We start from the raw sequence: 72089 nt of genomic DNA, 5'->3' as shown, positions 1-72089 counted from the left end.
AGGGTTCCCAGGTGGAAGATGAGGCGCTCCTCCTCCAGCCGTCGTTCTGCCGGTGGAGGAGTCCAAGGACCTGCATGTCCTCGGTGGAGTGGGAGGGAGAGTTAAAGTGTTGAGCCACGGGGTGGTTGGGTTGGTTGGTCCGGGCGTCCCAGAGGTGTTCTCTGAAGCGTTCCGCAAGTAAGCAGCCCCTCTCCCCAATATAGAGGAGGCCACATCGGGTGCAGCGGGTGCAATAGATGATGTGTGTGGAGGTACAGGTGAACTTGTGGCGGATATGGAATGATCCCTTCGGTCCTTGGAGGGAACTGAGGGAGGAGGTGTGGGCGCAAGTTTTACATTTCCTGCGGTTGCAGGGGAAGGTGCCGGGAGTGGAGGTTGGGTTGGTGGGGGGTGTGGACCTGACGAGGGAGTCACGAAGGGAGTGGTCCTTGCGGAACACTGATAGGGGAGGGGAGGGAAATATATCCCTAGTGGTGGGGTCCGTTTGGAGGTGGCGGAAATGACGGCGGATGATACGTTGTATACGGAGGTTGGTGGGGTGGTAGGTGAGAACCAGTGGGGTTCTGTCTTGGTGGCGGTTGGAGGAGCAGGGCTCAAGGGCGGAGGAGCAGGAAGTGGAGGAGATGCGGTGGACGGCATCGTCGATCACGTCTGGGGGGAATCTGCGGTCCTTGAAGAAGGAGGCCATCTGGGCTGTGTGGTGTTGGAACTGGTCCTCCTGGGAGCAGATGCGGCGGAGACGAAGGAATTGGGAATATGAGATGGAGTTTTTGCAGGGGGCAGGGTGGGAGGAGGTGTAGTCCAGGTAGCTGTGGGAGTCAGTCGGTTTATAGTAGATGTCTGTGTTGAGTCGGTCGCCCGAGATAGAAATGGAAAGGTCTAGGAAGGGGAGGGAGGAGTCTGAGACAGTCCAGGTGAATTTGAGGTCGGGATGGAAGATGTTAGTAAAGTTGATGAACTGTTCAACCTCCTCATGGGAGCACGAGGCAGCGCCGATACAGTCATCGATGTAGCGGAGGAAAAGGTGGGGGGTGGTGCCAGTGTAGTTGCGGAAGATGGACTGTTCCACATATCCTACGAAGAGACAGGCATAGCTGGGGCCCATGCGGGTGCCCATGGCAACTCCTTTAGTTTGGAGGAAGTGGGAGGATTGAAAAGAGAAGTTATTCAGGGTGAGGACCAGTTCAGTCAGTCGAAGGAGGGTGTCAGTGGAAGGGTACTGGTTGGTGCGGCGGGAAAGGAAGAAGCGGAGGGCTTTGAGTCCTTCGTGATGGGGGATGGAGGTGTACAGGGACTGGATGTCCATCGTGAAAATAAGGCGTTGGGGACCGGGGAAGTGAAAATCCTGGAGGAGGTGGAGGGCGTGGGTGGTGTCCCGAACGTAGGTGGGGAGTTCTTGGACTAAAGGGGACAGAACCGTGTCAAGGTACGCGGAGATGAGTTCGGTGGGGCAGGAGCAGGCTGAGACAATGGGTCGGCCGGGGCATTCAGGTTTGTGGATTTTGGGCAGGAGGTAGAAACGGACGGTGCGGGGTTGTGGGACTATGAGGTTGGAGGCGGTGGATGGGAGATCCCCTGAGGTGATGAGGTTATGGATGGTCTGGGAGATGATGGTTTGGTGGTGGGAGGTGGGGTCGTGGTCAAGGGGGCGATAAGAGGAAGCGTCCGCGAGCTGGCGTTTGGCCTCAGCGGTATAAAGGTCGGTTTGACACTACCGTGCCCGCCTCTACCACCTCCACTAGCAACATGTTCCAGGCACCCACCACCCTCCGCATAAAGAATTTTCCATCTGTATCTCCTTTAAACTTATCCCCTCTCACTTTGAGCTCATGACCCTTAGTAATTGAAACTCCTACTCTGGGAAAAAACTTCTTGTTATCCACACTGTGTATACCTCTCATGATTTTCTAGACCTCAGTGAGGTCCCCCCTTCAACCTTCATCTTTCTAATGAAAACAATCCTTAACTACTCAACCTGTCTTCATAGCTAGCGCTCTCCATACCAGACAACATCCTGGTGAACCTCCTCTGCACCTTCTCCAAAGCAAACGACTGTACAACTTTATGACTCTAAATATACATCATCAAGGATTGTAGCCCAAGCATAGACAGCTGTAAGACTCTATTGTTGCATCATATGAATCAGATACAGACCTATTCATGCCTATTCTGCCAGCCAGCCAGCCATGCTGATGCATTGCCCCCTATACAATGAGCTTTTTGTCTTAATATATTGCCCTTAATGTATTGCCTTTTAAATATTGCTCATTGTGTCTCCATCAATCCATCCTCTAGTCTATAATGCTAGGCAAAAGTGAGGACTGCAGATGCTGGAAACCAGAGTTTAGATCAGAGTGGTGCTAGAAAAGCATAACAGGTCAGGCAGCATCCGAGGAGCAGGAAAATCGATGTTTCAGGCAAAAGCCCTTCATCAGGCCCTTCCTGATGAAGGGCTTTTGCCCAAAACATCGATTTTCCTGCTCCTCGGATGCTGCCTCACCTGCTGTGCTTTTCCAACACCACTCTGATCCAGTTTATAATCCTCGTTCATTTTAACTAGCTCAGCTTTCATGTGACCCTTGTTTAACTTCTAAATACAAATCTGAGATCCATTTTTCTCCCTTTCCAATTGGCTGTAAAATTCTGCTATACTGTGGTTGCCACTTTGAGGTGTACTTTTAATCTGAGGCCTTTAGTTGATCAAGTCACTGTACACGATACCAAGTTTAATATAACATGCTCTTGAAGGCTCCAGATTGCTGCTTCAAGAAACAATGTTGAAAAAACTAAAATCTATTATAAAGAATGCGATTATATTATGAAATTGAGGTGTGTACTGTACATTTAAGAGAAAGTGAAGGCTGTTTTGACAGTTTGCAGATGCCTGTCATCTGACTGACTAGCAGTCTCAGGGTGTATTAGAAAATTGAAAATATGTAACATTTGGCTGCTACGTTCCAAACAGTTCAAATTTAACCAATCAGTTTAAATTATGCCTCAGGATACTAAAACCCAATCAAGTTTGAATTTTACTGTTTTGACAACATCAAACCTATGAGACAATCTGGTTTGGGGTATAAAAAAAGCAGATAGGTAGCCAGAGAGAAAGAGTGACAAACTGTCACCTAGAGAGAGAGAGAAAAAGAGAGAGAGAGAGAGAGAGAGCCTGCCATTAAAAACACTCTCTATCAAAGGTACCTTTCTCATATGAAAGACCGAAGACGACCCAAGGAGATCTACAGCCAGAGGAAAACAATTACCGACAGTGATAGCTACAGACTGGTTTTGAAAATTAAATTGATGTGCTTTTAAGAGGGACTTTTATTGGATCAATATATTGTTATAGACTTGGAGGTAGACAACAGAATTTTAAGAGAAAGAAGGCATAGAGTTGTAAATAGTTATTGTTTAATGTTCAATTTTAGAGTTAAAGGATAAGATTGATATTTTTCTTTAAATAGTGGAATTTGGGAGTTCTCTGTCACTTGTAATTTAACAGGTTATGAGATGAGGTGAGTTTTTCTGGATGTTTGGTTTAATTAGCAGAAGGGTTCACTACCATGTTGTAACAATTATCACAGAGTCATAGAGATGTACAGCACAGAAACAGACCCTTCAGTCCAACCCATCCATGCAGATTAGATATCCCAATCTAATCTAGTCACACCTGCCAGCACCCAGCCCATATCCCTCCAAACCCTTCCTATTCAAATACCCATCCAGATGCCATTTAAATGCTGCAATTGTACCAGCCTCCACTACTTCCTCTGGCAGCTCATTCCATACACATACCACCTTTTGCGTGGAGAAGTTGTCCCTTAGGTCTCTTTTATATCTTTCCCCTCTCACCCTAAAGCTATGCCCCCTAGTTCTGGACTCCCTGACCCCAGGGAGAAGACTTTGCCTATTTACCCTATATGTTCTCCTCATAATTTTGCAAACCTCTATAAGGTCACCCCTCAGCCTCCAACGCTCCAGGGAAAAACAGCCCTAGCCTATTCAACTTCTCCCTATAGTTTAAATCTTCCAACCCTGGCAACATCCTTTTAATCTTTTCTGAACCCTTTCAAGTTTCACAACATCCTTCCGATAGGAAGGAGGCCAGAGTTGCATGCAATATTCCAACAGTGGCCTAACCAATGTCCTGTACAGCCGCAACATGACCTCCCAACTCCTGTACTCAATACTCTGACTGATAAAAGAAAGCATACCAAATGCCTTCTTCACTAGAGTTGAAAGGTGTGCTGCTGGAAAAATACAGCAGGCTAGGCAGCATCCGAGGAGCAGGAGGAATGACGTTTTGGGCATAAGCCCTTCTTCACTATCCTTTCTACCTGCGACTCCACTTTCAAGGAGCTATGAACCTGCACTCCAGGTTCTCTTTGTTCAGCAACACTCCCTAGGACCTTACCATTAAGTGTGTAAATCCTGCTAAGATTTGCTTTCCCAAACTGCAGTACATCACATTTATCTGAATTAAACTCCATCTGCCACTTCTCAGCCCATTGGCCCGTCTGATCAAGATCCTGTTGTAATCTGAGGTAACCTTCTTCACTGTCCACTACACCTCCACTTTTGGTGTCATCTGCAAACTTACTAACTGTACCTCTTATGCTCGCATCCAAATCATTTATATAAATGATGAAAAGTAGAGGGCCCAACATCGAGTCTTGTGACACTCCATTGGTCACAGGCCTCCAGGCTGAAAAACAAACTTCCACCACCACCCTCTGTCTTCTACCTTTGAGCCAGTTCTGTACCCAAATGGTTAGTTCTCCCTGTATTCCGTGAGATCTAACCTTGTTTACCAGTCTCCCAAGGGGAACCTTGTCAAATGACTTACTGAAGTCCATACAGATTACATCTACTGGTCTGCCATCATCATTCCTCTCTGTTACTTCTTCAAAAAGTTCAATCAAGTTCATGAGACATGATTTCCCACACACAAAGCCATGTTGACTATCTCTAATCAGTCCTTGCCTTTCCAAATACATGTACATCCTGTCCCCCATGATTGTGTCCAACAGCATGCCCACCATTGACATCAGGCTCACTGCTCTATCGCTCCCTGTCTTGTCCTTAGCACCTTTCTTACAAAGTGGCCCCACATTAGCCAACCTCCTGTCTTCCGGCACCTCACCTGTGACTATCGATAATACAATTATCTCAGCAAGAGGCCCAGCAATCACTTGTCTGACTTCTCAAGGAGTTCTAGGGTACACCTGATTGGCTCCTGTGCATTTATTCAAGACATCTAGCACTTCCTCTTCTGTAAAATGGACAGTTTTCCAGATGTCACCATCTATTTCCTGACATTCTATATCTTCCATGTCCTTTTTCACAGTAAACACTGATTCAAAATACTCATTTGGTATCTCCCCCATCTCCTGTGCTCCCCGCAAAGGCCACCTTGCTGATCTTTGAGGGGACTTATTCTCTCCCTCGTTACCATTTTGTCCTTAGTGTATTTGTAAAAACCCTTTGTGTTTTCCTTCATTCTTTTTGCCAAAGCTATCTCATGTCCCTGTTTCGCTCTCCTGATTTCCCTCTTAAGTATACTCCTACTTTCTCTACACTCTTCGATGGATTCACTCGATCTATCCTGTCTATACCTGACATATGCTTCCTTCTTTTTCTTAACCAAACCCTCAGTCTCTCTAGTCACTCAGCATTCCCTATACCTACAGCCTTCCCTTTCACCCTGACAGAAGTATACTTTCTCTGGATTCTCGTTATCTCATTTATGAAGGCTTCCCATTTTCCAACCGTCCCTTTATCTGTGAACATCTGCCCCAATCAGCTTTTGCCTAAAACCATCAAAATTGGCCTTTCTCTAATTTAGAACTTCAACTTTTAGATCCAGTCTATCCTTTTCTATCACTATTTTAAAACGAATAGAATTTATGGTCGCTAGCTCCAAAGTGCTCCCCCACTGACACCTCAGTCACCTGCCCTGCCTTATTTCCCAAGAATAGATCAAGTTTTGCACCTTCTCTAGTAGGTACATCCACATACTGAATCAGAAAATTTTCTTGTACACACGTAATCAATTCTTCTCCATCTAAACCCTTAACACTATTGCAGTCCTAGTCTATGTTTGGAAAGTTAAACTCCTCCACCACAACCGCTCTATTATTCTTACAGATAACTGAGTCATAGAGTCATAGAGATGTACAGCATGGAAACAGACCCTTCGGTCCAACCTGTCTATGCCGACCAGATATCCCAACCCAATCTAGTCCCACCTGCCAGCACCCGGCCCATATCCCTCCAAACCCTTCCTGTTCATATACCCATCCAAATGCCTCTTAAATGTTGCAATTGTACCACCCTCCAATACATCCTCTGGCAGCTCATTCAATACACGTACCACCTTCTGTGTGAAAAAGTTGCCCCTTAGGTCTCTTTTATATCTTTCCTCTCTCACCCTAAACCTATGCCCTCTAGTTCTGAACTCCACGATCCCAAGGAAAAGACATTGTCGATTTATCCTATCCATGCCCCTCATAATTTTGTAAACATCTATAATGTTACCCCCAGCCTCTGACACTCCAAGAAAAACAGCCCCAGCCTATTCAGCCTCTCCCTGGAGCTCAGATCCTCCAACCCTGGCAACACCCTTGTAAATCTTTTCTTAACCCTTTCAAGTTTCACAACATCTTTCCAATAGGAAGGAGATCAGAATTGTACACAATATTCCAACAATGGCCAAACCAATGTCCTGTACAGCCGTAACATGACCTCCCAACTCCTGTACTCAATACTCTGACCAATAAAGGAAAGCATGCCAAACACCTTCTTCACTATCCTATCTACCTGTGACTCCACTTTCAAGGAACTATGAATCTGCACTCCAAGGTCTCTTTGTTCAGCAACACTCCTGAGGACCTTACCATTAAGTGTATAAATCCTGCTAAGATTTACTTTCCCAAAATGTAGCACCTCACATTTATCTGAATTAAATTCCATCTGCCTTTTCTCAGCCCATTGGCCCATCTGGTCCAGATCCTGTTGTAATCTGAGGTAACCATCTTTGCTGTCCACTACACCTCCAATTTTGGTGTCATCTGCAAACTTCCTAACTGTACCTCTTATGCTCACATCCAAATCATTTATGTAAATGACAAAAAGTAGAGGGCTCAGCACCGATCCTTGTGGCACTCCATTGGTCACAGGCCTCCAGTCTGAAAAACAACCCTCCACCACCACCCTCTGTCTTTTACCTTTGAGCCAGTTCGGTATCCAAATGGCTAGTTCTCCCTGTATTCCATGGAATCTAACCTTGCTAATCAGTCTCCCATGGCGAATCTTGTCGAATTGTTTCTCAATTTCCCTCTGACTATTAGGAGGTCTATAATACAATCCCAATAAGGTGATCATCCCATTCTTGTTTCTCAGTTCCACCCAAATAACTTCCCTGGGTGTATTTCCAGGAGATCTTCCATCAGTACAGCTGTTATGCTGTCCTTTATCAAAAATGCCACTCCCCCTCCTCTCTTACCTCCCTTTTTGTTCTTCCTGTAGCATTTGTATCTTGGAACATTGAGCTGCCAGTCCTGTCCATCCCTGAGCCATGTTTCTGTAATTGCTATGATATCCCAGTCCCATGTTCCTAACCATGCCCTGAGTTCATCTGCCTTCCCTGTTTGGCCCTTTGCATTGAAATAAAAGCAGTTTATCAGTCCTACCTTGTTCCATGTTTTGTCCCTGCCTGCCCTGACTGTTTGACTTGCTTCTTTTCTCATGGGTCAGTGCTTGGGGCTTGATGCTATGGCCATAGCGGAGACGTGGGTTTCACAGGGGCTGGAATGGTTACTTGATGTTCCAGGGTTTAGAGCATTTAAAAAGAACAGGAAGGGTGGAAAAAGAGGAGAGGGTGTAGCATTGCTAATCAGAGAGTGCATCACAGCTACAGAAATGAAGGTTGTTCAGGAAGGTTTGTCTACTGAGTCAGGATAGTGGAAGTTAGGAACAGCAAGGGAGGAGCAGCCACCTCATTGGGGGTTTTCTACCGACCACCTAATAGCAGTAGGGAGATTGAAGAACTCATAGGTGGGCAGATTCTGGAAAAACGCAGATGTAGCAGGGTTGTTGTTATGGGTGATTTCAACTTTCCCAATATTGACTGGGACTACCTTAGTGCAGATGGTTTGGATGGAACCGTTTTTGTCAGGTGTGTTCAGGCAGGTTTCCTTACTCAGTATGTAGACAGGCTGATGAGGGGAGAGGCCATTTTGGATTTGGTGCTCGGCAATGAGCCAGGACCAGTGTCAGATCTTATGGTGGGAGAGTACTTTGGTGACAGTGACCACAGCTGCCTCACATTTACCAGAGCCTTGGAGAGGGAAAAAGCAGTTACCAAGGGAAGGTACTTAATTGGGGAAAAGGGAATTATGACGTTATCAGACAGGGTTTGGGAAGTACAGACTTGGAGCAATTGTCCCACAGAAAGCGCACAGCAGACATGTGGAGTCTATTTAAGGAGCAGTTGTTGCGAGTGATTCATGAATTTGTTCCTCTGCAACAGGTAAGAAGAGGTAAGATTAAGGAACCTTGGATGACGAGAGGAGCTTCTCATCAAAAGGAAGAAGGCAGCTTACGTAAAGTGAAGGAAGCAAGAATCTAGCACAGCTTTAGAGGATTACAGTCTTACTAGAAAGGAGCTCAAAAATGCAGTGAGGAGAGCCAGGAGGGGGCATGAAAAAGGCTTGGCAGGAAGGATTAGGGAGAACCCAAAGGCATTTTACTCATACATGAGGAATACAAGAATGACCAGGGAGAAGGTAGGGGACGGTCAGAGATGGCGGAGGGAACTTATGCATGGAGTCTGACCAGATCGGGGAAGCCCTAAAAGAGATTTTTTGCTTCGGTTTTCACAAGGAAAGGGACCTTGTTGCGAATGAGAATTTTGAGGAGCTGGGAAACAGCCTTGACCAGATCAAGATTGATGAAGTTCATGTACTGGAAATTTTGGAAAACATTAAGATTGATAAGTCCCCAGGATCAGACCAAATTTATCCTAGGATGCTCTGGGAAGTGAGAAAGGAGGTTGCTAATCCGCTGGCGAGGATATTTGCCTCCTCACTCTCCACAGGAATCATACCGGAGGATTGGAAAGAGGCGAATATTGTTTCTCTTTTCAAGAAGGGTTTTTATTAAAGGGTCTGGCAATTACAGACCAGTCAGACTTACGTCTGTGGTCAGCAAAGTTTTGGAAAGAATTCTGAGGGATAGGATTTATGACTATTTGACTAAGCATAACATGATTAAAGGCAGTCAGCACGGCTTTGTGAGGGGCAGGCCATGCCTCACAAATCTTATTGAGTTCTTTGAGGAGTAAACAAGATAGGTTGACGACGGTCGAGCAGTGGACGTCGTGTACATAGACTTCAACAAGGCATTTGATAAAGTTCCTTATGTTAGGCTCATTCATAAAGTCAGGAAGTATGGGATACAGGGAGATTTGGCTATCTGGTTCCAGAATTGGCTGGCTGACAGAAGGCAGAGAGTGGTTGTAGATGGAAAATATTCTGCCTGGAGGTCAGTGTTGAGTGGGGTCCTGCAGGGCTCTGTTCTTGGGCCTCTGCTCTTTGTAGTTTTTATAAATGGCTTGGATGAGGAGGTTGAGGGGTGGGTTAGTAAGTTTGCGGATGACACAAAGGTTGGAGGTGTTGTCGATAGTATAGAGGGCTACTGCAGGCTGCAGCATGACATGGATAGGATACAGAGCTGGGCTGAGAAATGGCAGATGGAGTTCAATCTGGATGCATTTTGGAAGGTTGAACTTGAATATAGGATTGAAGATAGGATTCTTGGCAGTGTGGAGGAACAGAGGGATCTGGGTGGAAAAGCACATAAATCCCTCAAAATTGCCACCCAAGTGAATTGTTAAGAAAGCATATGGTGTTCCGGCTTTCATGAACAGGGAGATCGAGTTTAAGAGCCAGGAGGTTTTGCTAGAGCTCTGCAAGTCCCTGGTGAGACCACATTTGGAATATTGTGTCCAGTTCTAGTCACCCTACTGTAGGAAAGATGCAGAGGCCTTGGAGAGGGTGCAAAGAAAGTTTATTAGGATGCTGCCTGGACTGGAGGGCTTGCCTTATGAGGAAAGGTTGAATAAGCTCGGATTTTTCTCTCTGGAGAGTAGGAAGAAGAAAGGAGATTTGATCGAGGTGTATAAAATGATGTGAGGAATAGATAGAACCAATAGCCTGAGACTTTTCCCCAGGGCAAGATTGACTGGTATGAGAGGTCATAGTTTTAAGATATTAGGAGGAAGATATAAAGGAGACATCAGAGATAGGTTCTTTATGCAGAGAGTTGTGAAAGCAGGGGATGTGTTGCCAAATGTGGTGGTGGAAGCAGAGTCATTGGGGACATTTAAGCGACTGCTGGACATGCACATGGATAGCAGTGAGCTGAGAGGTGCGTAGGTTAATTTATTATATTTTACGTAAGGATTAAACCTCGGCACAACATCGTGGGCCAAAGGCGCTGTTTTGTGTTGCGCTTTTCTATGTTCTATGTTCTATGTTCTAGCTGCAGCAGTTTCAGATTGATCTCTTTCCTCACTATCTCCCTGGGTCCCACCACTACCTTATTAGTTTAAATCCTCCTGAGCAACTCGAGCAAATCTCCCTGCCAGTACATTAGTCCCTTTCCATTTTAGGGGCAATCTGTCCTTCTTGTACAGGTCACTTCTACCCTAGAAGAGATTCCAATGATCCAAAAATGTGAATCCTTCTCCCGTGCACCAGCTCCTTAGCCATGCATTCCACTTGCTCAATCCTCCTATTCCTACCCTCACCGGAGTAACCCAGGAGTTACTACTCTTGAGGACCACTTTTTTTAAATTCCTGCCTAACTCTCTGTAATCCCCCTTCAGAATCTCAACCTTTCCCCTTCCTATGTTATTGGTTCCAATGTGTACAATGATCCCTTGCTGGGCCCTCTCCCCCTTGAGAACGCTCTGCACGCTCTCTGAAGCATCCTTGATCCTGACACCTAGGAGGCGACACATCGTTCTGCTTTTTCACTGCTGGCCACAGAAAAATCTGTCTATGCCTCTGTTTAGAGAGTCCCCGAACATAATTGATTGCTTGGAACCCAACATATCTCTCATTACATTCGAGCCAATCTCAATACCAGAAACTTGGCTGTTCATGCTATGTTCCCCTGAGAATCCATCACCCACTACATTTTCCAAAACAGCATACCTGTTTGAAATGGGGATAGCCACAGAAGACTCCTACACTAACTGCCTATCTCTCTTACCTTTCCTGGACGTAACCCATCTAAGTAACCGTATCTGCAACTTTTCTCCCTTCCTATAACTGCCATCCATCACATCCTCTTGCTCTCGTAAATTATTTAGAAAATAAAAGTCTGTTGGCTTAGAGCTAATTTTTTTTAAAATCGAAAATCATGTGAGCTAACCATGATCATGTTTTGAGGATGTTACAAGCAGAGATGATAAGGGGAACCAGTGGATGCCGATTATCAGGAAGCATTTGACAATGCTGTCAGTTCTGATATAATGTGATAGCTTCCTTCTCGTGTGATCCCACGTTATAAGAAAACCATGCAATAGCTGCACCATTTAAACTAATGGGGCCAGAATTGTGTTATAGCCAATACAGGTAGGGAAAGTTTACATTCTACAAACAACTCTCTAAATGCTTCTATTGCATTAAAACCAATTCGCGTTGAGGAAACACGCGTTATAGCAGAACGGACTGTAAACCACACAAGAGCTTATAAACTAAGTTAAAGTGTGTTGGATTGGGGCACTATTCTAACATGAACTGAGAACTGGTGAGCAGACAAAAAGTTGGGAGTAGGAATAAATGGAAATTCTCAGGTTGGCAGGTTGTAACTTGTGGAGTATGATGAAGGTCAGTGTTAATGGCAATCTATAATCAGCGATTTAGATGTGGGGCCCAATCGTAATATTTCCAAGTTTGCAGATGGTGCAGAATGTGAGTTGTAAGGAGAGTGTGAAGAAGCTTCAAGTGGATTTGGACAATCTGAGGGAATGGACAAAAACATGGCAGATGTGGCAGAAGTGTGCGGTTATGCTCTTAGGTAGGAGCTTGGTGCAGAGTAATTCTTAAAGATGAGAGATTGGAGAGTGTTGACCTTGTTCATAAGTCACGAAAGCTAAATGCAAGTGCAGCAAATCATTTCAAAGACACCATGTCTATCCATCTCATCACAAGAGGATTTGAATACCGGAGCAAGGAACTTTTATCTTCAGTTGTGCAGAGTAAAGGTGAAATCACACTTTAGATGCGGTTCCAGAGCCCTTGCCTAAGCTGGCATACACTTGCAAGAGAACGAGTGCAGCAGAGGTTCAACAGACCCTGATGCTGAATCTATGTCCCCTGGTTATAGACCTTACAAGCAGGGCTGGAAAACATCTCTCCCTGTATCTAGTCTGAGACAATTATGTGTTTCAATGTGGGTTATCTCTCATCCTTGAGGAGAAAGTGAGGTCTGCAGATGCTGGAGATCAGAGCTGAAAATGTGTTGCTGGAAAAGCGCAGCAGGTCAGGCAACATCCAAGGAGCAGGAGATTCGACGTTTCGGGCATAAGCCCTTCTTCAGGAATGGAAGGCTTATGCCCGAAACATCGAATCTCCTGCTCCTTGGATGCTGCCTGACCTGCTGCGCTTTTCCAGCAACACATTTTCAGCTCTCTCTCATCCTTCTAAACATGAGTGAATACAGTTGAAAATGTGTTGCTGGTTAAAGCACAGGTGGTCAGGCAGCATCCAAGGAATAGGAAATTCGACGTTTCGGGCATAAGCCCTTCATCAGGCTTATGCCCGAAATGTCGAATTTCCTATTCCTTGGATGCTGCCTGACCTGCTGTGCTTTAACCAGCAACACATTTTCAACTGTGATCTCCAGCATCTGCAGACCTCACTTTTTACATGAGTGAATACAGGCCTAGTCAAACCAATCTCTCCTCATAGGCCAGCCCCGCCCTTCTGGTATCAGTCTCAGAATAAAAGGCAAACCATTAAGGAGTGAGATGAGAAGGAATTTCTTTATTCATATAAAGATCAACCTTTGGAATTCTCAGCCCCACAGGAAAGTGGAAGCTCAGTCATTAAGTAAATGGAAGGCAGAGATTGATAGCACGTTACTGAAGACATCAATGGATATGGGGTTAGAGTAAATGGTGTTGAGGTACATGACTAGTCATCATTTGGAATAATGCAGCAGGCTTGAGGGGCTTAATCTGGTTCTAGTTGAATCAGATATTGAAGAATCCAAATCAACGATCCTCTTTGTGTCCATGCCTTTTATGTCTCACTGCACACTGAGGGGAGTTGGCCTCAGTATTCATGCTGTGGTACGTGAGGTCATTTTCTCCATGTTCCTTAGCTGTGCTGGGAATTGGGCCTTGGTCATCTGGTAATCCAAAAGGTGATGCTTTTTGCCCCTGAGAAACATATCTCCACTGTTCCCAAAACGTCGTTCCAGCTGCCCAGCAGGCAAATTGACCCGAGAATTGAAACTTGGTTCAAAAGGCGCACTGAGGTGGGGTACGCACTAATATAATTTGCAATCCGTTCCGTAAGGGCTTGAGTTACTAAGGGCTATGGTGACGGAGTGGTTATCAACAACATACATTTGACTTAGGAGCAACAATCATCTAGATTTTGAATCAACTATTGATTTAAGGGTGTTGCCTCCTTGCACTGATATTTGTGTTACTCACAAAGTGCCTTGTAAGACAAAACAAACTACTCACAAGTTTCAGTGTGATAAAAAATTAATACAATCTGTCAAATTTTATCTTTCACAGCGCAACAGTTGAATGCTGTAATCTTGCATCAAGCCAGGGGAAAGTAAAATGAAAAGCAGGTGAGTAAATAGCTCAGAAATGTTCAGTATGATTACTCCCCTCCTCTTTGGCCACAGTCTCATTACACAGGTAACACTGGCGCTGTGACGAACACTTTGATGAAAAATGATTAATTATGTGTGACACGCCTTCAATTCGGCTCAAGCATATCAACCCAGGACTCAACTTCAGATGATCATTTGAGTGAGACTGTGCAGGTACTAGCCAGGTAACCTTTTTGCCAACTCAGTTAGGGCTAGAGGTGCCACTATGTCAGCTCCAGCAATTTCATCTAGTCCCATCCCATCTGGGGGAAAAGTCTGCACATCATTTCCAGAGATCCTGATGTTAGGTGAATTTGTGAGTAATGTACTATTTTATAATTTCGCTGTTTAAAATGTACTTTTTAACCTTGTGCTCAAATTTGCGATGGGTCTGATGTTCCTCTTTGGTTATGGAGAACATGCAAATAGGTAACTGGAATACAGAGATTACAAAGAAAGAGTTAGCTAAAGGGAGAGGCTCAAGAGAAAAGCAAGAAATGGAGAGAGGGAGGGGGATAGACATATACAACTATAGAGCAGATCGACAAAGGAGGTTAAAATTGGAAACCAAAAGAGAAAATGCTGGAAAATCTCAGCAGGTCCGGCAACATCTGTAAGGAGAGAAAACAACTGACGTTTCGAGTCTAACTGACCCTTTGTCAAAGCTCCTTTAATCAGTTAGACTCTAAACGTCAGCTCTTTCCTCTCCTTACAGATGCTGTCAGACCTGCTGAGATTTTCCAGCATTTTCTCTTTTGGTTTCAGATTCCAGCATCCGCAGTAATTTGCTTTTATCCAGGTTAAAATTGGAAATGTGTGGATTTTTTTCCATATGCTTTAGTGTGTACACAGTGTCTGGGATGTCTACGCTGGCGATTTAAGCTACAATCAGCCTGATTTTCGAGCAGGACGCTATCTTGATAAAGGAGTTGAACTGTTTGAGGCTAGGCGCGGTTGCTGAGAGGATTGCTGGTGATGTAATAAATTGCCTAATAGCTCTAATTTTCTTGTGGCATTTTGTCAACTGGTGCTTCAAGTAATGTCCTTGACGAACAGTAGAAAATGGATCAAGCACATTGATGTCGAGGAGATTCAGCACTAACTTCAAAGCAGTTTCAATGATCGTTTGTTGCTTTGGAAAGGACCTTTGAAATATTCTGGGAAATTACTTCATATGACTTCACTATCACTTCAACAATATGCATTTTGGAATTTCCCTGAGAACCTCACCTAAAGGTCCTGTCATTAACTGATGTTACTCAACAGCTTCTAAGAGTCACTGGAAGAAAAGTGAGTGCTTGGCCGTAGGTACCTTGCCAGTTATCCCTTGGTCTGGAAGAGGAATTGGAGGAGGGTATGCTGTTGCTGTTGCAAGGAGGATCGGGAGGGACAGGTTGCTGAAGTGAGCTTCTCCCTTCATATGGTGTGCTATCCCTTTCCCTCTGCAGTCCTCTCACTGTAACCTCCAATGTTGCATCCCAGATCCTGTGAACACTCCCTCAAGTGCCTGGACTGTCCTGAAACACATTCTGGTGCACACCACCCCTTCACTTCCCTGACCGTCCAAGGGCCACCTATCTCAGATGAGGCAGAGCACATAGGTTGTGTATTGGACATAGTGACCAGCTCAAAAGATATCAAACTGGAGTGAGAGCAAATCACTGTCACCAAGGGACTGCTTAAAAATAGAACAGAGGGCAGGGAGACTGCATGCACTGCTCCATGAGTATAATTTCTGAGCTGAAATGCTCAACCAGTCGTCACTGAACTAGTTTCTCTAGATAAGTTCAACTAGTGGCGATTGGACAGAGCCTAACTTGTGTGATAAAGCCAGAGGATCAAACAGGGGTGTGTTATTAGCACAGCACACCATAGAACCATTCACCAATATAACCAGCAAGGAGAATGCAAGAGGCACGCAGCAGAGAAATCGAAAAGGAAGGAAGGTGACAGATATAAAGGGAGGCAGCGATAATTATATAAAAGAGAGAGGGACAAAGGGAAAGGGAAAAAGAGGGGCAGAATGAATCACTTGGATAGGCAAAAGGAAGGATGGAGGATAGGCGAGCAAGAGCATGTAAAGAAAATGGAGGGAAATAGAAAAGGAAATTAAACACAGAGAGAATGGAAACAATAATTCTTTTGATGTAAGATTGGTTGAAAATTGAAATTATTCTGATTTGAGGAACTGAGACTAAACTTAAATGTTTCCAGGCAATTCTAGCACTCACTAATTTGTGGATGTCGACTATATGTCATGAAGGAATTTAAATTGTTCTTTTTCTGGTCTTAGTGTTTGCTGAAATGGGTCGTAGGTCAATCTCAGTTTTTCAGGTTGCAAATGAATGTGCTGCAATTGCTGCCTAACCACTCAGGTATTTTAAACTAATCTTATTTACAAAGGGTGTTGGTTAGCTCAGTTGATGGGACGGTTGTTTTGCATTGCAGAGTGATACCAACAGCATGGATTCAATTCCTACACCTGCCTGAGGTTAACAAGAAGGATTTACCTTCTCAAACTCAGGTTAAACCCAGGGCTTTGGCAATCTGACACTTCACTTGCTACAAGTCTGCAATGGAATTCTCAAAGTTTATTGTTTGTCTCTAACAAAAAAAATGTCATCTCACTGTAGGAGCAACTTGGCAAAATTTCTAGTTGCAAATGAGCAGATTGACAAGATACTGAGAAAAAAATTGGTTAGAGACAAGAAGATGCACAACCTGCCAGTACACCACTGCCTCACCTCCATCCAGGGTCCCACCAGTTCTTCCAGGTGAGACAGAGGTTCACCTGCCTCTAATCCAACCAAGCTCACTGCATCAGGTGCTCCCGATGTGGTCTTCTCTACATCGGGGAGATCGAACGCAAACTTAGGGAATGGTTCACTGAGCATCACAGCTGGGCCTGCAGGGGCTGACCAGACCTCCCAGTCACCGCCTATTTCAATTGCCCCAACCATTTCCTTTCTGACATGACCATCCTTGGCCTCCTTCATTGCCAAAACAAATTGAAGGAACAACACCTCATCTTCTGCCTACGGCCTGAAGGACTCTACTCTACAAATAACCTCCCTTCCCTTCCCCCAACTCCCTTCCCAGCCCCTTCCCCTCCCTTCCACTCCTCCCAGCCACCAACTGGATTCATTCTTCCCATTGACTAGCCAGGTCATAACCTCTACCCTGTCTTCACCTATTCTCACTTCACCATCCTGCTCCCGCCTCCCCCTTTATCTGTAACTCCCCCCACACCCACCCACAGTCCTGAAGAAGGGTTACACCCAAAATGTCGATTCTCCACCTCCTGATGCTGCCTGGCTTGCTGTGTTCTTCCAGCCTCCTGCCTATCTACTAAGGTACTGAGAACAGGGCAGTTACTTCCCTGTTAGGTAAATGAAGTACTGCACCAGAGAACTAAGAGAAAAGCAGTTTTAGAAGTATTACTATGGCTCTAAAGTGTTTAAAGTTTGAAGCTTCCATTTTGCAGTATCCTGCAGGTATTAGAATATATGTTTTCTCTTTATCGCATACTCAGAACTGGCCATAGCTTTCCACCCTGTTACTGCGGTAATATAAAGAGTTTTGGAACATAGAATATAGAAAAGTACAGCACAGAACAGGCCCTTCCTCCCACAATCCAAAGATGTGCAGGTTAGGTGAATTGGCCATGCTAAATTGCCCATTGTGTTAGGAGAAGGGGTAAATGTAGGGGTCTGGGTGGGTTGCGGGTCGGTGTGGACTTGTTGGGCTGAAGGGCCTGTCTCCCCACTGTAAGTAATCTAAATCTAATCTATAACGTGAAAGCCACAGTTATGCATCACTTGATGCATGCGACGCCTAATGGGTGCCTGATTGAGTACTATCCATTTCACTCCATTGCCCACAGACAAACACAGAACTAAATTGACACTGAATGCACATTAGTAAGTCACAATCTGACAGTGATCAGAGCACGAAAAGTGTTTCAAAATAAGGAGACCCCGGTAATGGTAAAGAGTGCAGATAACTGAATGATTTGATCTGGAAGATCTTAAGTTTGACCTTGTTCTCAGCTAGACTCACTGGCCTCACCCAATTTGATGGCGACAAAGCTTACATTTTGCCTTTGTAATCTTAAACTGGGGAGTGGAAAATTAATCAGAATTCCTGTGCAAGATCTCCAGCTGCTCCTCCTTGTTGGAAATGTGTGTGTGGACAGTATGAATGAATTCTACACTTGAATAACTTACCAGCTCTTGTTATTGAGTGTCAGATCTGAATAACAGATCATTTTGACTGTGTTGGAAGTTGATTGTAGAATCCTGGGGCAATAGGAATTGATGAGACCAGGAAAAGAAGAGGAGTGCAGATTAGGAAAGGGGGTAAATGCATCACAATGCACCTCCTAAAAGTGGCTAAGTGAATGAAAAAATTATGCTTCGGATTTACCTTTGGACCATTTACAGAACTCTTGGTCATGCAAGCTGGCCTCAAGCCAATATACTTGCAATAAAAGGACAAATATGCTTATGCAAACAGTATAATAACTTCACTGGAAGAGTATTTTAATAATCATGCTCATTGTCTCACAAGCCACTACAAACATATCTGAAATCACAATTAGAGAGCTAATTGCTTGACTGACTGCTATTCAGGACAATAGTAATTCACTCCAGTTTTGTCATTAACAAAAAGATAGCTATTTAATTAACTGTAACCTAACTGTAACAACTGGCAGAGAAAGGAAAAGATTTGTAATCTATACAACTACAATGCAAACTAAACTTTACCTCTTTAAAAACCCCAAATACATCCACACACCTTCAAGATTAAGATAGACAATAGGCAGACAGCTTGACAGAGGTACAGTATTATTGGTTTCAAAAATATACAGAGTGGACAAAATTCTAAGTAATAGAAGTCTGATTCATGAGGGTGGGTTGAATCATCTCTCAGTTTCTTTGGATTTCAGCAATTGCTGGCATGTAGTTACTTGTAAAGCAATGATTATCTCTCACTTAAATGGTCGATCAATTGGACCTAGGTCTTTTCTTGTTAGAATTCTTTTAAGTTGTTGTAGTTTTCCAGTATTTTCATCCACACGGTGAAAGAGAGAGAGATAGAAATTACAGCTTTGTAACTGATTGCAACTCAACCAATGAGAGGGCTGTCATCAGGCAGAGTTTCCTGAACTCAATAATTCTTGGTGCCACTCTGTCCTAATGTATCCTGTTGATGCTTTGAAAGCCAACTTTGCCTTGGGCGCCCATAAAAATCCACCACTTCATTCTTCCAAGATGCAAGATTCTATTGGCATTTCACTTCTATAGCTGTTCACATCAGTTTATAGACTCAAAAAGGGGGAAAATATCTTTTACCATAAATGCAGCTTGAAATACAACAATGTTACAGAAAGGAACAGGCTTTTTGTCCAATTCATCTGTGTTGTGCATGAGCCTACAGTTTTCTTTGAAACCTTTTCCCTATCTACTTATTGAATTGATCTGTCAATATTTTCTCTTATGTTCAACACTAACAGCGGAAATATGTTCCACAACCTTGCTGCTCTCTAAGCAACGTAGTTCCCTTGCCCTTTATTCTATATCTCTAAGTTTTAAGGGAGAATTTAACCCTTTCAACCCAGGGGAATACTCAGTGTTGAAATACGCAGGATAATTCAACTGAATTTAAGATAGAAGTTGATGTCCAATTTCTGTTTAAAACTGAGATGAGGCTGAGACTCTGGTTAAAAGTGAAGAAATGAAACCAAATAATGTTGGAAATGGCTATGAAAGGTTGCTGATGAATGCATTAGGCACCATCCAATATGTTGATGACACATGGGCTTGGGCACAAGGACAACATTGAAGGAGTAAGACCTGCCTTTGAGGTCTCCCTCATAGTTTGAGTAACAATGTACATTATACTAATTTATCCTTGTATCGCATTGCTGTCATGCAATAAACTACATCTTGTTTCAGACCAGAGTCTCTCCTTGTTACAAATGGGGTTCCTCTACCACATTAGACCTGCAGGCACTGCAGATCCCTAATGGGAAAGAGGGTGGGAGTAACAACTCTATCAGATGGATTTTATGCCATGATGAGCAATGGTGAGAAGCCATCTTAGAGCAGAAATAATCAGCTGGCCATGCAGCACTGAGAGAGACAGGCTCAACATTTCAGGTTGAGATGACCTTCCATCAGTCATTATTATCTCTGATAAGAAGTCATCTCAGTCTAAAGCATGAATTCTATCTCTCCATGAGCTATAGAGAGAGGTTGAATAGGCTAGGACTGTTTTTCCCGGAACATCGGAGGCTGACGGGTGACCTTATAGAGGTTTATAAAGACATGAGGGGCATGGGTAGGATAAATAGACAAAGTCTTTTCCCTGGGATGGGGGAGTCCAGAACTGGAGGGCATCAGTTTAGGGCGAGAGGGGAAAGATGCAAAAGAGACCTAAGAGGCAACTTTTTCATGCAGAGGGTGATATGTGTATGAAATGAGCTGCCAGAGGAAGTGGTGGAGGCTAGTACAATTGCAAGATTTAAAAGGCATCTGGATGGATATATGAATAGGAAGGGTTTGGAGGGATATGGGCTAGATGCTGGCAAATGGGATTAGATTGGGTTGGGATATCTGGTCAGCATGGACGAGTTGGACTGAAAGGTCTGTTTCCATGCTGTACATCTCTATGACTCTTTGAGTCTTGACAGATGCTGCCACGACCTGAGGGAATATTTCCAGCAGTTTGTTTGCTGCCATTTCAGATTTCCAGCATCTGTTGTGCTTTCCTTTCGTTGTAGATGAAGAACTGTTTGTAGCTAAAACAGAGGTCATTTTCAGCTTCAACACTGAAGCGGACTTAGTGGTGAACAAAGGTCAGAACTCTATGCCTGTCTGCAGGTAAGATATTGAGAACTGAGGTTGAGTCCAAAATTGTGGTAAGGATAAAGATTTTGCCCAGTGACTTCAAACTTAATCCAAGTTACTATAAGGAGGGAAAAAGTAGATTTTAAAAAATCCAGACTAGGATATTGCAGAGTTGGCTATGTATCTGGATAGTAGTGTGTGGGGGTTAGTGGACAGTGTGACAATCTTGAGAGAACATATTGTTACCATCAATTCCTGGGTAAGGTTGAACATTCCAGATAGCATAACACAAGGTTCCAAGCTCCCAAATGAGGACAATGAACTGGCCCCCCTTCTTCATTCCCCTATCTCTTCAGCTGGTCACTATAAAGGCCATTTAAAAAGAGATTTCATGCCATGTGGATGCTGTTCTCCCAGAACAAATGAGTGAATGTTTTAATGGGTGGCAATGTAGCCAGGCTTTCTTGAGTTAATGAAACAGTGAGTTTATTAATTACTGAATCTGAGATGAAGTAATAACACAAAGCACAGACTAGAAATGAGAATTCCATAAAAAGATGGAAGTTAAATAGGGCATGTCGATCAGTCTGTGAGTTCCACAAAAAGATGGTAGAGTATTGTGTCTGCTATGTTGAGTGATACTGACTGCACTGATGTTGGCAGTGTTGATTTTGAGATTCTTGGTGCTGTAGGCCTGCTGAATGTCTTTAGTCCTGTTTACTTTCTTGGCATGCAACACTTAGAGTGAGAGATTGCTTTTCCCTTCTACCCGTAGTGCAAGGTTGTTTAATGGTTGATCTCAATCTTTGATCTTCCCAGTGTGCTAGTGCACAAACTAACACATCAGGCCACTTATACACCCAGACTAAATGTGTTTATGTTTTAACAATGTAACCAGCTTTCTCGAGTTAAAGAGTGAGCTCATTAATTATGAAATATGGAACTAAATAATGCTTGCAGTTAGTTTTCAACCTCTGTCTTGTTCAATGCTACAGTAAATGTCTTCTAACTCATGTCCATGATATAGAATACAAGGCACAAGAAATGTTTACCTGTTAAGAGGAATTAATTACATTGTCTTGCACCTCTGCTTTTTGAACTTTCCCTCTCTCTCTTTGAAGTTTCCTTGGCATCAACAAAGTGTAACTTTCCAATCACAGGAAATTTTACAGCAGTCAGTGAAGTGCTCACTTAGGAGGTGCACAACCATGCCTCTCTTGCAATATTTGTTTATTTAAAAAAAAAGTCTTGTCCAAAAATTCAATATGTCCAGAAGTAAGTTGAGGTTCTGATTAGCTGTCATGGCAATATCTTTAACGGATAACTCTGTTCTGATCTCTGGCAGAATTCTATCGGGTAGAATGTATGAAACAAGTCAGGGAGCTATTAATAAAGACAGTAGACTCTTGTTTAGAAATCCAGACACAATAGGTAAGACCACTCTGGCAGTTACAATGCCGATGGTGAGGTGGATTGCAAGTTCCAGGCACACTGATACAGAAGAATGGGGAGACCAGTATCTAGAGGGTTTGCTCCAGAACCTGGCCATGCTTGAGGGAAGACCATGTTCCCAATGAGTTGTTGTAAGTGAATGTACAGAGTGAATGGAACCTCATAGAAAACAAGGATCTTGAGAAATTGGTGCTACCCAATGCTCTTGTTAAGAATAAAGACTGTCAGAAGGATAGGCAAAATGTTGACCATGTAACCTTGGTGCAGAAGGGTGTCGGAAGGAGGGAGGAACTCAAGGAGGGGAATAATAACATTGATTGTTGTAGGAGAATCAGTACTGAGATAACGTCATTTGTAAAGCAGCTTGGGAGTCCCACATAAGTTATTGCCTACATGATGTGGCTGTAACTGGCTGGAAAGGATATTGGAAAGAGAACAAGACTGTCTGGCTGTTGTGATCCAGGTTGGAATGGTCTCCATAGGTGGAAATCCCATTTGCATCATACCAGAAGCTAAATTAAAGAACCGTACCACAAAGATTGAATATTCATATCATTAACAAAGTCACGTGTGATTTACCAAAGGGACAAGCAGATCATGGAGATGAATGCATGGCTGGTGTGGGAAAGGCAGTGCTGGGAGAGGTAGTGGTGCAGCGGTAATGTTCACAGACCTGAAGTCTAGAACCTCAGGCTAAAGTTCCAGTGACATGGCAAATGGTGAAGTATGAAATCAATAAAACCTGGAATTAATAGCTATCCTAATGGCAACCACTGTTGAGCATTGTAAAAACCTATTCAACTCACTAATGTCCTCAGGGAAGGAAATCTGCCATGTGACTCCTGACCCACAGCAATGCGGTTGACTTTTACCTGCCCTCTGAAATGGCCTGGCAATCTCCTCAATTCACCCCAATGAGGGATAGGATAATTATTGCAGTCTCAGCCAGCAATACCCAAATCCCATGAATAGGTAAAACAGGAGATTTAATTTCATGGGCCAACAGTATCAGCATTAGGATGAGAAATAGCTTTATCATTCGAGGAGATTCTGCCTGAACTGGACTACCTCCAGGCTCCTGCTAGAAAACATAAATACTGCCATAAAATCTTTAAATGAGTAAGTCAGGTGTGAGCTCAGTAGGAGAAGGCAGTATATATACAAAAGGAAAGGGAGTAGATTTACCACCAGAAATATGCTTTAGCCCCCATACATAAAGGCAAAAAACAAAATGGCAAATGTTTACATCAGAAGAGGAAAGTAAGTGTTACAGTAGAAGGACAATTTAGGATGTGTAGCGCTAAATAGTGTTCTTTATCCAAATGTATAGGGTATGAGAAACAAATAGAGTGAATTTCAAATTGGTCCAACATCGTTACAAAAGGGTCAGAACTGGAAATGAAACGAGACTGGAATATTACGTCCACAGGAAAAATAGAGGAAATGGCAGAGGTGAGGGAACAGCTTTAGCAATTAAGGATGAAATCACCTCAGTGATTATGCAAGATGTAATGAGAGGTTAGGAAGCAGGGGAAGCCTTGTGGTAGAATTAAGAAATAGACAGTGAGAGTTATTCATGTGTCACCTGATATCAACCATGGAGCAGTAAATTCTGTACCTGCAGGGAAAGGCAGATTTAGGTTTTTAATCGGGAAGGGATTCAAGAGTTACAGGTCAAAAGCAAGAAAGTGGAGTTAAAGGTGATCAAGTCAGCCATGGTGTCATTTATCAGCAGAGCAGATTCAATGGGCTAAATGGAGACCAATGCCTTATAGATATGCAACACTTGTAGTAATGACAGAGAAAGGAGGTCAAAGTTCTTTTATGAGGCAGGAAGGCATTTAACTGGATCCGAAAGTTCAAGGTTGGGACCCCATCACATTCCTGCCTTAGTCCTGATTAAATCCATTCAGTTAATGCATTTGTGCTGGTCTTATCCCACTGTTATTGATATTCAATCAATGTCAGGCAGGCCAATTCTTCTTGAGGGTTGTTGGAGCTGCACTCATCCCGGCAAGTGGAGAGTATTTCAGCACACTCCTGACTTGTGCCTTGTAAGATGTTGCACAGACTTTGGGGAGACAAGGGATGAGTTACTCACCACAAGAGTTTCCTACCTCTGACCTACTGTAGCTGCATTACTTGTATGGGTGCTTTAGTGCTACATCTGGACAACAGCAACCTCTAGAATTATGATTGCAGAGAATTCAGTGATGGTAATGTCATTGAATGTCAAAGGATATTGGTTAGATTCTCTCTTGGTGGAGATGGTCATCTGCTGCTAATGTCTTGCATAAAGGAATTTGTCTAGGACTTGTTACAATCACTGGATACGTCAAAGCATTTGCCAATGTAATGATATACTTGTTACACAGCTGCAATGTAGAAAACATGGCAGCCAAAATGCAAACTGGAAACTCTCAACAAAAACAATTTGATACCAACCAGATTGTTTGCTTTTGTGATATTGATTGCAGCGTGAATATTGATCCAGTCTTCAGGGATAACTCCAATGCTCTTCTTTGAAAAAGTGTCAAGTGATCTGCCCCATCAGTTGGGGCAATGAGTCTATGGAGCCTTGGTTTAAATTCTTATCTGAAAGATACAGTTGGTACAGTTTCCCCTCAGTATTCCTCGGAACTGTGCAGGAATGTCAGTTTTCTGACTTTTGTACTCAAATGGAATGGGAATTGAAAACACAACATTGTTCTATTCACAAAAAGCAGGACGAGCCCAATCAGACTAATTTTTGCCACATTGATTTACTGTCAGTCATCAGCCATGTGATAGAAAGGGCCATTGGCAGAGCTATCAAATGGGAGAAAGTGAGGACTGAAGATGCTGGAGTACCAGAGTTGAAAAATGTGGTGCTGGAAAAACACAGCAGGCCAGGCAGCATCTGAGGAGCAGGAGAATCGATGTTTCGGGCATAAGCTCTTCTTCAGGAATTCAGGCTACCCTGAAGAAGGGCTTATGCCCAAAACATCGATTCTCCTGCTCCTCGGATGGTGCCTGGCCTGCTGTGTTTTTTCAGCACCACATTTCAATTCAAGAGCTATCAAATGGCCCTAACTCACTAACCATCTATTCACCGGTATTCAGTCTGGGCTCTGCCATAGTGACTTGGCTCCTGATCTCATAAAAGCTAGCTCCAATATGGATGAAACAACTGAATTACAGAGAGGATGAGAAAGTGACTGCTCTTGGAGTCTGGACACTATTTGCCCAAGTGTTAAAAGAATCCCATATAAAACTGGAGCCAATAGGAATTGAGAGGACAAAGCTTTCCATCGGCTGGACTCACACCTAACACAAACGAAGATGGCTGTAGCATTAGAGTCTAATCTCCTGAATCCCAGGGCATCACTGTGCAGGAGTTCCCCAAGGTTGTATCCATCATCAATCATCTTCATAAGATCAGGAATGGGGATTTTCACTGATCATTGCATAGCTGCAGGGTCATCTACAATACCTCAAATACTTAAGAAGTTAATTCCCATGTGTAACATGTCCTGCATGAACATTTAGGTTTGGGGTGAGAGATAGCAAGTATTATTCACACCATAGAAGACCAGACAATGACCAACTCCAACGGGGAAGTATTAATCATCTCCCCTTGACAGTCAATAGCATAACCACTACCGAATCAAACATAGGAACAGTACCACTCCCACGTTCCCCCGCCTCACCATCCTGACTTGGATATAGATGGCCGTTCCTTCATTGTCACTGGATCAAAACCCTCCCGCAGCCCACTTTGTGTGTACCAATGCCAGGTGGGCTATAACTAGAAGATGGCTCACCTTCTAGGAATGAAGGATTGCGGTCATTTAGTGCCTTGAATGTGCTCTGCTATTCAGTGAGATTATGGCTGACCTGGTTGTGGTGTTAACCTAATTTTTCTGTTTACTTTCCATTGCCTTTGACTCACTTGTCCATGTCATTTTCCGAAATGACACTGGTTACAGGCCATGTTCAACCTTTCTTCCCTTTAATGCAGGAATGAGTTGATTGAACCTTCTCTGAACTGTTTCTAATGCACTCATATCTTTATTTCAACTCAGGAGACCAAAATGGGTCAGAACGGCAGATGAAACCCCACCGAGGGCGTACACAGCTGCAGTAAACCTTCTTGACTTTTGCCTTCCTTACTTTAAAGACTAGTATTCCATCTACATTCTTAGCCAGCGACAACCCCAGCTCATGAAGAAATAGATTCCCCACAATCTACTTGTCTGCCCGCACATGGTCAAGTTCCCATCATCATGTTTTAAGTTGCTCATATACAGCATCACAAAATGTGGTTTCTGAAAGGAATTCTATCTAATTTGCTTTTTTAAAAAAAATGTGCTTACAGGATATGAACTATAAGGAGAGGTTGAATAGGCTAGAGCTATTGGAGCATCAGAGGCTGAGGGGTGACCTTATAGAGATTTATAAAATGAGGGGCATGGAAAGGATAAATAGACAAAATCTTTTCCCTGGAGTGGGGGAGTCCAGAACTGGAGGGCATAGGTTTAGAGTGAGAGGTGAAAGATATAAAAAAGATCTAAAGGGCAACTTTTTCACGCAGAGGGTGATACATGTGTGGAATGGACTGCCAGAGGAAGTGGTGGAGGCTGGTACAATTGCAACATTTGGATGGGTATATGAATAGGAAGGGTTTGGAGGGATATGGGCTGGGTGCTGGCAGTGGGACAAGATTGGGTTGGGATATCTGGTCAGCATGGACGGGTTGGACCAAAGGGTCTGTTTCCGTGCTGTACATTTCTATGGCTCGATGAGTCTATGGACTGATTGAAAGCAAACTGATTTCAACATGTCTCTGGGGAGTCTAAACCAATGCTTACTACTCAATCGCAAAACTAATGTCTTGTTGATTTGTTTCGGACTTAGATCTTTCAATGCAGATCTTGCTAAGGTGAATCCTGGACCATTGCAGTTACAGGTGGTGATGGATGCTGCTACATGGTTGTGTTGACATTCCAGGACCTCTTAGCTACCTGAAAGTGGCTTGCAAGGCAATATCAAATTATGAATAAATCAAATAGCTTGGTACCAGAATAATGATTAGGACAAACCAATTAGATCTAGCAGTGATGCATTATTTGTGTTTTGTCTTTTAGGTTTTTGGTGGCCTGGTTTGGATCCTTGTGGCTTCTGCTCGAGTTGAATTTGCGGCTGATCAAGGCTGGGTGATGTTTGTTTCAGTTTTCTGCTTCGTGATCACTACGTTGCTGCTCATCCTCTACACAGCTGGAGTTCAGAACAGTTCATCTGCTTGGATGGCAGTGGTATGTCTCTTTCTATGACCTTCCCACCGAGGTGTTACATTTTGGAGAGGCAAATCAGGGCAGGATTTGTACCGTAAATGATAGGGCCCTGGGTAGTGTCGCTGAACGTCGAGACATCGGAATGAAGTTGCATAATTCCTTGAGAGTGGAGTTGCAGGTAGACAGTGAAGAAGGCATTCGGTATGCTTGCCTTTATTGGCCCATGTATTAAGTATAGGAGTTGGGAGGTCATGTAGCAGCTCTACAGGACAATGGGTATGCCACTGATAGAATATTACGTTCAATTCTGGTCTCCTTGCTGTAAGAATAATGTTGTTAAACTTGAAAGGGTTCAGAAAGGATTTACAAGGTTGTTCCCAGGGATTGGACGGTTTGAGCTTTAGAGAGAGGCTGATTGAATAGATTGGAGTGTTTCTTTCCCTGAGGGGTGATCTTATGGAGATTAATAATATCATGAGGGGCATGGATAGGCTGAGTAGCCAAGGGCTTTTCCCCAGGTAAGGGAGACGGCATAGGTTTAGGGTGAGAGGGGAAAGATGTGGGGGGGGTGGGCACAGACTTTTTCACACAGAGGATGGTACGTGTATGGAATGAGCTGCCAGAGGAAGTGGTGGAGGTTGGCACAATTGCAACATTTAAAAGGCATCTGGATGGGTATATGAATAGAAAGGGTTTAGAGGGATATGGGCCTAATGGGACTAGCTAGATTTAGTATGTGTGGCCCGCATGATCGAGTTGGACCGAAGGGTTTGTTTGTGTGCTGTACCACTCTGTGACTATGACTCTATAACACCTCCCAATGCAAAGATCCGTGATATTACCTAATTTCAACAACTTTCTGTGATATAGTCCTTTAATAGAGTTATGGAGTCATAGAGATGTACAGCATGGAAACAGACCCTTCAGTCCAACTCATCCATGCTGACCAGATATCCCAACCTTATCTAGTCCCACCTGCCAGCTCCTGGCCCATATCCCTCCAAACCCTTCCTATTCATATACTTATTCAAATGCCTCTTAAATGTTACAATTGTACCAGCCTCCACCACTTCCTCTGGCAGCTCATTCCATACAAGTACCACACTCTGTGTGAAAAAAGTTGCCCCTTAGATCTCTTTTATATCTTTCCCCCTCACCCTAAACCTACGCTCTCTAGTTCTAGACTCCCTCAACCCAGGGAAAAGACTTTGTCTATTTATCCTATCCATGCCCCTCATGATTTTATAAACCTCTATAAGGTCACCCCTCAGCCTCTGACGCTCCAGGGAAAACAGCCCCAGCCTATTCAGCCTCTCCCTATAGCTCAAATCCTCCAACCCTGGCAACATCCGTGTAGAGTCTAGAGATGTACAGCATAGAAACAGACTCTTCGGTCCACCCCATCCATGCCAACCAGATATTCCAACCCAATCTAGTCACAGCTTCCAGCACCCGGCCCATATCCCTCCAAACCCTTCCTATTCATATACCTATCCAAATGCCTCTTAAATGTTACAATTGTACCAGCTTCCACCACTTCCTCTAGCAGCTCATACGATACACATACCACCCTCTGAGTGAAAAGGTTATCAATGAAGTCTCTTTTATATCTTTCCCCTCTCACCCTAAACCTATGCCCTCTAGTTCTGGACTCCCCCACCCCAGGGAAAAGACTTTGTTCATTTATCCTATCCATGTTCTTCACAGTTTTATAAACATCTATAAGGTCACCCCTCAGCCTTCGATGCTCCAGGGAAAACATGTAGATCTTTTCTGAACCCTTTCAAGTTTCACAACATCTTTCTGATAGGAAGGAGACCAGAATTGCATGCAATATTCCAACAGTGGCCTAACCAATGTCCTGTACAGCTGCAACATGACCTCCCAACTCCTGTACACAATGCGCTGACCAATAAAGGAAAGCATACCAAATGCCTTCTTCACTATCCTATCTACCTGCGACTCCACTTTCAAGGAGCTATGAACCTGCACTCCAAGGTCTCTTTGTTCAGCAACACTCCCTAGGACCTTACCATTAATTGTATAAGTCCTACTAAGATTTGCTTTCCCAAAATGCAACACCTCACATTTATCTGAATTAAACTCCATCTGCCACTTCTCAGCCCATTGGCCCATCTGATCAAGATCCTGTTGTAATCTGAGGTAACCTTCTTCGCTGTCCACTATGCCTCCAATTTTGGTGTCATCTGCAAACTTATAACTATGCCTCTTATGCTCACATCCAAAACATTTATATAAATTATGAAAAGTAGAGGGCCCAGCACCGATCCTTGTGGCACTCCACTGGTCACAGGCCTCCACAGGAGTTGATTACTCCAACTAAGACGTGCGAAACGTAAAGCTCAAGTTAATAAAGTGGAATGCTACACTGTAAGGGATATTTTAGTCCATCAGAATAAACAAAGATCACTCCTGTTGTGGACTCTATGTCAACCCTCAGAATGCGCTTTGGTGATAACACTGAATGAAAACAAGTAGGAAGTTTTCAACAAGAATAAGTGGGAACATTGAGTGCTCCATTTCAAAGGCTCCTCCCTGCCCCGTGCCTGCTGTAAGCTGAATTTCCCTCCAATCCATTATGAACAAACTCATAGGATGAGACCTTACCAGGGCCTGAGTGAAGTGGCCTATGGCAACACGAGCTGGACATTTGGGTGAGATAGTTGGTGAGTTCCACTTGAATGTTTAAATCATCACGTTGCATCTTGGCTCAAGTTGTATGGTGACATTGTCGCTGGACAGCGGTGAGCTCCCAATTGAAGCTCGTTATTTCTTGTTAAACAACTTGTTAACAGTCCAATTCACCACGTGCTGTGATCTTACCAAACTGGCTGGTGGGAAAACTCAATGTGGGAGCCAGAGGGAGTTCTTGGTGGGTTCAACTCCCCACCTGCTCCAAAAGACCTTCATGTTAGATACCAGGCACCAACCTCTCGGGCATGCTCCATGGGCACCAGGCACATGTACCCCACATCTACAGATACTGGCATTAAACATACGCCATCCTCTAACAGCCCTGCCTACATAACTCATAGCCACTACAGGACACTTCTGCATGTCAATGTTACACCTTGGGCTGCTCCAGAAATTTTCATTATAATGCTACAGCTAGAAGACTGTGTGCTCAGGTAGACATACCCAGCTGGGGTCTGAACCAGCTGCGTCTCCAGGGTCTCACTCACTCTCATAGCACACATTCACTCTGAGCCTACCTGGATGCTCACAGTGCCCCCTGCCTTGCATTATCTTCTTTTCTGTGTGTTGCCTTCTTAGTCAGATTGACTAAACGTTTTGTTGTCTCAACAGCGCTGCGAGTGGCCATTGGTGGGACTACAAGCAGCGCTGGCATCAGGATGGATGTAAATGTTGGGTAGCAACAAGATGGGGGCCCTGTCAGGGGAGAGGGGTCTCTGGGTTGTGATGGTGTGGCCAGACAAGGAGGGATTACCAGGGGAGCAGGAAACACCTTATCTGGAAAGGTGGGGTCAGTGGTCCCCACCCCCACCTTCCTGCCCAGGACCTCAGTGGGACAATCCGTTTTGTGCCCAGCCATTGAGCCTCACTGGAGCACAGTGTAAGAGATCATAGATTGAAAGGACTGCCTCGGAGCAAGGTGGAGAATTCGAACGTCAAGCAAACAGAAGATCTGGATTAGGCATGCAACCTGAACGGAAACTGAGAAAGACTGCGGAAACCTATGGAGCAGAGTAACCATCCATGGTACACAACAGAGAAGCCAGCATCCAAGTTCAAGAGGTAATAGGGAAGGCAAATGGGCTTGTTGGCCTTTACTTCAAGGGGAATGGAGTATAAGTGTAAGGAGGTTTCGCTTTTAACTATTTTGCTGGTGTTAGTCAGACCAGCACTAGAATACTCTGAACAGTTTAGGGCCCCTTATCTAAGAAAAGATACAGTGGCATTCAAGGGAGTCTAGAAATGGTTCATGAGACTGATACCAGGTATGGAGGGATTGTCTTATAAGGATATGTTGAGCAGATTGGACTTGTACTTGTTAGAATTTTGAAGAATGAGAGGTGACATTATTGAAACACGCAAGATTCTTAGAAAGCTCGACAGAGTAGATGCAGAAATGTTGTTTCCCTTGTGAGAAAGTCGAGGACGAGAGGGCAGAAACTCAGAATAGAGAGTCCCTTACTTAAGACGGATGAGGAGTAATTTCTTCTCTCAGAGAGTCGTCAATCTGTGGAATTCTTTACCACAGAGAGCTGTCGAGGCTGGGTCATTAAGTGAGCTCAAGACTGAGATAGACAGATTTTTAATCAACAATGGAATGGGGAGTGGGGGGGTTATGGGGAAAAGACAGGAAAGTGGGGTTGAGGATTATCAGATCAGCTGTGATCTCACTGAATGGTGGGGCAGACTCTATGGGCTCAATGGCCTATTTCAGCTCCTCTGTCTTATGGCCTTATTTGCGTGCATGAAGATAGAACAGGCAAAGAACATACTGAAAATGATTGACTAATTCTAACCATGAATATTGTTAACTGAGCTGTGGTGCCAAAGGACAATGGGTACGAGCTGCACCCACCAAGAATCAGCTCCTTTCGGATGACAGGGGACAAAAGTCAGCTAAAGATGGGCAGTGAAAGATGGTCGTACTAGCAATGCTCATGTCCCAACAAAGAATTTTAAAAAGTTTCTATTAATTGTATAATTTATTTTATTCAATATTGTTATTTTCCTCCTACTTTCTGATCAGCTGCAAAAAAACTAAGACATTCTCTGTGTTTCTACGTAAGCCTTTCCTCACTTGATCATAGAAGTTGACAGTATAGAAGGGGCCAGCATTTCTGACAATGCAGTTGACTGAAGTAGAATGGGACGATAGATTAGTAAATAGCACAGGAGAGAAGCTGTGGCCAACGTTTTAGAGGAGGTAGTTCATGATGTTCAATGCAAGACATATTCCATACAGAAAGGCAAAGTCTATAAGCAAGATACATCATCCTCGGCTAAATTAGGAGATGAAGCATAGTATTAATTGAAGGAAAAGATGTACGGTGCTGTAAACACTTGTGCTGGTCCAGAAAGGTTTCAGAACCTGAAAATGATGACTAAAGTAGAAGTTGGAGAATGGGAGAAAATTAACAAAATAAAAAGAAACAGTAAAAACCTCTGCAAGTATTTAAAATGAAGAGTAGTGACTATAGCATTGGTTCCTTAGAGGATGGGACTGGGGAGTTAGCACTGGGAAACTAGGGTGGCACGGTGGCTCAGTGGTTAGCACTGCTGCTTCACAGCAGTGTGGAGTTTGCACATTCTCCCTGTGTCTGTGTGGGTTTCATCTGGGTGCTCTGGTTTCCTCCCACAGTTGAAAGATGTGCAGGTTAGGTGAATTGGCCATGCTAAATTACGCATAGCGTTAAGCGTAGGAGAATGGGTCTGGGTGGATTGCTCTTTGAAGGGTCGGTGTGGACTTGTTAGGTCGAAGGGCCAACTGTAGGTAATCCAATCTACAAAAATGCAATGCTGCTTGTTACTTTCATAAAACAATTCAGTAAATTGTTCAGGCATGATTTGGAGCAGATGGAACTACCAGAGCAAGATAAAGAAGTAACTCGATCATGAAAATCATTGGAGTGATCTTACTGGAGCCTTGTTAGTCTTTCTCATCGAGCAGGCATTTTCCAACAGAACCTCTGGGAGAGCTGTTTGTAAAATGATTGTGTGTATTGATTGCTGATTCTACCCTTCCTGTTCTCTTTCAGGATGTCTTCTACCACTTCATCTCGGCCGTGTTTTATTTAAGTATCGCAGTTCTGGAAGCCAGTGACACGAGGTTCGTTTTAATAAACAGGAATCAAAAGAATTTCAGAATCAACATTGCTGCCACAGTAAGTCACCGCGCATTGTTCTGGTATAACATACATTCCATCGACATGGATTGGCTGTAATATGATTGAATTGTGGATGATATTTGGATAGTGTGAATTTTCTGCTGAACGGGTGTAGTGATTTTCGATAGTGATCTCCTACGGTGTGATTTTCTATCACAGTGTAGCATGGCACGGCTTTCTATAGCATGGGGTTGGAGAGGAACACCACTGTCGTGCTATAGCAGAATGCTCTGTACCATCTTCCATGGGTAGAGAAGCAGTGATGTGCAATCGGTCAGGCAGTACGCTAAACAAACAGACAAGATAAACTCAATTGGTTAAATAAGTATGTAATGTTATTCTTTCACAGGATGTGAGTGTTGTCACCTCATACAGCAATTATCACCCATCTCCAACTGCCCTGGACAAGGTGCTGATGAGCTGCCTCATTGAATTACTGCTGAGTATATCTGAGTGTACTCTGCTGAGTACAGTGCTGTGTGAATATGGTTTGCGGGCTTTGAAAGTGCAGTAGCAGTGAAATCAGTCAGGATTGGGGAGGACTTGCAGGTTGTGGCTTTCCATTGTATGTATGGACCTTGTCCTTAGAGATTGAAGTGGTCATAGGTTTGGAAGGTGTTGTCTAAGGAGCTTTGATGAATTTCTGCAGTGTATCTTATTAATGGTATGCACTGCTGCTACTGTCAGTGGTGGAAGAAGTGAATGTTTAAGATGGTGAATGTTGTGCCAACCAAGCTGGCTGCTTTGTGATGTAGAGAGTAGATGTTAGACCAGTACTCATCCAGGCAAGTGGAGATAATTTCATGACATTTCTGACTTGTGCCTTGTAGCTGATGGACAGGCTGTTAGGGAGTCAGGAGGTGAGTTACTTCCTTGCTGTTGTAGCCACTGTATTTGTTACCAAACGGTAACCCATCCCCCACATATTGGTGATAATGGGGGATTCAGTGATAGTAATGTCTTTGTCTTACAATGCAAGATGGTTAGATTTTCTCAAGTTTGAGATCATCATTATCATTGTGTGGAGTGAGGTCAGTTGACAAGTTTCAGCAAAAACATGGCTATCAGCCAGATCTCACTGCATTTGGACATGGAATACCTCAATATCTGAGGAGTTGCTGAACGTTGCGCAATCATCGCTGAACATCCCCACTTTTGACCTTAAAATGAAGGAAAGGTCATTGATGAAGCAGCTGAAGATGGTTGGGCCTAGGACACTACCCTGAGGAACTCCTGCAGAGGCATCCTGCACCAATCAACCACACCGCCCCGTGGCCCAACATTTCAACTCCCCCTCCCACTCTACTGATGACATAGAGGACCTGGGCCTCCTTCACCACCGCTCCCTCACCACCAGATGCCTGGAGGAAGAACGCCTCATCTTCTGCCTCGGAACACTTCAACCCCAGGGCATCAATGTGGACTTCAACAGTTTCCTCATTTCCCCTTCCCCCACTTCACCCTAGGTCCAAACTTCCAGCTCAGCACTGTCCCCATGACTTGTCCGGACTTGTCCTACCTGCCTATCTCCTTTTCCACTTATCCACCCCACCCTCTCCTCCCTGACCTATCACCTTCATCCCCTCCCCCAATCACCTATTGTACTCTATGCTACTTTCTCCCCACCCCCACCCTCCTCTCACTTATCTCTCCACCCTTCAGGCTCTCTGCCTTTATTCCTGATAAAGGGCTTTTGCCTGAAACGTCGATTTCGCTGCTCCTTGGATCCTGCCTGAACTGCTGTGCTCTTCCAGCACCACTGATCCAGAACCTCCAACAATCACCACCACCTTCCATTGTGAAAAGAATATCCCAAAGCAGCCAGTGGAGACTTTCTCCCTTAATTCCCATTGATTCCCAATTACCAGTGGTGCTGCAGGACCGAGCAATAACAGCATCTTCCGATTTGTTTTAAAACTCAGAACTAAGTGATGAGTGTTTTAGGATATAAGTAGATGCACACTGAATAAGTCTGCATCCCATTCCTGTCTTGATTATTCTAAGTATTTGTATTGAACTGTTTACATCCATACTATTAACACCCTCTGTAGATTAGGGATACGGGAATTTTATTTGATCACTTTATATATTTACCTACTGCTGTTCAGTTATCCCCATATCCTTGCACATTATTTCTATCCAAAGTACCAGCCATGAACGAGCAGCTTGATGGATCGAATGGCCTAATTCTGCTCCTATGTCTTATAACTAACTACCTGATGCCCTTAAGTGCCTCAGTTGAACCTGCCTCCAGCTGATTTTCAGGCGGTGCATTCCACTGCCCAATTCCTCACTTTGTGAAAAGGTTTTTTTTTAATCTCACATCACCCTTGCTTCTTTTGCAGGTCATGTTAAGTCTAAGTGCTCTCCTTCATGTTCTGTTTGCAAGTGGAAACAGTTTCTATCCACCTGCTCTATCCAGCCTGCTCACGGTTTTGGAAACCCCTATCAAATCTCCTCTCGGCTTTCTCCTCTCTAATGAGAAAAGTCCCTGCTTCTTCGATCTACCCTCAAGTCTGAGGTTTCTCATCCCTGGAACCATTCTTGTCAACTGTTTCCCCACCATTTACATCTTGTGCATAAGGTGGCTCCCACAGCTGTACACAATATTCCAGCAGAGGTCTTAAAAGTGTCTTATACAAGATCAATGTCACCGTTTGAAGTTAAAACTATTTTCTTCCCATGCCTGTTCTGAGCATATTAACTGCTTCAGGAATATCGGGAAATTAGTGATCCTGTTGAGAAGGTCAGAATAGGGTACTCATCTATTGCATCTGCTGCACCTGATGTGGCCTCCTCTATATTGGGGAGACGGGCCGCCTACTTGCGGAACGCTTCAGGGAACACCTCTGGGACGCCCGGACCAACCAACCCAACCACCCCATGGCTCAACACTTCAACTCTCCCTCCCACTCCACCAAGGACATGCAGGTCCTTGGACTCCTCCATCACCAGAACATAACAACACGACGGTTGGAGGAAGAGCGCCTCATCTTCCGCCTGGGAACCCTCCAACCACAAGGGATGAACTCAGATTTCTCCAGTTTCCTCACTTCCCTCCCCCCACCTTGTCTCAGTCGATTCCCTCGAACTCAGCACCGCCCTCCTAACCTGCAATTTTCTTCCTGACCTCTCCGCCCCCACCCCACTCCGGCCTATCACCCTCACCTTGACCTCCTTCCACCTATCACATCTCCATCGCCCCTCCCCGAAGTCCCTCCTCCCTACCTTTTATCTTAGCCTGCTGGACACACTTTCCTCATTCCTGAAGAAGGGCTTGTGCCCGAAACGTCGAATTTCCTGTTCCTTGGATGCTGCCTGACCTGCTGCGCTTTAACCAGCAACACATTTTCAGCGCTACTCACCTCCTCCCTCTGACATTTACAAGCACATAGTACAGGGTCACTGGACAGTCATGATAAGAAGCTGGAAGCCTGGTTGAGATTTATCTCCTTTGGGGTTGTTAAGACGGTTCTACCGTCCCCGTGTTCATTTCGGAGGAATGAGACACCGGCTCAGATTTTAAGAAACAGACTGCTTTATTCGAGAGAGAATCGAGTTACAGCAAGGTATCAGGCTTGCTGGAGAAGGCGTTCTAATCCTTTGTTCTAAGTTGTCTATTCTTATACCTCCCTTATTCCTGCACCGTTCCCTTATTTGGTAATGGTCGGTTCTATAGTTTGCCATTGTACCAGATGGCCCCTTTGTTCTGTTTTTTCAAGTTTTACTGCTCTTTCAGTACTTTTCCACTGGTTCAGTTATCTTCCTCAGACCTCGTGTCTGTTTTTTTCCCTCTGGGGCCCCCTGGCCACATCAGCCTGAGAGCTACTTCTATCTAACATTTTAGTGTTACTTCTATCTTACATTTGCCTGAGTGTTACTTCTACCTAACAGGGTGTAATTGTGGCTAGACTACCACCCTTAATATGTTCAGCTGACTGAGAGCAAGATCAGCCTGATCTCTGAGACTAAACCTCTGAATCACTTGAGTACTTTATTGACTGGAATATTCGCAGGAAAGAAATTTTCTAAGTGCAGAATTGAATGCAACATCTAATTTCACCTCAACCTTGGCACAAATATGTTTACTGTTTCGTTGGATGTTAATGTTGCTGGCAAGATTAGTATTTATCATAGAATCAGTGCTGATAGAAGTCATTCGGCCCATCCATTCTGCACCAGCCCGATAAAGCCCCATCCAATCCTCATAACCCCACATTGACCTGCACATCCCTGAACACTATAGGCAATTTAGCATGGCCAATCCACCAAACCTGCACTTCTTTGGACTGTGGGAAGGAACCGGAGCACACAGAGGAAACCAACGCAGACACGGGGAGAATGTGCAAACTTCATATAGACAGTCAGCGCAGGCTGGAATTGAACCCAGGACCCAGGTCCACTGTGAGGTGGAAGTGCCACCCATTCAGTGGGCAGTCCCATTGCTCTTGAGAAAGTGACGGATGAGCTATTGAATGCACCAGTACAGTTCTTGCAGTGTAGGTGCCCCAGATATGCTGGATGTTCTTATATGTACAGGAGTGGATCTCCAGAATTTTGACCCAGCGATGAAGGAAGAATATCACTAGAAATTGGAGTCATGATGGTATCTGACTCGGAGAGGATCTCCTGGGAGCTGATGTTCTGATGTGCTTGTTGCCGTTGGTTTTCTAGGCTGTAGTGTTTGCAGGTTTAGGAGGTGCTGCTGATGAACTCACGGTGAGTAGCAATTTTTAAATTCACTTGTAGCACATGGGCATAGCTGGCTGGGCCGGCATTTCTTGCCCGTCCTTAGCTGCCCTTGGGAAGGTAAAGTTGAGCAGCTTTTGTGAACTGCTGCAGTTCATGTGCTGGAGATAGATTCACAAAGCATTTTGGGGAAGGAATTCCAGGCATTTGACTCAGTGACAGTGCATCTTGTGACCCTGCATATACAATGTGCTGGAGTTGAAGGGGGTCAATGCCTAAGGTGGTGGATTGTGTGCTGAGCAAGCAGGCCTTTGTTCTGGATTGTCTTGAGTGTGCTGTAGCTACTGCCACCAGACCACTGACAGTATTAAATGACATTCCAGACTTACACCTTACTGGAGCTGGGAAGGTTCGGGATGTGAGGAGATCAGGGGGCTGTGTCTAGTTTCCAACAACACACGCACGCACACACACACACACACTCTCACACACAGACATATACAGACACACAAACACACACAGACATACACACACATGCACACTCACACACAGACACACAAGCACACACACCGTCACACAGACACACACATGCACACTCACACACAGACACACACATACATGCACACAGACACACATGCATGCACACACACAGAGACACGCACACAAACATACACAGACACACACATACAGACAAACAGACACACACACCTGCACACCCTCACACACACACAGACATACACACACACACGCACGCACACACGAACAGACATGCACACACACACAGACAAGCGTGCACACACATACACACACAGACATGCACGCACGCATGTGCGGGCGTGCGCACACGCACACACACACACACACACACATACTCACACAGCTGGATGAGTCAGGCTTTAAGAACTGCTATGTGTTGGTTGTGGATTCACCTACACTTGTCTAGAACATGTTGTTTCTGCTCTTTAGAATGTACACAGTCCTCTGTTGGAGCCTCATCAAGCTGGCAACCTGTTTTTAGGTTTGGTTGGTGCTGTTCCTGGCCATACTGTCCGACTGGACCTCTCTCAATGAACCAGGGTTGGTCCCCTTGCTTTAATGGTACTGGTAGATGTGGGTCATGAGGTAATAAGTTGAGACAATCTAGTTTTGCAGCTCCTGCAGGCTCACAGTCCCTCATCTATCCCATGTAGAGCAATTGGGTACATCCTCACTGTGAAGATGGGACCATGTTTTCACCCACACTGTGCAGCGGAGAGTCCAACTAACATCTCTGTGGCACAATGATTCTGCGACCGGTAGACTGATGAAGATGAAGTCAAATGATGTTTTCCCTTGTGTTGGTTTTCTCATAAGCTGCTGCGAGTCCAGTCTGACAGGGATGTCTCTAGTTCTTGGCTGGTTTGGTCAGTGGCAGTAGAGTGGTGTCACTTAGTGGTGTACATTGATATCCACCAGCTTAGATATATCTTTGACTACATGGTGCTCAACGTGGAGGACCATTGGTTCACTGCCGAGGGACATAGTGAGGGACAGTCAGCAAGGTCTGGGAGACCTCAGCATGTGTGCACTGTCAATGTTGATGCCTCCTTGGGTTCCTTTCCTTTAAGTGTATATCAGTCTGCCACTGCTGAGCCAGCTCTACAGTGGGACAGAACATACCCAGGACTGGTCTGTGACTTGAACTGATAGGAATGATTCTGTCAGGCTATTGCTTAATGAGCCTGTGGGTCCAATTTTGCCACAAGTCCCCAGAAGTTGGGGAGGAGCACTTTGCAGGGTTAAGTTGGCTGTGTGTGCATATTTCATTTCTGCATTTTAAGTTGATTTCATGTGTCGAATTCTAAACTTACTTTTTCATTGTGGTTTGATAAAAGCCAAAAGGTAGAGTTTAAAATAATCCATTTGTTTAATTGTTAGTACTATTGATCCAAACTCTTCTCATGTTCCAGATTAATTCAATTAACTGAAATTAAGCTTTCCAATTGCCAGGATACAGATCATTAGTCCAGGCCCTTGGATGTTGTCTGGGAGTATAACCAGAGCTGAAAATGTGTTGCTGGAAAAGCGCAGCAGGTCAGGCAGCATCCAAGGAGCAGGAGAATTGATGTTTCGGGCATGAGCCCTTCTTCAGGAATGGCTCATGCCCGAAATGTCGATTCTCCTGTTCCTTGGATGCTTCCTGACCTGCTGCGCTTTTCCAGCAACACATTTTCAGCTCTGATCTCCAGCATCTGCAGTCCTTAGTTTCTCCTGGGAGTATAACGACTCTGCTATCACGACCTGTCCTGGGTAAAACCTTTTTAGTGAAGTTATTATCTTCCAACCAAACATTTGTGTATTTTCCTGTTTCAGGTCTTTGCATTTGTGGCCACCTTACTGTATACGATACATGGGATATTGTCAATACTGAGATGGAAGTCTTCCTCATGAACATCAGAAAACAAGCAGGAAGTGTCGACACTTTTACCAGAGGATCCTTGTCCCTTCTTGAACTTGCTGATTGCTCTTTCTTTAGCACTGTTTCGCAAAACTGATTTATAACCAGGCAAAGTGAAAAATCGCACAACATCAGCTTATAGTCCAGGGGGTATGTTTGGAAGCATTAGCTTTCAAAGCGCTGCTCCTTCATCAGGTGGTTGTCAGGTTGTAGTGCTCCGAAAGTTAGTGCTTCCAAATAAACCCCCTGGACTATAATCTGCTGTTGTGTGATTTTTTAACTTTGTACACCCCAGTCCAACACCGGCATCTCCAAATCATATAACCAGGCAGGTACGCAATGGAACTCATGAGAAACGGAATGTATTTAATATTTAAGGATTGAGAAGATCAAAAGTTCCATAACATGTTGGAAATCTGTAGCTCTGGCTAAGTCAATCTCAAAACTGCTGCTATTTGGTTTTTATTGGTGCAGGGTAATTTAAAACTGTCAAAAAACATTGGGTTGACCGATTTAAGATGCAGATACAGGTGGTCAATGATCTAATTGAAGGTGGAGGAGCTGAGATTCTGTTCATATATTTCATATCCCAAGGACAGCTTGTGTTTTGTTAATGTTCCCCTTGCTGAGTCAGGTCCTTCCAAGCCGCTTTCAAGCCAGTTAGAAGGCTCTGGTAAATTTTTGGGTGAACTTCTCTTGCGTTTAGAATTCCTGATGAATGGACGATCTCGTAACCAAGATGTTTTAGTCCTGAAACTTTAGGGTGGAAATTTTGTGGATATCATGACCAGGGTAAAGAAAATGTGGTAGATGAGATCCCAAGCCCAGAAAGGAGCCTGTCTGATTTTTTGCTGATTGATTTGAATGGATGACCACATGATTTCCATGAAATTTTGCTCCATGATTAAACGAGGAAACCCTCATGTAATTCATCCAGAATGGTCTTTGTATCTGAGCGTCACACCCAGACAGAAAAGTCTAGTCACATATTTTGAATCTTTACTGTTACAAGCTTATTGTACTAATTCTGATTTTCCATTACATGACAATGATCATTTTCAAATTTGTTTATTAATTCATAAGTTCTTAATAGTTTGCTGCACTATTATAATTCTGTGCTTTTTGCATTTTGCTTGGATAATTAGTAGACTCATAAGGAATATTCTTCAAAGCCTTACTGATATGTGTGTGTACAAAGCAATTTGAATTTTGGTTTCTATTGCTTGTTTAATAGGAAAATAATAAAATGCATTAAAATGTGCTGCCAAACCTATTGCTGTTGGATGTGATTCCCACTGTGTGTTTCATTTTGCATTGCAAGCTTTCCAATGTGCCACCCACTGCTGCTGCTGACCCTCTCTCTGCTGCTGGTGAGCCACCACCACCCCCCCCCCCACCCACCCACGAATACATAGGGCCCATGGCATCAGGAGATCTCACGGGCTGTATATAAGGTGTGATGACCCTCAGAGGTCTCCATTTGTAATGAGTTGCAGCAAGTTTCTGATGTTACTCAAATCAGCCATTCCGGGCTGAAGCAACTGCTCCGGTTGGGATAAGTATCTCTCTCCACTGCTGCTGCTGACCACAGGTTTGTTAGTTTCACCCTTTACACTGCTTCTGTCAGGTCAGTTTCACTCGACAACTATGTGCTGTTTCAGACTGACCCTCCCCAACCCAGCAGGTTGCTTACAATGTTGGCAAGGAGGGATTCTTGTTTAAAGGGCTTTTAAACGACAACGATTTCTTGTCATACCAGAATGTAACTCTCTGTGCAGCCAAACTATCTGTGGGAAACAAGAAGGAGATGGGAACTTTTTAGGAGTTAATATTTATTCGCAAGGTGAGCACCACTGACAAGGCAAACGCTTACTGTCTGTCCATACTTGCTCTTGATTGGGAGCTGGTTTCAGGAACTGACGAACGAACGAAAGCTTGTGATTTCAAATTAACCTGTGGGTCCCAGTCCAAAAAACATTGGGTTGATGGATTTAAGCTGCAGGTACAGGTGGTCAATGATCTAATTGAAGGTGTAAGAGCTGAGCCTCTGTTCCAATATTCCACATCAATCACAAACTGAAGCTGTCCTAGGAGTGGGGATACATTTCCAGTGCTATTAGGAATGATTTCTAAGATTTGGAACCAATGCCAGTGAAATCACTGCAATATGAATCCAATGTGAGTTCCTATTCACTCCTTCCTTGGGTTGGCCATAACAAGGTCAATTTAAAACTGGATCCTTTCCCTTACTGGTACCTTGCCCCTCAGACTCAAACAAACCTATGCTTGAATCAGAGAACGTAAGGATGGCAGATGCTGGAGAGTCAGAATTGAAAAGTGTGGTGCTGGAAAAGCTCAGTAGGTCAGACACCTTCCAAGAAGCACCGATCTGTCAATTTGCCACCCACATGCATCCACCTGTCGCTTTCCAAGCTCCCTTCCCCAACCCCTACCCTCCTATTTATCTGCCAGCTCCCTCTCCCACACCCCACCCCTGTGCCCTCCCCCCGCCCCACATTTCTGATGAAGGGCTTATGCCTGAAATGTAGACTCTCTTTTCCCTCAGATACTGCCTGACCTGCCATGCTTTTCCAGCACCACACTTTTCAATTTTGACTCTCCAGCATCTGCAGTCTTCACTTTCTCCGGTTAAAGCATAGGGTTGTTTTTTGACTATGCTGTAAGAAGAGCCAATTTCACCAGGCTTTATTGAGTTAATGAAAGAATTAATTTCTTCATTATTAATTACAAGAAGAATTGGTAACACAACAAACAAACACACGGATTAGAAATAACAGCAAGTGCGAAAACATAAAAGTAAAAAAAATGTGCAACAGTCTCTGAAGTGGTCATGAAGAGTGGACAGTTCTGGTGGAGGGTACCTGTAGTATTGCTGTTGGTGATGGTGGTGGAGGTACCTATAGTATTGCTGTTGGTGATGGTGGTGGAGGTTACCTGTAGTATTGCTGTTGGTGATGGTGGTGGAGGTTACCTATAGCATTGCTGTTGGTGATGGTGGTGGAGGTTACCTGTAGTATTGCTGTTGGTGATGGTGGTGGAGGTTACCTGTAGTATTGCTGTTGGTGATGGTGGTGGAGGTTACCTATAGCATTGCTGTTGGTGATGGTGGTGGAGGTTACCTATAGCATTGCTGTTGGTGATGGTGGTGGAGGTTACCTGTAGTATTGCTGTTGGTGATGGTAGTGGAGGTTACCTATAGCATTGCTGTTGGTGATGGTGGTGGAGGTTACCTGTAGTATTGCTGTTGGTGATGGTGGTGGGGGTACCTATAGCATTGCTGTTGGTGATGGTGGTGGGGGGGTTACCTATAGCATTGCAGTCAGTGATGGTGGTGGAGGATACCTATAGCATTGCTGTTGGAGATGGTGGTGGAGGGTACCTATAGCATTGCTGTTGGTGATGGTGGTGGAGGGTACCTAGAGCATTGCTGTCGGTCTTGGTGGTGGAGGTTACCTATAGCATTGCTGTTGATGGTTGTGGTGAGGTACCTATAGCATTGCTGTAGGTGATGGTGGTGGAGGTTACCTGTATCATTGCTGTCGGTGATGGTGGTGGAAGATACCTATAGCATTGCTGTTGATGATGGTGGTGGAAGTTACCTATAGCATTGCTGTTGGTGATGGTGGTGGAAGATACCTATAGCATTGCAGTTGGTGATGGTGGTGGAAGATACCTATAGCATTGCTGTTGGTGTTGCTGGTGGAGGTTACCTTTAGCATTGCTGTTGGTGATGGTGGTGGGGGTTACCTATAGCATTGCTGTCGGTGATGGTGGTGGAAGTTACCTATAGCATTGCTGTTGGTGATGGTGGTGGAGGTTACCTATAGCATTGCTGTTGGTGATGGTGGTGGAAGATACCTATAGCATTTCTGTTGGGGATGGTGGTGGAAGATACCTATAGCATTGCTGTAGGTGATGGTGGTGGAGGTTACCTGTATCATTGCTGTCGGTGATGGTGGTGGAAGATACCTATAGCATTGCTGTCGGTGATGGTGGTGGAAGTTACCTATAGCATTGCTGTCAGTGATGGTGGTGGAGGTTACCTATAGCATTGCTGTCGGTGATGGTGGTGGAAGATACCTATAGCATTGCTGTCGGTGATGGTGGTGGAAGTTACCTATAGCATTGCTGTCGGTGATGGTGGTGGAAGATACCTATAGCATTGCTGTTGGTGATGGTGGTGGAAGTTACCTATAGCATTGCTGTTGGCGATGGTGGTGGGGGTTACCTATAGCATTGCTGTCGGTGATGGTGGTGGAAGTTACCTATAGCATTGCTGTTGGTGTTGGTGGGGGAGGTTACCTATAACAATGCTGTTGGTGTTGGTGGTGGAGGTTACCTATAGCATTGCTGTTGGAGATAGTGGTGGAGGTTACCTATAGCATTGCTGTTGGTGATGGTGGTGGGGGGTACCTATAGCATTGCTGTCAGTGATAGTGGTGGAGGTAACCTATAGCATTGCTGTTGGTGATGGTGGTGGAGGTTACCTGTAGCATTGCTGTTGGTGATGGTGGTGGAAGTTACCTATAGCTTTGCTGTTGGTAATGGTGGTGGAGGTTACCTATAGCAATGCTGTCGGTGATGGTGGAAGTTACCTATAGCATTGCTGTTGGTGATGGTGGTGGAGGTTACCTGTAGTATTGCTGTTGGTGATGGTGGTGGAGGTTACCTGTAGTATTGCTGTTGGTGATGGTGGTGGAGGTTACCTATAGCATTGCTGTTGGTGATGGTGGTGGAGGTTACCTATAGCATTGCTGTTGGTGATGGTGGTGGAGGTTACCTGTAGTATTGCTGTTGGTGATGGTAGTGGAGGTTACCTATAGCATTGCTGTTGGTGATGGTGGTGGAGGTTACCTGTAGTATTGCTGTTGGTGATGGTGGTGGGGGTACCTATAGCATTGCTGTTGGTGATGGTGGTGGGGGGGTTACCTATAGCATTGCAGTCAGTGATGGTGGTGGAGGATACCTATAGCATTGCTGTTGGAGATGGTGGTGGAGGGTACCTATAGCATTGCTGTTGGTGATGGTGGTGGAGGGTACCTAGAGCATTGCTGTCGGTCTTGGTGGTGGAGGTTACCTATAGCATTGCTGTTGATGGTTGTGGTGAGGTACCTATAGCATTGCTGTAGGTGATGGTGGTGGAGGTTACCTGTATCATTGCTGTCGGTGATGGTGGTGGAAGATACCTATAGCATTGCTGTTGATGATGGTGGTGGAAGTTACCTATAGCATTGCTGTTGGTGATGGTGGTGGAAGATACCTATAGCATTGCAGTTGGTGATGGTGGTGGAAGATACCTATAGCATTGCTGTTGGTGTTGCTGGTGGAGGTTACCTTTAGCATTGCTGTTGGTGATGGTGGTGGGGGTTACCTATAGCATTGCTGTCGGTGATGGTGGTGGAAGTTACCTATAGCATTGCTGTTGGTGATGGTGGTGGAGGTTACCTATAGCATTGCTGTTGGTGATGGTGGTGGAAGATACCTATAGCATTTCTGTTGGGGATGGTGGTGGAAGATACCTATAGCATTGCTGTAGGTGATGGTGGTGGAGGTTACCTGTATCATTGCTGTCGGTGATGGTGGTGGAAGATACCTATAGCATTGCTGTCGGTGATGGTGGTGGAAGTTACCTATAGCATTGCTGTCAGTGATGGTGGTGGAGGTTACCTATAGCATTGCTGTCGGTGATGGTGGTGGAAGATACCTATAGCATTGCTGTCGGTGATGGTGGTGGAAGTTACCTATAGCATTGCTGTCGGTGATGGTGGTGGAAGATACCTATAGCATTGCTGTTGGTGATGGTGGTGGAAGTTACCTATAGCATTGCTGTTGGTGATGGTGGTGGGGGTTACCTATAGCATTGCTGTCGGTGATGGTGGTGGAAGTTACCTATAGCATTGCTGTTGGTGTTGGTGGGGGAGGTTACCTATAACAATGCTGTTGGTGTTGGTGGTGGAGGTTACCTATAGCATTGCTGTTGGAGATAGTGGTGGAGGTTACCTATAGCATTGCTGTTGGTGATGGTGGTGGGGGGTACCTATAGCATTGCTGTCAGTGATAGTGGTGGAGGTAACCTATAGCATTGCTGTTGGTGATGGTGGTGGAGGTTACCTGTAGCATTGCTGTTGGTGATGGTGGTGGAAGTTACCTATAGCTTTGCTGTTGGTAATGGTGGTGGAGGTTACCTATAGCAATGCTGTCGGTGATGGTGGAAGTTACCTATAGCATTGCTGTTGGTGATGGTGGTGGAGGTACCTATAGCATTGCTGTCGGTGATGATGGTGGAGGTTACCTGTAGTACTGCTGTTGGTGATGGTGGTGGAGGTTACCTGTAGCATTGCTGTCGGTGATTGTGGTGGAGGTTACCAATAGCATTGCTGTTGGTGATGGTGGTGGAAGTTACCTTTAGCATTGCTGTTGGTGATGGTGGTGGAGGTTACCTATAGCATTGATGTCGGTGATGATGGTGGAGGTTACCTATAGCACTGCTGTTGGTGATGGTGGTGGGAGGTACCTATAGCATTGCTGTCGGTTATGCTGGTGGAGCTTACCCATAGCATTGCTGTTGGTGATGGTGGTGGAGGTTACCTATAGCATTGCTGTCAGTGATGGTGGTGGGTGTTACCTATAGCATTGCTGTCGGTGATGGTGGTGGAGCTTACCTATAGCATTGCTGTTGGTGATGGTGGTGGAGGTTACCTACAGCATTGCTGTCGGTGATGGTGGTGGGAGGTACCTCTAGCATTTGGGCGGCACGGTGGCACAATGGTTAGCACTGCTGTCTCACAGCGCTAGAGACCTGGGTTCAATTCCCAACTCAGGCGACTGTCTGTGTGGAGTTTGCACATTCTCCCCGTGTCTGCGTGGGTTTCCTCCGGGTGCTCCGGTTTCCTCCCACAGTCCAAAGATGTGTCGGTCAGGTGAATTGGCCATGCTAAATTGCCCGTAGTGTTAGGTGGGGGGGTAAATGTAGGGGTATGGGTGGGGTGCGCTTCGGCGGGTCAGTGTGGACTTGTTGGGCCGAAGGGCCTGTTTCCACACTGTAAGTAATCTAATCATTGCTGTCGGTGATGATGGTGGGAGTACCTATAGCATTGCTGTCGGTGATGGTGGTGGGGGTTACCTATAGCATTGCTGTTGGTGATGGTGGGGGAGGTTACCTTTAGCACTGCTGTTGGTGATGGTGGTGGAGGTTACCTGTAGCATTACTGTTGGTGATGGTGGTGGGGGGGTTACCTATAGCATTGCTGTTGGTGATGGTGTTGGAGGATACCTATAGCATTGCTGTTGGTGATGGTGGTGGAGGTTACCTATAGCATTGCTGTTGTTGATGGTGGTGGTGGTTACCTATAGCATTGCTATTGGTGATGGTGGTGGAGGTTACCTATAGAATTTCTGTTGGTGATGGTGGTGGTGAGGGGTTTACCTATAGCATTGCAGTTGGTGATGGTGGTGGGGGGTACCTATAGCATTGCTGACGGTGATTGTGGTGGAGGTTACCTATAGCATTGCTGTTGTTGATGGTGGTGGGAGGTACCTATAGCATTGTTGTTGGTGATGGTGGTGGTGGTGGGTACCTATAGCATTGCTGACGGTGATTGTGGTGGAGGTTACCTATAGCATTGCTGTTGGTGATCGTGGTGGAGGGTACTTATAGCATTGCTGTTGTTGATGGTGATGGGGGTACCTATAGCATTGCTATCGGTTATGGTGGTGGAGATTATGTATAGCATTGCTGTTGGTGTTGGTGGGGGAGTTTACCTATAGCATTGCTGTTGGTGATGGTGGTGGAGGTTACCTATAGCATTGCTGTTGGAGATTGTGGTGGAGGTTACCTATAGCATTGCTGTTGGTGATGGTGCTGGAAGTTACCTATAGTATTGCTGTTGGTGATGGTGGTGGAGGTTACCTATTGCGTTGCTGTTGGTGATAGTGGTGGAAGCTTACCTATAGCATTGCTGTTGGTGATGGTGGTGGAGGTACCTATACATTGCTGTCGGTGATGGTGGTGGAAGTTACCTATAGCATTGCTGTTGGTGATGGTGGTGGAGGTTCCTATAGCATTGCTGTCGGTGATTGTGGTGAGGTACCTATAGCATTGCTGTCGGTGATGGTGGTGGTAGTTACCTATAGCATTGCTGTTGGTGATGGTGGTGGAGGTTACCTATAGCATTGCTGTCGGTGATGGTGGTGGACGTTACCTATAGCATTGCTGTTGGTGATGGTGGTGGAGGTTACCTATAGCATTGCTGTTGGTGATGGTGGTGGAGGTTACCTATAGCAATGCTGTTGGTGATGGTGGTGGAAGTTACCTATAGCATTGCTGTTGGTGATGGTGGTGGAAGTTACCTTTAGCATTGCTGTTGGTGATGGTGGTGGAGGTTACCTATAGCATTGATGTCGGTGATGATGGTGGAGGTTACCTATAGCACTGCTGTTGGTGATGGTGGTGGGAGGTACCTATAGCATTGCTGTCGGTTATGCTGGTGGAGCTTACCCATAGCATTGCTGTTGGTGATGGTGGTGGAGGTTACCTATAGCATTGCTGTCAGTGATGGTGGTGGGTGTTACCTATAGCATTGCTGTCGGTGATGGTGGTGGAGCTTACCTATAGCATTGCTGTTGGTGATGGTGGTGGAGGTTACCTACAGCATTGCTGTCGGTGATGGTGGTGGGAGGTACCTCTAGCATTTGGGCGGCACGGTGGCACAATGGTTAGCACTGCTGTCTCACAGCGCTAGAGACCTGGGTTCAATTCCCAACTCAGGCGACTGTCTGTGTGGAGTTTGCACATTCTCCCCGTGTCTGCGTGGGTTTCCTCCGGGTGCTCCGGTTTCCTCCCACAGTCCAAAGATGTGTCGGTCAGGTGAATTGGCCATGCTAAATTGCCCGTAGTGTTAGGTGGGGGGGTAAATGTAGGGGTATGGGTGGGTTGCGCTTCGGCGGGTCAGTGTGGACTTGTTGGGCCGAAGGGCCTGTTTCCACACTGTAAGTAATCTAATCATTGCTGTCGGTGATGATGGTGGGAGTACCTATAGCATTGCTGTCGGTGATGGTGGTGGGGGTTACCTATAGCATTGCTGTTGGTGATGGTGGGGGAGGTTACCTTTAGCACTGCTGTTGGTGATGGTGGTGGAGGTTACCTGTAGCATTACTGTTGGTGATGGTGGTGGGGGGGTTACCTATAGCATTGCTGTTGGTGATGGTGTTGGAGGATACCTATAGCATTGCTGTTGGTGATGGTGGTGGAGGTTACCTATAGCATTGCTGTTGTTGATGGTGGTGGTGGTTACCTATAGCATTGCTATTGGTGATGGTGGTGGAGGTTACCTATAGAATTTCTGTTGGTGATGGTGGTGGTGAGGGGTTTACCTATAGCATTGCAGTTGGTGATGGTGGTGGGGGGTACCTATAGCATTGCTGACGGTGATTGTGGTGGAGGTTACCTATAGCATTGCTGTTGTTGATGGTGGTGGGAGGTACCTATAGCATTGTTGTTGGTGATGGTGGTGGTGGTGGGTACCTATAGCATTGCTGACGGTGATTGTGGTGGAGGTTACCTATAGCATTGCTGTTGGTGATCGTGGTGGAGGGTACTTATAGCATTGCTGTTGTTGATGGTGATGGGGGTACCTATAGCATTGCTATCGGTTATGGTGGTGGAGATTATGTATAGCATTGCTGTTGGTGTTGGTGGGGGAGTTTACCTATAGCATTGCTGTTGGTGATGGTGGTGGAGGTTACCTATAGCATTGCTGTTGGAGATTGTGGTGGAGGTTACCTATAGCATTGCTGTTGGTGATGGTGCTGGAAGTTACCTATAGTATTGCTGTTGGTGATGGTGGTGGAGGTTACCTATTGCGTTGCTGTTGGTGATAGTGGTGGAAGCTTACCTATAGCATTGCTGTTGGTGATGGTGGTGGAGGTACCTATACATTGCTGTTGGTAATGGTGGTGGAGGTTACCTGTAGCATTGCTGTTGGTGATGGTGGTGGAGGTTACCTGTAGCATTGCTGTTGGTGATGGTGGTGGAAGTTACCTATAGCTTTGCTGTTGGTAATGGTGGTGGAGGTTACCTATAGCAATGCTGTCGGTGATGGTGGAAGTTACCTATAGCATTGCTGTTGGTGATGGTGGTGGAGGTACCTATAGCATTGCTGTCGGTGATGATGGTGGAGGTTACCTGTAGTACTGCTGTTGGTGATGGTGGTGGAGGTTACCTGTAGCATTGCTGTCGGTGATTGTGGTGGAGGTTACCAATAGCATTGCTGTTGGTGATGGTGGTGGAAGTTACCTTTAGCATTGCTGTTGGTGATTGTGGTGGAGGTTACCTATAGCATTGATGTCGGTGATGATGGTGGAGGTTACCTATAGCACTGCTGTTGGTGATGGTGGTGGGAGGTACCTATAGCACTGCTGTCGGTTATGCTGGTGGAGCTTACCCATAGCATTGCTGTTGGTGATGGTGGTGGAGGTTACCTATAGCATTGCTGTCAGTGATGGTGGTGGGTGTTACCTATAGCATTGCTGTCGGTGATGGTGGTGGAGCTTACCTATAGCATTGCTGTTGGTGATGGTGGTGGAGGTTACCTACAGCATTGCTGTCGGTGATGGTGGTGGGAGGTACCTCTAGCATTTGGGCGGCACGGTGGCACAATGGTTAGCACTGCTGTCTCACAGCGCTAGAGACCTGGGTTCAATTCCCAACTCAGGCGACTGTCTGTGTGGAGTTTGCACATTCTCCCCGTGTCTGCGTGGGTTTCCTCCGGGTGCTCCGGTTTCCTCCCACAGTCCAAAGATGTGTCGGTCAGGTGAATTGGCCATGCTAAATTGCCCGTAGTGTTAGGTGGGGGGGTAAATGTAGGGGTATGGGTGGGTTGCGCTTCGGCGGGTCAGTGTGGACTTGTTGGGCCGAAGGGCCTGTTTCCACACTGTAAGTAATCTAATCATTGCTGTCGGTGATGATGGTGGGAGTACCTATAGCATTGCTGTCGGTGATGGTGGTGGGGGTTACCTATAGCATTGCTGTTGGTGATGGTGGGGGAGGTTACCTTTAGCACTGCTGTTGGTGATGGTGGTGGAGGTTACCTGTAGCATTACTGTTGGTGATGGTGGTGGGGGGGTTACCTATAGCATTGCTGTTGGTGATGGTGTTGGAGGATACCTATAGCATTGCTGTTGGTGTTGGTGGTGGGGGTACCTATAGCATTGCTGTCAGTGATGATGGTGAAGGTTACCTATAGCATTGCTGTTGGTGATGGTGGTGGAGGTTACCTATAGCGTTGCTGTCAGTGATTGTGGTGAGGTGTCTATAGCATTGCTGTTGGTGATGATGGTGGGGGGTACCTATAGCATTGCTGTTGGTGATGATGGTGGAGGTTACCTATAGCATTGCTGTTGGTGATGGTGGTGGAGGTTACCTAAAGCATTGCTGTCGGTGATGGTGGTGGAAGTTACCTATAGCATTGCTGTTGGTGATAGTGGTGGAGGTTACCTATAGCATTGCTGTTGGTGATGGTGGTGGAGGTTACCTATAGCACTGCTGTCGGTGATGGTGGTGGAGGTTACCTATAGCATTGCTGTTGGTGATGGTGGTGGAGGTTACCTATAGCAATGCTGTTGGTGATGGTGGTGGAAGTTACCTATAGCATTGCTGTTGGTGATGGTGGTGGAGGTTACCTATAGCATTGCTGTTGGTGATGGTGGTGGAGGTTACCTATAGCATTGCTGTTGGTGATGGTGGTGGAAGTTACCTATTGCTTTGCTGTTGGTAATGGTGGTGGAGGTTACCTGTAGCATTGCTGTTGGTGATGGTGGTGGAGGTTACCTGTAGCATTGCTGTTGGTGATGGTGGTGGAAGTTACCTATAGCTTTGCTGTTGGTAATGGTGGTGGAGGTTACCTATAGCAATGCTGTCGGTGATGGTGGAAGTTACCTATAGCATTGCTGTTGGTGATGGTGGTGGAGGTACCTATAGCATTGCTGTCGGTGATGATGGTGGAGGTTACCTGTAGTACTGCTGTTGGTGATGGTGGTGGAGGTTACCTGTAGCATTGCTGTCGGTGATTGTGGTGGAGGTTACCTATAGCATTGCTGTTGGTGATGGTGGTGGAGGTTACCTATAGCATTGCTGTCGGTGATTGTGGTGGAGGTTACCAATAGCATTGCTGTTGGTGATGGTGGTGGAAGTTACCTTTAGCATTGCTGTTGGTGATTGTGGTGGAGGTTACCTATAGCATTGATGTCGGTGATGATGGTGGAGGTTACCTATAGCACTGCTGTTGGTGATGGTGGTGGGAGGTACCTATAGCATTGCTGTCGGTTATGCTGGTGGAGCTTACCCATAGCATTGCTGTTGGTGATGGTGGTGGAGGTTACCTATAGCATTGCTGTCAGTGATGGTGGTGGGTGTTACCTATAGCATTGCTGTCGGTGATGGTGGTGGAGCTTACCTATAGCATTGCTGTTGGTGATGGTGGTGGAGGTTACCTACAGCATTGCTGTCGGTGATGGTGGTGGGAGGTACCTCTAGCATTTGGGCGGCACGGTGGCGCAATGGTTAGCACTGCTGTCTCACAGCGCTAGAGACCTGGGTTCAATTCCCAACTCAGGCGACTGTCTGTGTGGAGTTTGCACATTCTCCCCGTGTCTGCGTGGGTTTCCTCCGGGTGCTCCGGTTTCCTCCCACAGTCCAAAGATGTGTCGGTCAGGTGAATTGGCCATGCTAAATTGCCCGTAGTGTTAGGTGGGGGGGTAAATGTAGGGGTATGGGTGGGTTGCGCTTCGGCGGGTCAGTGTGGACTTGTTGGGCCGAAGGGCCTGTTTCCACACTGTAAGTAATCTAATCATTGCTGTCGGTGATGATGGTGGGAGTACCTATAGCATTGCTGTCGGTGATGGTGGTGGGGGTTACCTATAGCATTGCTGTTGGTGATGGTGGGGGAGGTTACCTTTAGCACTGCTGTTGGTGATGGTGGTGGAGGTTACCTGTAGCATTACTGTTGGTGATGGTGGTGGGGGGGTTACCTATAGCATTGCTGTTGGTGATGGTGTTGGAGGATACCTATAGCATTGCTGTTGGTGTTGGTGGTGGGGGTACCTATAGCATTGCTGTCAGTGATGATGGTGAAGGTTACCTATAGCATTGCTGTTGGTGATGGTGGTGGAGGTTACCTATAGCGTTGCTGTCAGTGATTGTGGTGAGGTGTCTATAGCATTGCTGTTGGTGATGATGGTGGGGGGTACCTATAGCATTGCTGTTGGTGATGATGGTGGAGGTTACCTATAGCATTGCTGTTGGTGATGGTGGTGGAGGTTACCTAAAGCATTGCTGTCGGTGATGGTGGTGGAAGTTACCTATAGCATTGCTGTTGGTGATGGTGGTGGAGGTTACCTATAGCATTGCTGTTGGTGATGGTGGTGGAGGTTACCTATAGCACTGCTGTCGGTGATGGTGGTGGGGGGTACCTATAGCATTGCTGTTGGTGTTGGTGTTGGAGGTTACCTATAGCATTGCTGTTGGTGATGGTGGTGGGGGGTACCTATAACATTGCTGTTGGTGATGGTGGTGGGGGGTACCTACAGCATTGCTGATGGTGATGGTGGTGGAGGTACCTATAGCATTGCTGTTGGTGATGGTGGTGGTGGTTACCTATAGCATTGCTGTTGGTGATGGTGGTGGGGGGCGGTTACCTATAGCATTGCTGTTGGTGATGGTGGTGGAGGTACCTATAGCATTGCTGTCGGTGATGGTGGTGAAGGTACCTATAGCATTGCTGTTGGTGATGGTGCTGTTGCGGGGTACCTATAGCATTGCTGTTGGTGATGGTGGTGGAGATTACCTATAGCTTTGCTGTTGGTGTTGGTGGTGGAGGATACCTGTGGCATTGCTGTTGGTGATGGTGGTGGGGGGTAACTGTAGCTTTGCTGTTGGTGATGGTGGTGGAGGTTACCTATAGCTTTGCTGTTGGTGTTGGTGGTGGAGGTGACCTGTAGCATTGCTGTTGGTGATGGTGGTGGAGGTTACCTATAGCATTGCTGTTGGTGATGGTGGTGGAGGTGACCTGTAGCATTGCTGTTGGTGATGGTGGTGGAGGTTACCTATAGCATTGCTGTTGGTGATGGTGGTGGAGGATACCTATAGCATTGGTGTTGATGGTTGTGGTGAGGTACCTATAGCATTGCTGTAGGTGATGGTGGTGGAGGTTACCTGTAGCATTGCTGTTGGTGATGGTGTTGGAGCTTACCTATAGCACTGCTGTTGGTGATGGTGGTGGAGGTTACCTATAGCATTGCTGTTGGTGATGGTGGTGGAGGATACCTATAGCATTGGTGTTGATGGTTGTGGTGAGGTACCTATAGCATTGCTGTAGGTGATGGTGGTGGAGGTTACCTGTAGCATTGCTGTTGGTGATGGTGTTGGAGCCTACCTATAGCATTGCTGTTGGTGATGGTGGTGGAGGTTACCTATTGCATTGCTGTTGGTGATGGTGGTGGAGGTTACCTATAGCATTGCTGTTGGTGATGGTGGTGGAGGTTACCTGTAGCATTGCTGTTGGTGTTGAATAGTTGATTTCAAGATTCTTCACTTTGCAGGTTGGTTGAGATTCTGTCATTCTGATTCATTTTGTCTGTGACTGACTTTTGGACAGATTATAATGATTCTGTGTTGTTTATCACAAAGTCACATTGGTACGTGCATGTCCTTGGTGGAGTGGGATGGGGAGTAGGTGCCCTGTCTCCCCAATATAGAGGAGGCCACATCGGATGCAGTGGATGCAGTAAATGATGTGTGTGGAGGTACAGGTGAATTTGTGGCAGATATGGAAGGATCCCTTGGGGCCTTGGAGAGAAGTAAGAGAGGAAGTGTGGGCGCAAGTTTTGCCTTTCTTGAGGTTAACACCTCTGGGACACCTGGACCAACCAACCCAACCACCCCGTGGCTGAACACTTTAACTCCCCCTCCTACTCCACCAAGGGACATGCAGGTCCTTGGACTCCTCCATCGCCAGACCATAACAACACGACGGTTGGAGGAAGAGCGCCTCATCTTCCGCCTAGGAACCCTCCAACCACAAGGGATGAACTCAGATTTCTCCAGTTTCCTCATTTCCCCTCCCTCCACCTTGTCTCAGTCAAATCCCTCGAACTCAGCACCGCCTTCCTAACCTGCAATCTTCTTTCTGACCTCTCCGCCCCCACCCCACTCTGGCCTATCACCCTCACCTTGACCTCCTTCCACCTATCACATCTCCATCGTACCTCCCCCAAGTCCCTCTTCCCTACCTTTTATCTTAGCCCGCTGGACACACTTACCTCATTCCTGAAGTAGGGCTTATGCCCGAAATGTCGAATCTCCTGCTCCTTGGATGCTGCCTGAACTGCTGCACTTTTCCAGCAACACATTTTCAGCTCTGATCTCCAGCATCTGCAGACCTCACTTTCTCGTTGCATCTATGTGTAAGGTCCAGGACAGGTTGTCAGTTATGCTAGAAACTTGATGCTCTCAACCATTCTCACCTCAGCACCGTTGACATGGACAGAACAGAGAACAGAGGGTCAAATCCATATGCCGAGAGACAAGGTCCTCTGCCTCAGGGAATTCCAACGCTCACAGGTGTTTGTGGGAAGAAATTTCTCCCCATTTCAGCATCGAAAAGCTGACCCTTTAATTTTAGACGCTGGTTAGACTCTGAGAAAGAGCCAAATGCAGGAGTAACATTTGACACTGGGATTCAGGAGCAAGGTATGGTTCAGTCGGGTGGCAAAATGTTGCTCAAATAAGCTCCAAAAGGCCCATTCTAATGTATGAAAGAAAGGTAAAGGTATTTGGAGGTTTACAGAGACAATTTCAGAGCTTGGCACTTCAATAACCAAGTGCATGACGACCAGCGATGAAACAATTAAATTGGGTGATGTACAAAGACCCAGAATTTGAGGATTGCAGGAAACTCAGAAGATTTTAGGAATGAAAGAGCTGGTGAGGCCTGGGAGTGAGGTAGGTGGGTGCTGGGGTGGGTGGGGGAGTGTTGGGGTGAAGCATTTTAAAATTAAAGCAATGGTGGGCCAGAAGCAACATGACCCAGTGAACACAAGGGGGCGGTAGGGAAGCTGGTCAGCCCATTCAGAGGCTGCCAATAGAGTTCAGCTCTTTCCCAGAACAGTGCCCCACCCTTCCTGGGCACAACGTTCAAAGGAAATCCTCACCTGAGCACAATCACTCTCTGACTCATCATCTTCCCTATGGGCAGTCTCACCCGACTAATGGCATTGGTGCAATTAAGATAAGATGAGAAGATAAAAGGTCTGATCCACTTTGAGCTTTGAGCATTGCTAACTGCACTTGCACTAGCCGGGCCATCTCTTCTTTTGCAACTTCTACTACACTGCAGCTAACACCATGTCAGCTTCTTCAGAGAGTCCCATACCATCTGGGTTGAAGGTGTTTATATCATGCCCAGAGGTCATGATGATTGGTGAATTCGTGAGTAACACACATATTTTGTTAAGTTGGTACCAAACATGTATTTCTGTATACTCATGTTTTGAATGGCAATGCATCTTTGCCAGAATCGTGACATCCTGATTGGGATATAGCAGGGAACATGTGTTACTGGGGCAGCTGAAGCAGAGAGGTCTATCAAAGAGAGAGGACAAATATAGAAGGGTAAAGAGAAACCAAAACATGGAGATCTACGCACAGCGTGGAAGGGTAAACAGGCAGGAGGGCACGGAAGAGTCAGGTATGAGAAAAGATGAAAAGAAGAAAGCTAAATAAAAACCGAAAGAACTGCTGATGTTGTAAATCAGAGACAACATTAGAAATTGCTGGAAAAGTTCAGCAAGTCTGGCAGCATCTGTGGAAACAAATCAGTGTTAACATTTCAGAACCGGTGACCCTTCCTCAGAACTAATGGTAGCTCGGAAAATGTCAGTTTATAAGCAGAAGATAGGGTGGCGAGAGGGGTTAAGAACATAACGATAAATGGGAATAGAGCCCAAAGAGAGAGCAGAGCAGTTGGATAGACAAAGGAGTGGATAACGATATGGCTGGGAGACTGAAAGCTGTTAATGTGACTAACAATGGGTGGGTGTGTAATCATGGGCTGTGTGATAACAAGGCCTGGCATGTGGGGGTTCGGGTGAGGACATGGGACAACTCAAGCCCTAAACTTATTGAATATGATATTGAGTCCGGAGGGCTGCAGAGTTCCCACGGGGAAAAGTGTTGATCTTCCAGCTTGCGCTGAGCTTCACTGGAGCACTACAGCAGGCCTGAGACAGAGATGTTGGCCAGGGAGCAGGCTGGTGTGTTAAAGTGGCAGGTAACTGGAAGCTCAGGGTCTTTCTTTTAGACAAAACGTAGGTGTTCTGTGAAACAGTCCCCCAGTCCATGCTTCGGTTCCCCAATGTCGAGCGTTGTGAGCAGCGAATGCAGTAGATTAGATTGTGAGAAGTGCAGGTAAATGCTGCTTCACCTGGAAGTTATGTTTGGGCCCTTGGATACTGAGGAGGGAGGAGGGAAATGGGCAAGTGTCACAGCTTCTGCTGTTGCAGGGAAGGTACCTTGGGGCTGTGGCGAGATGTTGGCTGTGAGGAAGGAATGGATCAGGGTGTCCCGGAGGGAATGGTCCCTGCGAAAGGCTAACAAGGGAGGGGAAGGGAGGGAAATATGTGTCTGGTGGTGGCTTCCCGCTGGTGGTGGCAGGAATAGTGGCTAATGATCCTCTGGATGTGAATGCTGGTGGGATGGTAGTTAAGGACAAGGGGGACCCTATCACTGTCGTGGGAGGGAAGACGGGGGGTGAGGGTGAAGTACGGGAGATGGGATGGACCACGTTAAGGGCCCCATCAATAATGGTGTTGGGGAATCCTCGCTGGAGGAAGAAGTGGGACATTTCTGTTGTTGAAGTTGGCCTCATCAGACCAAATGTGACGGAGACGGAGGAACTGGGAGAATGGAATAGAGTCTTTACAGGAAGCAGGGGGTGAGGATGTATTGTCCAGGTAACTGTGGGAGTCAGTGGGTTTATAGTGGATATTAGTGGCCAGCTTATCCCCAGAAATGGAAACAGAGATACCGAGGAAGGGAAGGGAGGAGTCAGAGATGGACCACGTGAAAGTGAGGGCGGGGTGGAAATTGGAAGCAAAATCGATAAACCTTTCTAATTCCTGATGAGAGAGAGAGGCGGCAACAATTATATCGTCGATATGTTGGAGGAAGAGTTGTGGGTGGGGGCCAGGATAAGACCGGAACAGGGAATGTTCTACGTACCCAATGAAGAAACAGGCATAACTGGGGCCCATGCGAGAACCCATTGTGACCCATCTGACCTGAAGAAAGTGGGAGTAGTTAAAAGACAAGCTGTTGAGGGTGAGGATGAGCTTGGCCAAGCAGAGGAGGGTAGTGAGGGGTGGGGATGATTCAGGCCTTTGCTCCAGGAAGGTGCAGAGAGCCCTGAGACCATTCTGGTGGGAGATGGACATGTAAAGAGATTGCACGTCCATGATAAAGAGGAGGCAGCTGGAACCTGCTAAGTGGAAAGTCTGAAACTGATGAAAAGCATCAGAACAATCGCAGATGTAATAAGCAGGGACTGGACCAGCAGAGAAAAGACTAGATCAAGGTAAGAGTCATACAGTCATAGAGATGTACAGCACAGAAACAGACTCTTTGGTCCAACTTGTCCATGCCAACCAGATATCCCAAACTAATCACATCCCACCTGCCAGTACCCAGCCCTTATCCCTCTAAACTCTTTCTATTCATATACCCATCCAGGTGCCTTTTAAATGTTGCAATGCTGAGAGGATTTTTCCCTTCATGGGAATCGGGAGTATAGTACTGGAAAAGCACAGGAGGTCAGGCAGCACCAGAGGAACAGAAGAGTCGATGTTTCGGGCATCGATTTTCCTGCTCCTCGGATGCTGCCTGACCTGCTGTCCTTTTCCAGCAACACACGCCTGACTCTGATCTCCAGCATCTGCAGTCCTCATTTTCTCCTCATGGGAATGTCTAGGCCCCGAGGGCATAGTCTCAGAGGGTTGTGAGTCTTTGGAATACCTTGTCTTATGGCGGCACGGTGGCACAGTGTTTAGCACTGCTGCCTCACAGCGCCAGAGACCCAGGTTCAGTTCCCGACTCAGGCGACTGACTCTGTGGAGTTTGCACATTCTCCCCGTGTCTGTGTGGGTTTCCTCCAGGTGCACCGGTTTCCTCCCACAATCCAAAGATGTGCAGGTTAGATGAATTGGCCATGCTAAATTGCCCGTAGTGTTAGGTGAAGGGGTAAATGTAGGCAAAGGGGTCTGGGTGAGTTGTGCTTCAGTGGGTCGGTGTGGTCTTGTTGGGCCGAAGGGCCTGTTTCCACACTGTAAGTAATCTAGAGGGCTGTCAGGCAGAATCCTTGAGTGTATTTAAGGCTAAAATTGATGTTTGATCAGTTGGGGAATCAAAGGCCACAGGAAAAAGGCAGGAAAGTGGATTTGAGGTAAGTTGGATTAGCCACAGGATTGAATGGCAGAACAGCCTTGAAGGGCCGAACGGTCTACTCCTGTTCCTATTTCTTACGGTTTTATGGTCCAATGTGTTCTGGAGTTCTTTACCAGACATTGGACTCATCGTTAACAGGTTGCCTCTTCAGTTAGCCAGAAATGATGAACTAAACCCCCCCAAAAAAAGGCTTCCACCCACTTTGGGTGTTTCCTTTATTACCAGTCGAAGGTTGTTTCCTTCCAAAGCAATGATTTACTTCACTTTGATTATGAGGAACAATATATTTGCCCCTTACCCTGTCACTTCTCTGGGTTTTGTTTTATTCAAAAGATCTTGTGATTCCCACTATCTGTAGAGCCCTTGATCCCTCCTCTGATTCCGTTGATCCCAAGCTTGTGTAAGTTGACTCGCTAACTTTCCTGAGATGCTAACTAACAAAGTTCCGAGTCCTCTCCTGACACTGATCCCGTCAATTCTCATGGTGAATTCACCCTTACGTTCTGTGGCACCCCATGAGACAATACAATATTGACCCACACCTCTGGCAGTGTAACCTTACCACATCTAACTCCTCATGTGCTGACAGACAGAGCCAGCTTTCAGACCCTTGGATGTAAACTTTGAACAGCCTTGAGCATTACCTCGGCCCACAGCTCTCTGTGAGGCAGCCTGTGCAGTTGCTGAGAGAAGGTAAGGACTGCAGATGCTGGAGAGTCAGCGTTGAAAGATGTGGCGTTGGAACAGCAGGTCAGGCAGCTTCACAAAATGAGACAGTCAATGGTTTGGGCCTAAATCTTTATCAGGAATGGAGGAAACCTCGATTCCCCCGATCCTCGGATGCTGCCTCACCTGTTGTGCTTTTCCAGCACCACACTTTTTGACCCTGCACAGTCATCAGGTCAAACATCGCAAGGCAGTACACACACACTTGCTGCTGTGTAAACACATGTTAACCATTACCTAGACAGTGCAGCTCTACCTCCGGGGATAGTGTTCCCCCATTCCCCAGGGCATGTTCCACAATTCCCCAGGACAGTGTTCCCCCATTCCCCAGGACAGTGTTCCCCCATTCCATCAGGACAGCATTCCCCCATTCCCCAGGACAGCATTCCCCCATTCCCCAGGACAGCATTCCCCCATTCCCCTGGACTGTGTTCCCCCATTCCCCAGAACAGTGTTCCTCCACTCCCCAGGATAATGTTCCTCCATTTCCCACAGCAATGTTCCCCCATTCCCCAGGACAGTGTTCCCCCATTCCCCAGGACAGTGTTCCCCGATTCCATCAGGACAGCATTCCCCCATTCCCCAGGACAGCATTCCCCATTCCCCTGGACTGTGTGCCCCCATGCCCAGGACAGTGTTCCTTCATTCCTCAGGATAGCGTTCCTCCATTCCCCAGGGCAGTGTTCCCCCATTCCCTAGGACAGTGTTCCCCCATTCCCTAGGACAGTGTTCCTCCATTCCCCAGGACAGTGTTCCCCCATTCCCCAGGACAGTTTTCCCGCATTCCCCAGGACAGTGTTCCCCCATTCCCCAGGACAGTGTTCCTCCATTCCCCAGGACAGCGTTCCTCCATTCCCCAGGATAGTGTTCCTCCGTTCCCCAGGACAGCGTTCCTCCATTCCCCAGGACTGTGTTCCTCCATTCCCCAGGACAGTGTTCCCCCATTCCCCAGGACAGTGTTCCCGCATTCCCCAGGACAGTGTTCCCCCGTTCCCCAGGACAGCATTCCTCCATTCCCCAGGATAGTGTTCCCCCATTCCCCAGGGCAGTGTTCCCGCATTCCCCAGGGCAGTGTTCCTGCATTCCCCAGGACAGTGTTCCTCCATTCCCCAGGACAGTGTTCCCCCATTCCCCAGGACAGTGTTCCTCCGTTCCCCAGGACAGTGTTCCCGCATTCCCCAGGACAGTGTTCCCCAATTCCCCAGGACAGTGTTCCCGCATTCCCCAGGACAGTGTTCCCCCATTCCCCAGGACAGTGTTCCTCCGTTCCCCAGGACAGTGTTCCCGCATTCCCCAGGACCGTGTTCCCCCATGCCCCAGGACAGTCTTCCCCCATTCCCCAGGACAGTGTTCCCCCATTCCCCAGGACAGTGTTCCCCCATTCCCCGGGACAGTGTTCCCCCATTCCCCAGGACAGTGTTCCTCCATTCCCCAGGACAGTGTTCCTACATTCTCCAGGACAGTGTTCCTCCATTCCCCAGGACAGTGTTCCCCCATTCCCTAGGGCAGTGTTCCCCCTTTCCCAAGGAGAGTGTTCCCCCATTCCCCAGGAGAGTGTTCCCCCATTCCCCAGGACAGTGTTCCTCCGTTCCCCAGGACAGCGTTCCTCCATTCTCCAGGACTGTGTTCCTCCATTCCCCAGGGCAGCATTCCCTCATTCCCCAGGACTGTGTTCCTCCGTTCCCCAGGACAGTGTTCCCCCATTCCCCAGGACAGTGTTCCCCCGTTCCCCAGGATAGTGTTCCCGCATTCCCCAGGGCAGTGTTCCTGCATTCCCCAGGACAGTGTTCCTCCATTCCCCAGGGCAGCATTCCCCCATTCCCCAGGACTGTGTTCCTCCGTTCCCCAGGACAGTGTTCCCCCATTCCCCAGGACAGTGTTCCTGCATTCCCCAGGACAGTGTTCCTCCATTCCCCAGGGCAGCATTCCCCCATTCCCCAGGACTGTGTTCCCCCGTTCCCCAGGACAGTGTTCCCCCATTCCCCAGGGCAGCGTTCCTCCATTGCCCAGGACAGCGTTCCCCCATTCCCCAGGACAGTGTTCCCCCATTCCCCAGGAGAGCATTCCTCCATTCCCCAGGATAGTGTTCCCCCATTCCCCAGGGCAGTGTTCCCCCATTCCCCAGGACAGTGTTCCCCCATTCCCCAGGACAGTGTTCCTCCATTCCCCCGGACAGTGTTCCCCCATTCCCCAGGACAGTGTTCCCGCATTCCCCAGGACAGTGTTCCCCCATTCCCCAGGATAGTGTTCCCCCATTCCCCAGGATAGTGTTCCCCCATTCCCCAGGATAGTGTTCCCCCATTCCCCAGGGCAGTGTTCCCCCATTCCCCAGGACAGTGTTCCTCCATTCCCCAGGGCAGCGTTCCCCCATTCCCCAGGGCAGCGTTCCCCCATTCCCCAGGACTGTGTTCCTCCATTCCCCAGGACAGTGTTCCCCCATTCCCCAGGACTGTGTTCCTCCATTCCCCAGGGCAGCGTTCCCCCATTCCCCAGGACAGTTTTCCTCCATTCCCCAGGACAGTGTTCCTCCATTCCCCAGGGCAGTGTTCCCCCATTCCCCAGGACAGTGTTCCTCCATTCCCCAGGATAGTGTTCCCCCATTCCCCAGGACAGTGTTCCCCCGGATAGTGTTCCTCCATTCCCCCGGATAGTGTTCCTCCATTCCCCAGGACAGTGTTCCTCCATTCCCCAGGATAGTGTTCCTCCATTCCCCAGGACAGTGTTCCCCCATTCCCCAGGACAGTGTTCCCCCATTCCCCAGGACAGTGTTCCCCCATTCCCCCGGATAGTGTTCCTCCATTCCCCCGGACAGTGTTCCCCCATTCCCCAGGACAGTGTTCCCCCATTCCCCCGGATAGTGTTCCTCCATTCCCCCGGATAGTGTTCCTCCATTCCCCAGGACAGTGTTCCTCCATTCCCCAGGATAGTGTTCCTCCGTTCCCCAGGACTGTGTTCCCGCATTCCCCAGGACTGCGTTCCCGCATTCCCCAGGACTTTGTTCCCGCATTCCCCAGGACAGTGTTCTCACATTCCCCAGGACAGTCCTCGAACTCAGCACCGCCCTCCTAATCTGCAATCTTCTTCCTGACCTCTCCGCCCCCACCCCACTCCGGCCAATCACCCTCACCTTGAACTCCTTCCACCTATCACATCTCCATCGCCCCTCCCCCAAGTCCCTCCTCCCTTCCTTTTATCTTAGCCTGCCTGGCACCCTCTCCTCATTCCTGAAGATGGGCTTACGCCTGAAACGTCGAATCTCCTGTTCCTTGGATGCTGCCTGACCTGCTACGCTTTTCCAGCAACACATTTTCAGCAGTGTTCCTGCATTCCCCAGGGCAGTTTTGCTCCATTCCCAGGACAGTGTTCCTCCATTCCCCAGGGTTTTCCTCCATTCCCTAGGACAGTGTTCCTCCATTCCCCAGGACAGTGTTCCTCCATTCCCCAGGGCAGCGTTCCCCCATTCCCCAGGGCAGTGTTCCTCCATTCCCCAGGGCAGTGTTCCTCCATTCCCCAGGATAGTGTTCCTCCATTCCCCAGGGCAGCGTTCCTCCATTCCCCAGGACAGTGTTCCCGCATTCCCCAGGGCAGCGTTCCTCCATTCCCCAGGATAGTGTTCCTCCATTCCCCAGGATAGTGTTCCTCCATTCCCCAGGGCAGCGTTCCTCCATTCCCCAGGACAGTGTTCCTCCATTCCCCAGGACAGTGTTCCTCCATTCCCCAGGACGGTGTTCCCCCATTCCCCAGGACAGTGTTCCTCCATTCCCCCGGATAGTGTTCCTCCATTCCCCAGGACAGTGTTCCTCCATTCCCCAGGACAGTGTTCCCCCATTCCCCAGGACAGTGTTCCTCCATTCCCCAGGACAGTGTTCCTCCTTTCCCCAGGACATCGTTCCCCCATTCCCCAGGACATCGTTCCCCCATTCCCCAGGACAGTGTTCCCCCATTCCCCAGGGCAGTGTTCCCCCATTCCCCAGGGCAGTGTTCCCCCATTCCCCAGGATAGTGTTCCCCCATTTCCCAGGATAGTGTTCCCCCATTCCCCAGGACAGTGTTCCCCCATTCCCCAGGACAGTGTTCCTCCATTCCCCAGGATAGTGTTCCCCCATTTCCCAGGACAGTGTTCCCCCATTTCCCAGGACAGTGTTCCCCCATTCCCCAGGATAGTGTTCCTCCGTTCCCCAGGACTGTGTTCCCGCATTCCCCAGGACTGTGTTCCCGCATTCCCCAGGACAGTGTTCCTCCATTCCCCAGGACAGTGTTCCTCCATTCCCCAGGGCAGTGTTCCTCCATTCCCCAGGACGGTGTTCCCCCGTTCCCCAGGACGGTGTTCCCCCATTCCCCAGGACAGTCCTCGAACTCAGCACCGCCCTCCTAACCTGCAATCTTCTTCCTGACCTCTCCGCCCCCACCCCACTCCAGCCAATCACCCTCACCTTGAATTCCTTCCACCTATCACATCTCCATCGCCCCTCCCCCAAGTCCCTCCTCCCTTCCTTTTATCTTAGCCTGCCTGGCACCCTCTCCTCATTCCTGAAGAAGGGCTTATGCCTGAAACGTCGAATCTCCTGTTCCTTGGATGCTGCCTGACCTGCTGCGCTTTTCCAGCAACACATTTTCAGCAGTGTTCCTGCATTCCCCAGGGCAGTTTTCCTCCATTCCCAGGACAGTGTTCCTCCATTCCCCAGGGTTTTCCTCCATTCCCCAGGACAGTGTTCCTCCATTCCCCAGGACAGTGTTCCTCCATTCCCAGGACAGTTTTCCTCCATTCCCCAGGGCAATATTCCTCCATTCTCCTGGAAAGTGTTCCTCCATTCCCCAGGACTGTGTTCCCCCATTCCAAGGACAGTGTTCCTCCATCACTCCGGGACAGTCTTTCCCCCATTTTCCAGGACCATGTTCCTCCATTCCCCAGGACAGTGTTCCCCCATTCCTCAGGACAGTGTTCCCCCATTCCTCAGGACAGTGTTCCCCCATTCCTCAGGACAGTACTCCTCCATTCCTCCAGAGGGTAGCATACTTTGAGGAATAGAAGTGGTTCTCTGCAGCAAAGGCAGAGAGACCTGAAGCTTGTGTTGTCTACCTGGTGCCACAATTCAGGACATCTCATCTGGTCTGGAGAGGTACTTTGAATGGAAGGAGAAGAATCTCATTGCCATGGTCCACAATGGTACCAAGGTCATACATAGGAGCAGGAAAGAGGGCCTGCTGTGAGAGTACATAGAACATGGAACAGTACAGCACAAGAACAGGCCCTTTGTTCCACCATGTCTGTGCTGACCATGGTCCCATTGTATACTAATGCCATCTGCTTGCACATGATCCATCGCCTTCGCGGTCCCTGCCGCCTGTTCACGTATCACTCTAAATGTCTCTTCAATGTTGTCATCATACCTGCTTCTGCCACCTTCCCTAGCAGCACGTTCCAAGCACCGATCAACCTCCGGGTAAAAAACATGACGAAATAATGAAAAATTAACAATCACGAACAGCTCCGAATTAAATTAGCAAACCAAACCACAAAAGTAATAACCTTGAGCTTCCTACCTGAGTCACATGCAAGTCGCCTTGGGGTAAATAAGATTAGAGAAGCAAATGTGTGGCTGAATAATTGGAGTGGGAGTAAAAGGGTTCCTATTCACAGGGTAGGTACACCAGTACTTGAGGAAAGAGAGCGCTGGCCTGTCGGGATGGCCTTCATTTGAACAATGTCATATATGTTATATACATAGGATTGTAGAGCAGGCTTGAAAAGGAGACTCAAAATGATAGAAAGTCAAAGCTGATGGCTCTTTATCTGAATGCATGCAGCATTTGTGGCAAATTGATGGTGCTCATGGAAATAAATGCTTATGATTTCATAGCTGTTTTGGAGGCATGATTGTCAGGTGGGAAAAGTGGGAACCCACTACTGAAGGGTATTGAACATCCCAGAAAGAGAGGCCAAAAGAAAAAGGAGGTGTGTCTTAAAAGGGCTAAGCCGTTGAGGACTTAATTCAGGGTCCCAAGGTGATGGGGAGAAGGCAGGAGAATGGGGTTGAGGAAAGTACCAGCCATCATCGAGAGGTGGAGCAGCCTCAGTGGGCCGAATGGCCTGATTTTGTTGCAAAATCTTACGGTTTTCTGGAAAGCAAACAGCTAAGGTAAGTGTGGCATCCTTAGCGGATGTAACGTGGGTTTAGTAACAGGGAACAGGGAAAAGGGCAGGTAATTCATGTTTTGTCTCAGTCTTCATGGTGGAGTACACTGTAAACATCGAAGCTTAGCAGAGTGTTAATGAGAGGGTAACAGTCTCGACAACAGGGACAATTACAGCAGGGACAAAGCATTTGACAAACTAATAGGACTAAAGGCAAATAACCTCTCAGATCCTGATGGTCTGTGTAAACTCAGCTAGAGGAGTGACAATGGAAAAATGCTGCTTGTTTCTTCATGACGTTAGCAACCATAGCAACAGAAAACCTAATTTTTCAAATTGCAAGCTACCTATTTCTAAAAGTACTGATCAATTATTCTGCTGGGAGGAAAGGCTATTTGAGCATTTGAAGTTTGTCGTATTTGTTATATCTACAGAACAGAATGCACAAAATACATGATCCAAGTTCTCACATTACCTCTCCTACGAAATCAAATTAACAGACAATACTGACCAGGTTCTTGCACTTAACAAGAAACACTGCAAATAAGTAAACAAATCTAAGTTATTAACACATGCTCTTCTGGTTAAAGCTTGAACTCTATTTCAAAACCCCTCCACAGAGAGAGGCAGACACAAACAAAGATAACATCGTGTTTAAAGGTGAAGGAAAAACATACTGAGAATCCTAGTTTAAAAGCACCAATCCCCATGGTTCACAGAGGTGATCCTTCTGGCTTGCCGGGACAAACTGTTCAGCTACCAGGAACCAATCAGCAATGTCTCACAGTCACAAATTGTCACAATTGCATAAACCAATCAGCTGCCTGTCACTGGCCAAATCTAACTCGTACACCATGCATTTCAGTCTCTTGTTTATAAAAGTGCAGCAACTCCTCTGCACTCCTTGGTTTTAAACAGTCTCTTTTTCGCATTTCAGTCCACAATCCAACATACCAAAAATAAGATGGTATGGACTATTCAAGAATAAGAATGGCATTGGGCTAGCTATAAATAACTTAAGCAGTCAAAATAATAAACAGTCACACCTTCAAATGTGAGAAGGACCCCTCGTCCTTCAATCTGTTCCAACTTCAATTTTACTTGAGAATTAACCTTCTGGAAATTTGACAACATGCTGAAAATTCTCTGTTTTACAAGTTTTTAATCAACCCCTCTAAGGAACTATAGATCCACCACTAAAGAAACTGAGATAATCATAAGTTGTGATTGTATTTTTGTATTAGCATCTATAACTACTTTTTGTGCACGTGATAGTGTGTGAGGCAATTGAGTGACACAATAAGCATTCAAGGTATATTTGTGATAATAATAGTCTTTTTTTAAAACTCACTATTAGAATTATTTACTTGCTCCGCACACTTAGAGAGAAAAATATACACTACTTACATGCAAATATCTTGATTACTGGTAGTAAGAAAAAGCAGAAAAAGTCTTTCTGTGAGACTGAGTAGGAGGTTTGTACCTAACTTTTTGTTGCACATGTCTGTTTTAGATTTTTGGTGGCCTAGTTTGGATCCTTGTGGCCTCTTCCAAAATCCCAGACCCGCCTTTACAAGGCTGGTTGATGTTTGTTTCAGTCTTCTGCTTTGTTATAACTACTTGTCTCTTCATGTTCTACATATGTGGAGTTCAGGGCTGTTCATCCTCATGGACTGGAGTGGTAAGTTTGTTAAAGGCTTTTTGCATTACACAACAGAAAATGCAGTTTATTTTCTCTTAATGCCCTACTGTGAGTGCACTATTAGCAATTTTATGGCATTTCGCAAAATTGAGATCGAACTCATTGTGCGAAGGGGGTGGAATTTATCTCCCAACATTTTTGGTGAGGCAGGGTGGTGGGAGCTAGGCAAGTGGGTAGCAGAGTCAGAAGGTGATGCCTTCTGACAAACCTTTAACCCCAGAATCCAGATCTGGCATTGTTGTAATGTATAAAACACAGTAGCCAATTTGTGCACAGCAAGGTCTGTGATAACAGCAGTGTGATAATGACAAGAGAATTCATTTGAAAGATAAATCAGCTGAAGATTTCAACAAAGTGCGGGAATATATGCCTTTAAGGTTTATGTTTTCAGAATAATAGCACAGATACCATGGAGCTGATCACTGTTATAAATTTCTGCTATCAAATTTTCATTTCCAGTTTGACATAAATAAAAATAACTTGTTTAGCATCATGAAATGTGTCTGATTTATATATATTTTCATAGGACCTTTAGAGCATGGATTTTAAAATAGTGGCATATGGATTAATTACATTTCTGAGGGGCTTTAAAAAATAGCTAGATTAGGCAGTCGTTCTGGAACAGTGACTTAATCCAGTGCCAGAGGATAGTGACCCATGGAGTGTTAATGTGGGAAAATGGTTTTTCCTATGATGGCTTTCAATAGGTACAATAAGCATTGAAGACCACTTGATTGTTAGGCATTCAGAATAAACAAGGATTCATTTAATTTAAGAATCCCAGAGACAATAAGTCTTTAGATTAGTTTGAAAGAGACTTGAGTGTGGTTAGAAAGAAGTATGGGACAGTTGAGGGAATACAAAGTTATCAGAGTAGGAAAGTTTAGTTTGATTCCAAATCAGGAATGCCTGGTTAGAAATCTGCTTGTTATCAAAAGCTGAGAAAATCTAATCTCTCAGTTTAATGAATATTTATCGAAGAAGACTTCACAGTTCACAAGAAAAGAACTGTGAAGGGTCAGTTTACTCAAACTTACAGATGTGATCTAGAGAGATTATTTCTATGGATTTGAGTCTCTGTAATGGATGGTGTTGGAAAACAGGACGCAGCTTTATTTTATACGTGTTTTGAGCTCTTTCATAATAGTCTCTATTTTTAAATAGTTTGGTTTTATTTTATACTTTCTCATGTGCAATAAGTTTTTAATCTTTTATGAAACAAACTCTGCAGTTTTCTGCGATTATGTTTCAGTAAGTGATCACCAAATTAACTAAAACACAAAATCAACAAATGATCTATTAAGCCAGTGTTCACTCTGGTCCAGTAGTACTATTAGCTGGATCATAACACTATAAACATAGTCTTCTAGATATTTCAGCCTAAATAACTACATACTTTTGTATAGTTTAACATATGAGTAAACTTCTTAAAGAAAATGTTTGGCAAAAGAAAATGATGAACTAAAAGGCATATATAAAATTAAGGTAACAAAATCTTCAGTTTGTCAGATAATTGACAAAGACTGTAGATGACATTAAAATTTGAAAAATTGTAAACTGTGAAGAGGACATTGTCAAACTCCAAAAGGTCTTTGACCAGTTGGTGAGGTTGGAGTATAAGGCACCTGTTAGACATTAGCTAGAGAATTGTGTACAGTTGCAGGAGCCTTAGAGGAGGAAATTCCAGCGTTTTGACCCAGTGAGAGTGAAGGAATGATGATATATTTCCAAGTCAGGATGTGAGTGTCTTGAAGGGGAATTTGAAGGTGGTGGTGTTCCCATATATCTTCCGCCCTTGGCCGTCTACATGGAAGTGGTCAGGGGTTTGGAAGGTAATGTCTGAGGATCTTTGATGAATTTCTGCTGTGCATCTTGTAGATAGTACACACGGCTATTACTGAGTGTCAGTAGTGGAGAGTGGGTGCTTGTGGGTATGGTGCCAATTAAGTTGGCTGCATTGTCCTGGATGGTGTCAAACTTGTTGAGTATTGTTGGAACAACATTAATCCAGACCAATGGGAATTAGTCCATCACACTCCTGATTTGTGCATTGTAGATCGTGGACAGGCTTTGCCACATCAGGAGGAGATTTGAGAGTGTGGTGCTGGAAAAGCAGAGCCAGTTAGGCAGCATTCGAGGAGCAGGAGAATCAACATTTTGAGCATAAGCCCTTCATCAGGAATCAGGAGGAGAGTTAATCGTTGCAGCATTCCTAGCCTGTGACCTACCCTTGTAGCCATTGTGTGTATGTGGTGAATTCAGTTGAGTTTCTGGGCAATGGTAACACCCAGGGTGTTGACAATAGGGAATTCAGTGATGATAACACTGTTGAATGTCCAGGGGCAGCGGATAGGTTGTCTCTTATTGGTGATAGTCATTGTCTGGCACTTGTGCAGTGCGAATGTCACTTGTGACTTGTCAGCCCAAGCCTGGATATTGTCTAGATCTTGTTGGATTTCAATGCTGACTGTATTATTATCTGAGGAGTGGCAGATGGTGTTAAGCATTGAACAATCATCGGCAAATATCCCCACTTCGGACCTTATGATGGAGGGAAGGTCATTGATGACGCAGATGAAAATGGTTGGGCCTAGGACACTTCCCTGAGGAACTCCTGCAAAGATTTCCCGGAGCTGAGATAACTGACCTATAGTAACCATGACCACCTTCCTATGTATCAAGTATGACTCTAACCAGTGAAGAGTTTGTCTTCTGATACCCGTTGATTCTAGTTTTACCAGGGCTCCGTGATATCACACCCGGTTGAATACAGTCTTGATGTCAAGGCTGTCACTCTCACCTCACTTCTGGAATCCAGCTCTTTTGTCCATGTTTGAACCAAGGCTGTAATGAGGTCAGGAGCTGAGTGGCCCTGGTGGGACTCAAACTGGGTGTCACTGAGCAGGTTATTGCTGAGCAGGTGCTGCTTGATAGCGCTGTTGCTGACACGGTCCATCACTTTACTGATAATTGAGAGCAGGCTGATGAAGCAGTAATTGGTCGGGTTGGATTTATCCTGCTTTTTATGTATAGGCATACCTGGTTAATTTTCCACATTGTCGGGTAGATGTCAATGTTGTAACTGTACTGGAACAGCTTGGCTTGGGGAATGGCATGTTCTGGAGTACATGTCTTCAGTACAATTGCCAGAATGTTAACAGGGCCCATTGCCTTTGCAGTATCTAGTGCTTCCAGTTATTTCTTGCTATCACATGGAGTGAATCGAATTGGCTGAAGACTGGCTGCTGTGATGATGGGGACCGCTGGAGGAGGCCGAGATGGATCATTCACTTCTGGCTGAAGATTTCTGCGAATGCTTCAGCCTCATCTTTTCCAAAGGTGTACTGGGCTCTTCCATCATTGAGGATGAGGATTTTGGAAGAGAGCCTTCTCCTCCATTGAGTTGTTTAATTGTCCACCACCATTCACAACTGGATGTGGCAGGACTGCAGAGTTTAGATCTGATCCATTGGTCATGGGCTCGCGTAGCTCTGTCTACCACTTGCTGCTTATGCTGTTTGGTATGGAAGTAG

The 72089-nt window shown here is 46.1% G+C and overlaps 1 protein-coding gene across 1 annotated transcript; it reads left to right on the top strand.

Moving 5' to 3' along the window:
• The first annotated feature begins 14072 nt into the window (after nucleotides 1-14072).
• LOC132836532 (myelin and lymphocyte protein-like) lies at nucleotides 14073-41529 on the top strand. Its single transcript, XM_060855885.1, has 4 exons — nucleotides 14073-14215; nucleotides 27329-27496; nucleotides 33226-33351; nucleotides 40396-41529. The coding sequence occupies exons 1-4, from the start codon at nucleotides 14126-14128 to the stop codon at nucleotides 40471-40473; spliced, it is 462 nt and encodes a 153-aa protein (XP_060711868.1). The 5' UTR covers nucleotides 14073-14125; the 3' UTR covers nucleotides 40474-41529.
• Nucleotides 41530-72089: the final 30560 nt, after the last annotated feature.

Source organism: Hemiscyllium ocellatum, chromosome 3 (assembly GCF_020745735.1).
Source record: "Hemiscyllium ocellatum isolate sHemOce1 chromosome 3, sHemOce1.pat.X.cur, whole genome shotgun sequence".
Lineage (NCBI taxonomy): Eukaryota > Metazoa > Chordata > Chondrichthyes > Orectolobiformes > Hemiscylliidae > Hemiscyllium > Hemiscyllium ocellatum.
The sequence above is the reverse complement of the archived record's forward strand: the minus strand, read 5'-3'. Positions and strand labels throughout refer to the sequence as shown.

Coding starts and splice junctions, on each gene's coding strand:
- LOC132836532 (XM_060855885.1), top strand. CDS start 14,126: ATGTCAGCTCCAGCAATTTCATCTAGTCCCATCCCATCTGGGGGAAAA. Junction 27,497..33,225: donor CATCTGCTTGGATGGCAGTG/GTATGTCTCTTT, acceptor GTTCTCTTTCAG/GATGTCTTCTACCACTTCAT. Junction 33,352..40,395: donor GAATCAACATTGCTGCCACA/GTAAGTCACCGC, acceptor TTCCTGTTTCAG/GTCTTTGCATTTGTGGCCAC.